Source organism: Monodelphis domestica, chromosome 6 (assembly GCF_027887165.1).
Source record: "Monodelphis domestica isolate mMonDom1 chromosome 6, mMonDom1.pri, whole genome shotgun sequence".
NCBI classification, from domain to species: domain Eukaryota; kingdom Metazoa; phylum Chordata; class Mammalia; order Didelphimorphia; family Didelphidae; genus Monodelphis; species Monodelphis domestica.
In genome coordinates, this window is record NC_077232.1 from 22,270,613 (window position 1) to 22,342,701 (window position 72,089).

Sequence of the window (72,089 nt, forward strand, 5' to 3'; positions counted from 1 at the left end):
TCAGTAGAGTGCATCTTGATGATGGCCATAAGAATGAGCAGGTAGGAGACAAGGATAATCAAGAGGGAATAAAACAAATTAAATGCAGAAAAAGACATAATGATAAGTTCAATCTCACTTGTGTCTGAGCATACAATAGACAATAAAGGGAGACTGTCACAGTAGAAATGGCGTATTATATTAGAATAACAGAAAGACAAATGAAAAATCTTAATTGTGACTAGTAGGGATATCGTGATACTATAGATATAGGGGATAGCCACTAAGGTGTAGCACACCCTATCTGACATGATGACCATATAGAGGAGGGGTTTACAGATAGCCACATAGCGGTCATAGGCCATGGCTGACAAAATTAAGACTTCACTAGTAATAAAAGTCCCAAAGAAAGCTAGCTGTACTGCACACCCATTATAGGAGATGCTATTTTTTTCCACTATAAAACTGACCAGCATTTTTGGACCAACAACAGTGGAATAGCCAAGATCAACATATGCCAGATGCCTAATAAAAAAATACATGGGTGTTCGGAGATGGGAGTCAATACTGGTTAGGGTAATCAGGCCCAGATTCCACAGAGCTATGGCCAAGTAGTTGAGGAAAAACAAGGTAAAGAGCATGCCCTGAAGCTCAACATGTCTTGTGATGCCCATGAGGATGAATTCAGTCACCTGATTTCCTTTGGTGTCATTGACCTTGATCATCTTTTCCATCCAAGGAAGAAAATCTGAGAATAAAAGGAAGAAGTCTTCTTTAAGTATTGTTTGCAGACCCATTTAAGCTATTAGTGGTTAAACATGGCTTAGATAAGATAAGCAGGAACTTTCCTATCGCATTACAATGTATGTTTTTAATATATAATTTTATCATTCTATATTTTATATCACATTATATCAGATATCGTATCATATGTTGCATCATATCATATCAACATTTTATCACCCAATGGAAAGTGATTGCAGTTTTATTTTTATAAAATTAAGAATTCATGAACCTCTTTAATCCCAAGAGTTAGAACAGAATAACATTATGAATAATTTTTAAAATATCTTAAATAACCAGTTTTATTGGGAAACTGAGAAAGCATGAGAAAATGTAAAACAGATATTGTAATATATATATAGGCAGAGAGTTATTTTTAAAGTCTAGAAAACTAGATCAAAAGGATCATTTCCGACATATTTCTGTGTGACCTGGTGCTAGTCATATAACCTCTTGGTAGTCTAGGTTACTCTCTTTGATTATAAGTTACGAGGAAAAAAAAATATAGCCATTGGGGATAGATGAAATTTCCTTCTTAGGTATACCCTAAAAATATTGAAGTTAAAAATCCACTATCATGGGAGGTCCTAGGTTCAAATCTGGCCTCAGACACTTCCCAGCTGTGTGACCCTGGGCAAGTCACTTAACCCCCATTACCTAGCCTTTACCACTCTTTTCCTTTGGAGCCAATACACAGTATTGACTCCAAGACGGAAGGTAAAGGTTTAAAAAAAATCCACTATCTAACCTTTCTCTGTCACCCGTGTTTTTTAAACTATGAAATCTATACAAAGACTACCTGTATCACTTCACTGTCTTCAAAAACAAACAAACAAACAAACAAAAAAACAACCTTTACTTTTTTCTCTTATTAACAACTCTAAGAGAGAAGGGCAAGGGCAAATGCAATCAAGTGACTTGCCCAAGGTCACACAGTTAGAAAGTATCTGAGAGCAGATTTAAAACCAGGTCTATGTGACTCTACACCTGATGTACTCAGCATGTAAGTTCCCCAACACTTTACTTTCTATGAGATTATTTACTTTTGCTTTACAATAAATATTATATTTTACTGTCTGGATTTTTTTAAATGGCCTAAACTCATAATTTTAATGCTTTTTAGTGCCTGCCATTCTCAGAAACTTGAAGGATGTGTGTGTGTGTATGCACATATATACATAATAGACAAATATGCATATATATATATATATATATATATATATATATATATTTGTTTTTATGGTGATGCTTGTCAACATGGAATCTAGAAACCCCAAACTTGTGGCCTAGTGTGATCCAGAAACCCCAGGTTTTGACCTTGTCACATGAGTTACACCCTGAGGGAAAGTCCTACTTTTCTGCCTCTTAGTCTAACAATAGACTTTAAGATTTGGTTCAACAGGTAGTGAGTGCATCAGTCTCCCAAACTGAAGGTCCCAATTTCAACCCTCAGAAGGAGGGTGTGATATACTAGAAGAGGCTTCTGGAGACAAGGAGAGACATTTGACATCTTAAAGCCTATTGTTAGTATAAGAGGCAGTTAAGTAGGACTTTCCTTCAGGATGGAACTCATGTGACAAGGTCAAAATCTGGGGTTTCCAGATCCCACTAGACCACAAATTTGGGGTTTCTAGATTCCATATTGACATGCCCAATTACATATAATAGGTGTCAAAAATTTCTATGCTCTTAAATATTAATATTGATTGATATTCTTCAACAAGAGTAATTTGTCCTTGTTATGGCAAAACATCTATGTAATTAGTAAGGACTAGGAAATATCAAACATTTTCTTTAAATGTTCCATACAATTTCACCTCATGTGACTTCAACACAGATTCTACAGGACCACATTTACCCTATGTGGTAGGAATAGTGATCAACTTTGTTAATTGAGTTGGTTGCACTCCATATGACTTTTTGACATTTAATGAACTTAAATGATCACAAGTAAATAATAATTTTACCTTTTACCGGGAAGGAAAAATTTTCTGTGACTTGTTCATGTCATCCCTACTGCCAGCTACTGAAGAAAGGCTTTATGGGTTTTTCAGTCCCCAAGGGATCATATCCCAGAAGTATTTGAGAATAATAATGAATTTCATCCTCATAGAATTTTCTAATTTTTTTCCAATATTTATTTGAATATTCCAATCTCATGGAAATTGCATATACTTAGTATTTAATGAGGAACAATGTTAAAGATTTCTGTAATTTGATGAAGTATTTATTCCTTAATAATAGTAAAAATTAATTAAAACTTTCCTTGTCTCAGAAACTGTGCTAAGTGCTTATAATTATCTTGCCAATTAATCCTCAAATCAACCCTGGGAAGTAGATGCTATTGTTATCCTCATTTACAAATAAGATTCTGAAGCAAAGAGAAATTAAGTAAGGTACTATCATGGACATTGTAACCCCAGAAACTCAGACAAACTATTATTGGGAAATTCCTTTGCCCCCTTAAGCCCTCTGTCTCCCAACCCAAAACACCTGACCTTGAGAGGATTATGCTCCTTTGATTGTCCCATTGATTTGAGATGGACAAAGAGACGCACCTCATCCATATATCTTCCAAATCATGAGAACCACCCCCATGCCTTCAGGGAAACCTCCAAGTCCCCATTGCTGTAAATAATATAAAAACTCCAGAACTGAGGCATTCTGGGAGCAACCTCCCAGGTTTCTCCACTCATGCTGTCTTGCTTGCCAAAAATTCAACATTACTTGCTTTGGCAAGGTCCACTCTTAGTTGCAACTCAAGGGTTCCCAACAGATGGAGAACAATCAGTCAAAAAAATAACAAAGGGAAGACAGCTTTATCATTATGACCATGGGGCTGCTTTGCATCTGATAGCTGCTCCACCATCCCCAGCCTGGTATTTATTTTTATACCCATTTTCTTGGCACTGTAATGGTAGAAATTTTAGGCTTCTGGGAGAGATTATAATATTGTAATGGTTACAAATGTGGCTACAGGATTTATGTAATATTGAACAATGGCCACCAAGGAATTTACTTATGAAATTCCTAAAATGAAACCCTCAAGTCAGAATGGAGTTTATGGAGGTTTAATCACACTGGGAGTAGGGAAAGGAGAGGGAGTGAAGGAGAGAAGAGAAAAGGGAAAGGGGCTACTCAACCTCTGACCAAGGCAGAGGGAGTTTTAGGCCCAAAGGCCCAGGTGGAAAGAATCAGTCCTTAACTCACGTGACCGATCTGAAGGAAAGCTGTCTGCGGGCGTCCTCTCTGTCCAAGCTCCTAACCCCAACTCCCGTCTAGCTCTCCCCACAGGAAGTCAGCGAATTCCAGAGGCTGTTCCCTACCTCACTTCCTGTGTCTCACAAATCCAATGGTTGTCTCTAGCTTGGCTTAGGACAGCCCAGGTGGGCAGTTAGTTATTTCTGATTTGTCATTGACTAGCGCATGCCCGTGTAGTGTGGGTGTGCACAATTTTTGGGTGCTAGACCAAGATGGAGACTTTTAAAATTCACAGCACACAGATACATTACCCAACACACATGTTCAAAGATAAATAATTGGAAAAGTGATACATTAACTTTTAACAAAGCACTTGATTTAAAATTCTATATTCTCATATTGTGATTATAGACAGCATACAAGATAAATTATTTCATCACAAGTAGCTTAATTTTCTCATTACCCTGTGAGGAGTTTTGAGCTTGCAATCAAGGAAAATTACTTATTGCTTTAAATGAAATGGAATAATTAATCAACAGTTCTTAAAAGATAATTCAACAATTGTATCATTGAGGCTTAGGGGTACTGGGAACACAATTCAAATTTAATATTAGACTGGTCATTTTTCAGGGTTTATTAGGGTGTTCCTGAGTTACTGGTTTGTGAAGTTGAGTCATTGAGGCATATTGAAGCTTGGTGTACTTGTACATTTTGTATTGGCATCTATGATTGATTCGTGTGTTGGCTCCATGAGAATAGGTTTCTGTGAGTGGGAAAGTTTTGGGCTTGGCTTGTAATTGAGGTTTTACTGGGAATTATGTACCTATGTAGAAGTTAGCCCTTGATAGTCTTTTTGGATAGGCTGAGGTTCTGATCTTTTTTTGTGATATTTTAGAGAATTAGGGTACAGGTATTTTGCTCTTGCATTACTCCTTCTGAGACTAGGGGGATTAATAATTATGTAAATTTCATAGGTAAGGGGTATTGATGAGAGAGGTCATGTAAGGGGGACTGAGTAGGCAATCACATCTTGCCAAGGGCCACTCTGTGGCCTCCTTAGCTACCACACGTGACTGTCAAGGCTTCGTGGCCTGATGGCTCCCAGAAATTACTAATAAATCTCTCTTTACTTTTAAGTTATGTTTTAGTCTTGCATTCTTGCAAAAGGTATCCTTCCCAAACTCCAGGGGTATACCTCTGCACCCCACAACATCTGGCACCCAATGTGTTTGGTTACCCTGGATCATCCACAAGAACACAGCTTCTCAGGTAGGAAGGAACCTTTCTTGGATTCCTGAAATCCTCATCTTATGGGTTGCATCTTTGTGGAACCTCTTTTGTGTTCTCTCTCCCATCAGCCCCAGAAGTCAATCTAGTCTGTCCACTGGTTCTGGTGTCTATTGGCTCTCCTTTTTCATACTAGAAAACGTTCTGGTGAAGGGGAGACTCACGCCTCAGTAATGTGAGTGCTATAGGTTTGACAAACTCTGTGGATGCACAGTCCTTGGTGTGGAATTGGCCACTCCACATGAAAATAGGACAGAGAAAAAGCATACCCCAAGATTCCCCTTTGGGGTGTATACTTAAAAATTGGGAAATATTGGATCTATGCAACTTGAAAAAAGAGAAACTAATTTCTTTTTGTAATGTTAAATGGCCACATTACCCTCTTGATAAGCAAGAAGCATGGCCTATCCATGGCATCCTAAATTATAATATCATCTAACAATTAGACCTGTTTTGCATGAGAAAAGGGAAAAAGACAGCACAACCCTATATTTCAACATTTATTAAATTCAGTCTGAATCCTGAGCTTAGGAGGGCTTGCCATATGTACCTTACTACACCTTTGCTGACTCCTACTGGGAGAATCCCTCCGAAGGACATTTTGAATGATTCAGCATTCAATGGCAAATTTGTTGCCCAGAGGAGAGAGGAGATAACAGCTCCCCCACCAGTAGAGGTTAGACCATGACCACAGCCTTCCTCTCTCCCAAACTCCTCATTCACTTCAGGATCCCCTCCTCCAGATTCAACTGTTTCCTCTTCTCAACTCTTTGCTTGAAAACCCCCACCTTACTCTCCAGGCTCAGAGCCTGAGACCATTCCTATATCCCAAACCACTCCCAACCATAATATCCTTTTGTACCCATCAAGGTCTGATAATGTTTCCTTACTCATCCCCAAACAAAGCCCACTCCATGCCTGGAACAAACTGAATTATGGTAACAGGGTCTACCACCTCCCTATGAGAGAGTTGCCTGTACCAGATGGGTTGGCTTGGGTACATGTCCCTTTTCTATGACAGATTTAGCCCAAATTAAGGAGAAATTAGGCTGCTACTCAGAAAATCACTCCAAATTCATTGATGGGTTTAAATCCCATACCAGACAGTTTGACCTGTCCTGGACTGATCTGCATATTATTATCTCCACCTGTTGCACCCCAAATGAGAAAAAAAGTGGATATGGGATTTGGCCATAGAAGTAGCAGTTGAGAAGGCTCAAGGCAGCATGGGCAGGAGTGCCTGGAGCTGCTGCTGTCTCAGGGCAAGATCCCAGGTGGGACAATAGGAATGAAAACATAGGCAGCTTAGATATCACATGATGGACTGTCTCCTGGAGGCCATTCAGAGAGGGATGAGGAAGCAAGTAAATTATAACAAGCTCAAAGATGTTATCAAAGAAAGGAGGAGAATCTGGCTCTCTTCCTGTCCCGATTAGTAGAGGCCATGAAACAGTATACAAATGTTCACCCAGAGAGCCATGAAGGAGAAATTAACTTAGGCCTCCATTTTAAAGGACAGTCAGCTCCAGACATTAGGTAAAAACTACAAAATCTGTATCTGGGACCACAAACTCCAAAAACCAATTAGTAGATGCTGCCTTTAAGGTCTTTCACAACAGGAACCAGGTGAAAATGGAAGGATGAACCCCTGAGAAACTGCTCATAGAAGCCCTCACCTCCCTGATTCATGGGCAGAGGCCAAGGGGCTCTTGCTACACCTGGAGACAGAATGGACATTGGTCGCAGGATTGTCCTTCAAAGGGAAGACTGCCCTCGACTCCATGTCCAGCCTCTGGGCAAAGAAGACACTTGAAACACCAGTGCCCCTCCACAGAGAGACCCCAGCAACCCAAGAGGCATCCACCTGTCCTCCCCTCTCCTGAAGACTTGGAAGAGGGATGCCCTGGAGCTAGCATGCATCCAGTATCCTCCACTATTGCCAAACCCTGGGTTAATCTCCAGGTAGAAGGTAAGATGACTGAGTTTCTCATAGATGTGGGGGCAACTCACTCTGTCCTTACCTCACATGATGGTCCTACAAACACTTTGCAGCACCAGGTCATTGGAGTTGGGAGTATGATACTTAGATGTAGGGAAAATGCACCCATAGGGTGTGCCCAATTCTCTCTTATCTCAACTCTAACTTCCCTAGCCACTCCCCTGCGAAAGTCTCCAAAAATTTCTTCAGAAATCTGGGAGAAAGTATCTTCCATTGTCTCCAGGGATCAAGGCATACCTGGACAAGCCATTTATGAGAATCCCAAAATGAAAAAACCTCTAGCCTGATTCTCCTAATCCTCATGGGAAGCAATATCCCATTTCCCCAGAGGTCAGAAAAGGATTACAACCTCTCATTAATAAATTCCTAGCCCATGGTCTCTCATCTTTCCTGGGAGAATGGGGCTACAAGGTCTCTGCCCCTAAAGACCAAATGGTGTCCTAGTCTGTAACTCACTTGTGATACAACCTAACCACAAATACCGGCTCCTAGCCATACCTGTCCCCTCCACCAAAAGACAGCTCCAAATTTTTCTGGGTATGGCAGGATATTGCCACATTTGGATCCCTAATTATGGGATCATTGCAAACCCCTCTACAAGGCCACAAAGGGGCCTGACTCAGAACCCCCAGATTGGGGGGGTTGAATGAAAAGGAGCCTTTTTACTTCAAAAATCCAGGCCTTCTGCTGCCTCCACCTTAGGAATTCAAGACCTTGAAAAGCCCTTCTTTTCATCTGTGAATTTTAGCCCAGTGCTTAGGACCTAATCTAAGTCCCATGGCTTACTTCCTAAAACAATTAGATCTGGTTAGCCAAGGCCACCATACCTAAGATCATTTTCTGCTCCAGACCAAATGGCAGAAGATGCATCTAAAATGATTCTAGGCCAATTCCTAGAAACTCTGACCCCACATAGGGTCCTGAGTATTCTGGAGACTAAAGGCCACCCATGGTTCACTAGAGGCCCTCTCACTAAATACCAAGCTTTCACAATTAACTTAACCAGAATCAGGATAGCCCCACTAGGAGCAAATCTGGGGTTGAGCCCATTTGAACAGTTGCATGAGACTGCTTTTCTAATCTCAAATACACAGCCTTGTTAGGTTTTCTAAGCAAGGTGGCCTAATCTATCAGGTTCGGAGAGAATACAATAACCATATCCTTCCCAAGCCCACAAGAGAGGATAAACAGGAATCCTTACACCCAGACTGAATAGGAGATTTGGTATACCAGAAAACATGGAGTGGATAAAACCAGCTAACATCTCAATTGGAGGTACCCCATTCAGTCATTCTATCCACCCCCTTCCTTCTTGTTATTTCAAATCTCTCTTGCTCTAGCCATGACTATCTTTTTCTTACACTTTCTCTCTTTTTCTGTTTTTAATCATGCATGTCCAGCCATTTGGACAGATAATTTTCTGATTTGTAACCTTGCCACTTCTCTAGTTACTTGTAGGGTGACAGCTCCCATTGGAGTCCCTGAGAAGCCATTACAACCATGCAACCTTCCCAGCCTGAACCCCTGGACATTGCCTATAGCCAATACCTCTCTCTCTTGACAATAGGCAGGGACAGCTCTATAACCATCCTAAGCTCTGAAAAAGCTACAGAATACTGAGACCATCACCATTTTCCCTTAGATATTTGGAGAGGGGGGAGATGTCATGGGCACTGTACCCCCAGAAACTCAGGTAAACTATTTTCAGGGAAATTCCTTTGCTCCCTTATGCCCTCTGACTCCCAACCCAAAACATTTGACGTTGAGAGGATTATCCTCCTTTGATTTTCCCATTGATTTGAGATGGACAAAGAGACACACCTCATCCATCTGTCTTCCAAATCATGAGAACCACCCCCATGCCTTCAGGGAAACCTTCTCCCCAACCCCTTGCCCCAGAGTCAAGTCCTCATTACTGTAAAAGAATATAAAAACTCCATAACAGGGGCATTCTGTGAGCAACTTCCCATGTTGCTTCACTCATTCTGTCTGGCTTGCCAAAAATTCAACTTTTACTAATAACTCTCTCTTTACTTTTAAGATAAGTTCTGGAGTCTTGCATTCTTGCAAAAGATTTCCTTTCCGAATCCCAGGGGTATACCTCTGTATCCCACAACAATACCAAAGGTCACACAGCTAGTATGTGCCTGAGATCAGATAATGTACCAAACTCCTCTTTCTGGTGATATTCTGCCTATTCCATCAAGCCCCAAAACATTACACAGGCTCCTGGGACAGATATGCCATCAATCAAAATAATTTATTTTAACTATGCAAGCACTAAATGAAATATGAGGCAAAGCCATTAAATTTGTTTAATTCTTATTAACATCAGAGTGAAGAATATCAGAGAATAAAAAGAAACTAGTTTTTAAGAGAAAATACTTATTACAAATGAATATGTTTTCTAAACAACTCATTTGCAGACAAAGTATGCTCATATGAATTAAAACAATGTCCCTAGGGTATCACAGGAAAGGCCTATTAGCAACAATAATTATATTTTGTGATTTGTTTTGGTAATGATCTGAATTCTTTCTAAGCTCTGCCAACATTTCTGTGTAAAAACACTTTTAAGGACAATTTTCTTAATTGTAGATCTTACTGTGAATTAAAACTCACCAATACCAAGGTGTCCATCAATTCCCAATAAAAGATAATAATATAGGCAGGCCATCTAGGCACTCCCAATATGAAGGGAGATTTGTTTTATTTTTTAATTTTAAAATAATTTATTTCAACAAAAAATATTTTAAAATATGAGCATTATGCACATGAAAATGCTATACAAATGCCTAATGAAAGAGCTCCTAAGTTAGGTGGCTTAGTGGATTGAGAACCAGTCCTATAGATGAGCCATTCTGGGTTTATATCTGGTCTCACAGGCTTCCTAGCTTTCTAACCCTGGGAAAGTCACTTTACCCTTTTGCCTAGACTTCAATGCTCTTCTGTCTTGGAACTGATTGCACAGCACTGATTCTAAGGTGGCAAGTAAGAGTTCTAAAAAATGTCTCATGAAAATATTTTGAAGTGATGAATGATCAGTCCATTAATGTCACCACCATTCATACATATTGACTAGATAAATCCATTGTGCCCATTCTCATTGAAATCCTATTCAAGGGTTTTGTAGTATTCTTAGAGAAATTATGTACCTTCCATACCAGTTGGTTAGTTCCTATAAATGGAAAAAAAGATAATTATAGGATGATTGCTGTAAAGTTATTTCAGGAAGACTGTGTGGATGGAAGGTTTGCATTAGAATCACGAATTCTTTTTTTTTACTTTTTTTTTTTAATTTTAAACATTATTTTATTTGGTCATTTCCAAACATTATTCACTGGAAACAAAGATCATGTTCTTTTTCTCCCCTCCCCCCCTTTCACCACCTTTCCCTCTCCCATAGCCGTTGCAGGATTCCACTGGTTATCACATGTGTTCTTGACTCGAACCCATTTCCCTGTTGTTGGTATTTGCATTAGAGTGTTCATTTAGAGTCTCTCCTCAGTCAAATCCCCTCAACCCATGTAGTCAAGAAGTTGCTTTTCATCGGTGTTTTTACTCCCACAGTTTATCCTCTGCTTGTGGATAGTATTTTTTAGATCCCTGCAGATTGTTCAGGGACATTGCATTCACACTAATGGAGAAGTCCATTACCTCAGATTGTACCACAGTGTATCAGTCTCTGTGTACAATGTTTTCCTGGTTCTGGTCCTCTCACTCTGCATCAGTTCCTGGAGGTTGTTCCAGTCTCCATGGAATTCCTCTACTTTATTATTCCTTTGAGCACAATAGTATTCCATCACCAACAAATACCACAATTTGTTCAGCCATTCCCCAATTAATGGTCATCCTCTCCTTTTCCAATTTTTGGCCACCACAAAGAGTGCAGCTATGAATATTCTTGTACAAGTCTTTTTCCCCATTATCTCTTTGGGGTACAGACCCAGCAGTGCTATGGCTGGATCAAAGGGTAGATATTCTTTTGTCGCCCTTTGGGCATAGTTCCAAATTGCCCTCCAGAATGGCTGGATCAATTCACAACTCCACCAGCTATGAATTAGTGTCCCCACTTTGCCACATCCCCTCCAGCATTCATTACTTTCCATAGCTATCATGTTAGGCAATCTGATAGGTATGAGGTTTCTTTTGATTTGCATCTCTCTGATTATAAGAGATGTAGAGCACTATTTCATGTGCTTATTAATAGTTTTGATTTCTTTGGGTGAGAACTGCCTGTTCATGTCCCTTGACCATTTATCAATTGGAGAATGGCTTGATTTTTTGTACAATTGATTTAGCTCTTTGAAAATTTGAGTAATTAAACCTTTGTCAGAGGTTTTTGTGAAGATTGTTTCCCAATTTGTAGCTACCCTTCTGATTTTGGTTACATTGGTTTTGTTTGTACAAAACCTTTTTAATTTGATGTATTCCAGATTATTTATTTTGCATTTTGTAACTCTAAGTCTTTATTGGTTTTGAAGTCTTTCCCTTCCCAAAGGTCTGACATGTATGCTATTCTGTGTTTGCTTAATTTTCTTATAGTTTCCTTCTTTATGTTCAAGTCATTCACCCATTTTGAATTCATCTTGGTGTAGGGTGTGAAGTGTTGATCTAAACCTAATCTTTCCCACAATGTCCTCCAATTTTCCCAGCAGTTTTTATGAAATAGTGGATTTTTGTCCGAAAAGCTGGGATCTTTGGGTTTGTCGTAAACTGTCATGCTGAGGTCGCTTGCTCCCAAACTATTCCACTGATCCTCCTTTCTCATCCTTTGCCAGTACCAGATTGTTTTGGTGACCGCTGCGTTATAATATTGTCTGAGATCTGGGACTGCAAGGCCCCCTTCCTTTGTATTTTTTTTTCATTATTTCCCTGGATATCCTTGATCCATTGTTCTTCCAAATGAACTTTGTTATTGTTTTTTCTAAATCAGTAAATTTTTTTTGGAAGTTCAATGGCACTAAATAGATAGATGAGTTTGGGTAGGATGGTCATTTTTATTATATTGGCTTGTCCTACCCATGAGCAGTTAATGTTCTTCCAATTGTCCAAGTCTAGTTTTAGTTGTGTGGAGACTGTTTTATAGTTGTGTTCATATAGTTCCTGTATTTGTCTCGGGAGATAGATTCCTAAGTATTTTATTTTGTCTAAGGTAATTTTGAATGGGATTTCTCTTTCTAGTTCTTGCTGCTGATCTGTGTTGGAATTATATAGAAATGCTGATGACTTATGTGGGTTTATTTTGTATCCTGAAACTTTGCTAAAGTAGTTGATTATTTCGATTAGCTTTTTGGTTGAATCTCTAGGATTCTTTAAGTAGACCATCGTGTCATCCGCAAAGAGTGGTAACTTGATCTCCTCCTTGCCTATTTTAATACCTTCAATTTCTTTTTCTTCTCTAATTGCTACTGCTAATGTTTCTAGTACAATGTAAAATAATAGAGGTGATAAAGGGCATCCTTTTTTCACTGCTGATCTAGTTTATCCCCATTGCAGATGATGTTAGTTGATGGTTTTAGATATATAATGTTTATTATTTTTAGGAATGACCCTTCTATTTCTACGTTTTCTAGTGTTTTTAATAGGAATGGGTGTTGTATTTTTTCAAAGGCTTTTTCTGCATCTATTGAAATAATCATGTGATTTTTGTTGGTTTGCTTGTTGATGTGGTCAGTTATGTGGATGGTTTTCCTAATATTGAACCAGCCCTGCATCCCTGGTATAAATCCTACTTGATCATGGTGATTGACTCTTCTGATCACTTGCTAGAGTCTTTTTGCTAGTATCCTATTTAAGATTTTTGCATCTATGTTCATTAGGGAGATTGGTCCATAATTTTCTTTCTCTGTTTTTGGCCTGCCTGGCTTTGGGATCAGAACCATATTTGTGTCATGAAAGGAATTTGGTAGAACTCCCTCTTTGCTTATTATGTCAAATAGTTTGTATAGTATTGGAGTAAGCTGTTCTATGTATGTTTGATAGAATTCACTGGTGAATACATCAGGCCCTGGGGATTTTTTCTTAGGAAGTCCTTTGATGGCCTGTTGGATTTCTTTTTCTGATATGGGATTATTTAAGAAATCTATTTCTTCTTTTGTTAATCTAGGCAATTTATATTTTTGTAAAAATTCATACATATCACCTAGGTTGGTGTATTTATTGCCATATAACTGGGCAAAGTAATTTTTAATGATTGCCTTAATTTCCTCTTCATTGGAGGTGAGGTCCCCCTTTTCATCATCCTTGTTGCTGTTAATTTGCCTTTCTTTTTTCCTTTTTTAAAATTAGATTGACCAGTACTTTGTCTATTTTGTCTGTTTTTTCAAAGTACCAGATTCTAGTTGTTTATTAGTGTAATAGTTCTATCACTTTCAATTTTATTAATTTCTCCCTTAATTTTTAGGATCTCTTGTTTGGTTTTCTTCTGGGGGGTTTTAATTGGTTTGTTTTCGAGTTTTTTGATTTGCATTTCCAATTCATTGATCTCTGCCCTCCCTAATTTGTTAATATATGCACTCAGGGATATGAATTTTCCTCTAAGTACTGCCTTGGCTGCATCCCATAAGGTTTGAAAGGATGTTTCGCCGTTGTCATTTTCTTCAACAAAATTGTTAATTGTTTCTATGATTTCTTCTCTAACTATCCGATTTTGGAGTATCATGTTATTTAATTTCCAATTAATTTTTGATTTGGGTCTCCATGTACCCTTGCCGATCAATATTTTAATTGCCTTGTGGTCTGAAAAGGCTGCAGTTAATATTTCTGCTTTTCTGCATTTGAGTGCCATGTTTCTATGACCTAGTGTATGATCTATTTTTGTGAATGTGTCATGTGGTGCTGAAAAGAAGGTGTATTCTTTTTTGTCCCTATTTATTTTTCTCCATATGTCTATTAACTCTAATTTTTCTAAGATTTCATTCACCTCTTTTACCTCTTTCTTGTTTATTTTTTGGTTTCATTTATCTAAATTTGATAGTGGTTGGTTCAAGTCTCCCACTAATATGGTTTTACTGTCTATTTCCTCCTTCAATTCTCCTAGTTTCTCTATTAAAAATTTGGATGCTATACCATTTGGTGCATACATGTTGATTAGTGATATTTCCTCATTGTCTATACTTCCTTTTAGCAGAATATATTTACCTTCCCTGTCCCTTTTGATCAGGTTTATTTGTACTTTGGCTTTGTCAGATATCATGATTGCAACTCCTGCCTTCTTTCTATCAGTTGAGGCCCAAAATGTCATACTCCATCCTTTAATTCTAACCTTGTGAGTATCAACCCACCTCATATGTGTTTCTTAAAGACAACATATAGTAGGGTTTTGGGTTCTAATCTAATCTGCTATTTGTCGACGTTTTATTTGCGTTCATCCCATTCATGTTCAAATTTATGGTTGTAACTTGTGGATTCCCTTGCATTTTGATATCTTCCCCTAATTCTGACCTTTCTTCCCTAGCTATATACTTTTGGACCAGTGATTTACTTTAGGTCAGTCCCCCTAGTCCCCTCCCTTGGTATGATTCCCTTTCTAGCCCCTCCCTTTTTGTGCTCCCTTCCCCTCCCCCCTCTCCTTCCTTCCCTTTTTATACTCCCTCCCCCTCCCCCTCCTTAATTTACCTTATTTTCTTACCCTGTTGGATAAGATAGAATTCAGGATCCCACTGGATCTAGATGTTCTTCCCTCTCAGAGTTGGTTTCACTAAGAGTAAGGTTTAAGTAATACCACTTCACGCTCTCTTCCTCTCCTTCTCATATGAGAGATCTTCCTCTCCCCTTCCCTTGTGTATCTTTGTATTGGAAGGGTTATTCTATTTAGTATCCCCCCCATTTCTTGAAGTAAGTCTTAGTATTGTTGACACTTCCCCCCCTCCCTTTTCCTTTCTTTGCCCCCCCTTTCACCAAATCTTCTTGATGCCCCAATCTTTCCCTATGCATGATTCTTCTAACTACTCTTATGATGCATACAATTCTTGAGAGTTACACAAAATATTTTCCCAACATATTAATAAATATAAAATGATGTAAATGTAGTCCTTATAGAAGAGAGTTTGACTTAAAGAAAAAGATAAGATTAATCTCTTTTTCCCTTTCTTTCATATTTACCTTTTCATGTTTCTCTTGCTTTCTGTGCTTGGATATCAAATTTTCCACTAAGTTCTGGTCTTTTCTTAGCAAATGCTTGGAAATCTTCTATTTAGTTGAATGCCCATACTTTCCCCTAGAAGTATATAGTCAGTTTTGCTGGGTAGTTGATTCTTGGTTGGAGACTCAGCGCTCTTGCCTTTCTAAATATCGTGTTCCATGCTTTGCGGTCCCTTAGTGTGTTAGCCACTAGGTCGTGTGTGATCCTTATGGGAGCCCCCCTATATCTGAAGCTCCTCTTCTAGGCTTCTTGTAGGTTTTTCTCCTTTTCTTGGAAGCTCTTGAATTTGGCAATTACAATCCTAGGGGTTGTCTTTTGGGGATTTAGTGTAGAGGGTGTTCCATGAACCCTTTCTATTTCTATTTTGCCCCCTTGCTCCAGAATATGTGGGCAATTTTCTTCTATAATCTCCTGTAGTATAGCATCAAAGTTTTTGTTTATCTCTGGTTTTTCGGGAAGACCAATGATTCTCATGTTGTCTCTCCTTCCTAAGTTTTCGAGGTCTGTGACCTTTTCAGTGAGATATTTTGTGTTTTCTTCTAATTCATTATTTTTTTTGGCTTTGCTTTATTAATTCTTGATGTTTTGCATGCACACTGTCTTGCAGTTGCTTAATTCTGGTCTTTAGGTACTGATTTTTCTTTTCAGCTTTGTCTGCCCTTCTATTAGATGCTTCCAGCTCTTTCTCCAATTGTGAGGTCTTTTCTATCAGACTGCTGATCTCCTTCTTCCATTTTTCTTTCCAGAAGGTTTCCATCTTTTGGGAAAGCTCCAATTTGATTTCTTCCAGGGCTTGTGGATAATTTCCATTTTGTGAGGCATGTTTTGATTTTGTTTGGGTTTCCTCTTCTTTCTCTTATTTTCCTTCGGTACTCCCTCCATAAAAGTTTTCACTAGTCACCTTTTTCCCTTTCTTCCTGGAGGCTTGATTTTGGACCATGTGAGCCATCCCTTTGGTGGTCTTATTCCCCTTTCCTTTTTGGTCTGGGGTCTGGGTGATATGGGTGGGTTTTCTGTTAATTTAGGTTGCGTCAGACTAGTTCTTCCCAGCCTCCGAGGTTTCTTAAAGAGCAGGCCCCTATGGTCAGTGCGGCAGCTTCTTTGCTCAGCGCTGCCTCTCAGAGCAGCCACCCCTTTGCTTAGTGCAGCCTCTCAGCGTGGCAGCCCCTTTGCTCAGAGCAGCCTCTCAGCATGGCTTTGCTCTGCTCAGCCTCTCAGCACGGCTGCCCCTTTGCTCAGAGCAGCCTCTCAGCGCAGCCTCCCCTTTGATCAGCTCAGGATTTTCCTGTGAAAACACCCTGAGAGGTTGTTTCCTGGCAGTCTTTAGATCCCAAGGAGCCTGATGTGCCCCTCCAGACAGAGAAGCTCCTCACTCACTCGCTGTCCCAGTGAGAGCTCTGATAACTTACTCTAGTTTGGTGGGGGGGTTGGGGGAGATGGGCAGCTCAGTTAACGTTTTTGTGCAAGCTTTTCCTCTTCCTTATAGTGTGGAAATGTTCAAGTCCCATGTACCTTCATTTCTGTGGGGTACTGGAGAATCCCTCTGTTCTTCCAAAGGTGATTTTTATGCTCTTTTGAGGTAGTCTATTTCCTTCCGTGCTGGGGAGATGAAGCGATTCACGTCTAGATTGCAGCCATGTTAACCCGGATGTCAAAAGATAAATTTCTTAACAGTGATTTTCAAAAGTATATTGTCTTTGGTGACAAGTAGTTTAGATTTTAACTAAATGTGTTTTTTTTTAAATAAAATATGTGCTCTTTAATGGCAAGAACTATTTATTAAGCTGCGTATTTATAATACCTAAAAAAGAATTTTCTAAATTCTTATTAACTGATTTTCCCACACAAGAAAACTCAACAAAAATTAGTATGAAACATTGATTTTTATGGATATTTGGTTCTAAATCCTCTATGAGATTGTTTCAATTAAATGATCCACTAAACTAGGATAAACTAGAGTTTGACAATTTAAAAACACACTAAGAAACAAAAATCCTTCCCATACTGCGTATTAGCAGATCTGTTACATAATCTATAAGAAGAAAGAATAATTTGAGAGAAGTTGATAAACTAACAAAACATTTCTTTCATCTAATAATGCAATGGTATTCTATTCTTTAAATAATGTTAAATGAAATGCTTAGATCAGTTTTTTTAGAAGTCTTTTCAAGGCCTCTTTCACCTCTTTATTCCTCAAGCTATAGATCATAGGGTTAAGCATGGGGATGATAAGAGTGTAAAACACAGAAATCATCATGCCTGTATCAAAAGAATAGTTAGATTGTGGCTGCAGGAACATGAAGAAAAGTGTGGAATAGAACACAACCACAATTGTGATATGAGAGCCACAGGTGGAAAAGGCTTTGTGCCTGCCCTCAGAAGAGTTCATCCTGAGGATGGCCACAAGAATGAACATGTAAGAGGCAAGGATAATCAAGAGGGAAGGAATTAAATGCAATACAACCATCGTCATAAGGATTAGTTCATTCTCACTTGTATCTGAGCATATAATGGACAAAAGAGGGAGGCTGTCCCAATAGAAATGCCTTAATAAGTTTGATTTGCAGAAAGATGATTTAAAAAGCTTTATTGTCAACAGTAGGGACACCGTGATACTATAGAGGTATGACACAGCCATTGTGACCCAACATACTCTGTCTGACATGATGGCCATATAGAGGAGGGGTTTACAGATAGCTGCATAACGGTCATAGGCCATAGCTGACAGAATAAAAAAATTCACTGGTGAAAAATATTGCAACAAAATGTAATTGTATTGCACATTCATGATAGGAAATTATGTTTTTTTCCTCTATGAAACTAACCAGCATTTTTGGACCAATAGCCGTGGAATATCCTAGATCAACAAAGGCCAGATGCCTGATAAAAAAGTACATTGGGGTTTGCAGGTAGGAATCAATGCTAGTTAAGATGATCAGCCCCAGGTTCCCCAGAACTATGGCCATGTAGTTGAGTAAAAAGAGAACAAAGAGAGGTTCTTTCAGCTCAGGACGATTTGTGATGCCCATGAGAATGAATTCAGTCACCTGATTCTCAGTGGTTTCATTCAACTTGAACATTTCTTTTATTCAAGGAATATAATCTGAAAATAAAGGAAGTAAATAAAATGAGTCAAAAATATGATCTGAAAATAAAAGATGTACTCATTTGAGTAGAGACCTTTATGTATAAACACTTAGAAATGTCTAAGATAAGATGAGTGGCAACTTGCCCTCCCAATTAAAATGTTACTTCATCATTTTAATTACATCATGGTTAATTTACGCAGCTTGGAATCATATCACATTAAATCACATAATGCCAAATCATATCTCCTCACATAGTATCATATTAAAACCATATTAACAGCCTTTTATCACCAAGAATGGGAAATTCATCTTATTTTATCAAATAAAAAGTAAATTATGAAACTATTCACAAAAGAATGGAAAGGACTTTATTATGAACATATTTGAAACTATTTTAATTATTCAATGAGTAAAAGGAGTCTGATAAAACCTGAAGGAACATAGAATATATGTGAACACCTTATGGAGTAATTGTGGTGAAGCAGATATCAAGTTTGTTGTAAAACTAAGAAGTCATGGCTTATAGAATTATATCCAACACATTTATAAATTGCCCTTTGCTAGTCTTGTTATCTACTGGTTACTGGGCCATTGCCTTTTACTATAGGTTACAAAGTGATAAACCTTTTTGAAAAAGAGAAGTTCTATTTTTTAGGACTGTCCTAACCTATTGAATTCAAAGCTTTAGGATTTATTCCAGGAATCTCTATTTCATAGAGCCATTAATTGTCTGAAAACGATGGAGACGCCCCCCCCCCCATAATCTTCTCACTTTTTATGACCTTCCTTTGCTTTGTCATAAGGAAAATATTTTTCTTCCTCTATTATTAAGGTGACCTAGGCTGGTAATTTTTAATTTTAATGTCATTATTATCACAGATATTTTAAAAATATTTTTCTTCAGATGATAGCCAGTTGAATATAATTAATCTAAAAAAATATGGAATGCCATATTAGCAATCAGTGCCTGTTAAAAAAGCTCTTTGATTCCTCTGATTAAAGAAAATCTTATCTGACACTGATCAGAGCTAGAAACTATAACCTCATGACAATCCCAGAATGATTTCAAGTCATTTCAATTAGAATAAATTCACCAAGTAGTCCCTAAATTTCCCAATACACAATACAGGGGACATAGTGATCAGCTTTTTTATCTGAATTCCTTTGACTTCATGTTTTTCATAAAATGAGATACTCCAAAGAATAGTTACCTGCTTATCTGAAAAGTAGAATGGTCTGTGACTCGTTCATGTTATCAATGCAGCTGGATAAAAGGAGATTTTGTGTGTTTCTTACTTCCCATGAGGCCATGTGTCTAGAGTATTGAAGTAGTTTAATGAGTTTTCAATAATTATGTCATGGAAATTGCCCAGTATTTGAGAGGAGACAATGTTTACAAGTTTATCAAATTCTGTATTTCCAAAATAGTCATCAGATTTGAGACTCTCAGTTTTAGATAATATATCCTTATTGTACCAAGTCCAAGGACATTATACAGGTTTATGTGAAAATATGAAAAAGTCTATAGCCAATCAAAAAATAGTTCAAATATCCCACACTAATAAGCCATGTAAATGAATAATAACTAGGATTTACAATAGAAATTAATTGGATGGGCAAGATGGAAATTTTGTCTTTTTGGATATATCTCTGGAAGAGTTGGTTACAAATGAATTCAGTGTTGGTCATCAAATATATCAAAGAAAAGGTAAGCAGACTGTGTAGCCTTCAGAGAATTAGAATTTCTTCTAGAAACATTTGAGTGGTTCAGTGTATATGAGTATCAATTTTGTGTTTAGGAAGAACATATTTCTAATTCATCCTCATACATTCACTTTTTGGCTTTGGTAAGCAACTTAAAATCTTTAGGTCAATTTTTCCTTTGTGAAGAATAATTATTCTGTTAATAAATTTGTCTTTACTTTCTATTGAGAGACATTGGTGTATGCCCAGTTTTTGCAAGGCTACATTCCATTTTTTTCCCAGGAGTTTTTGTTGAATAGTTAATTCTTGTCCTGTTAAAGTTAATTTTAGGGTTGAGACCCAAACTAAATTAATTTAGTTGCCAAGGAATATCCCAAATAAAATACCCAAGTCAGTTTTGAAATTTATGGTGGCTTCATTAATATAGAGGGAAGGAATTAAGGATAAGAGAGAGGGAGAGGGTGTAGGATTTCTCCCGCCTGGCCTGTGCCCAAGTTCTCTGCCATGAGATGTGTGAAGAAAATTAGAGACTTTCTAAGGGGATAATATTTGGACGATAAAGTCTGAAAGGATCAGTCTAAACTCTGAGAGAGAGCTCAGTAAGATGCCTCACCTAAACTAGGGTACTCATATTTTCCCAGTATAGTATCAAGGAAAATTCACTGCTAAACCAGACAATAGCTCCAGCCATGCCAAGATGCCAAGATGCTCAGCACACTGCTGCCACACATCTCTCTGCCATCAAAGAGACTGGAGAGAGGAAGTGATGCAAAATATATAGACAATTTTACATCAGTTTCCTGCATCTCACCTGTACCAATGGTAGCTTATGCTTGACTTAGGATCAGGGGTCTTTCAGCTGTTTCTGATTTGTCATTTGCTAGCAAGTGTCTGTCATAGACCATACTCCTAAATACTCAATCCTTAAGTATGGGTGTAGACATTCCTGTTTTTGTTAGACTATGTAGGGTGGAGTAATTTAAATTTCACAGCCCCAAAACTTGAAACTTTGAGTTTATAAAATACTTGAGCCAAAAGTCAGGAAGAGCTGACACTACATAATTCATATGACCTTGTGTACTTAACATATTTCACTAGTCAACTACACTTATTGTTTTGTCTATTAGGATATTTTTAAATGATTAATACTTTGTACTATATCTCCAAAATCTGCCAGTGGAGTGGATAAAATGTCAGTTGTTGAATCAGAAAAAACTCATCTTCATGAATTAGAATTTGACCTTAGACACTTACGATCTCTCTAACCTTGTGCAAGCCTCTTAGACCTGTTTGCCTCAGTTTTCTGATTTGTAAAATGAGTTGGAGAAGAAAATGCAAAACACCACAGTATATTTGACCAGGAAATGTCAATAGAATCACAAAGATTTGGACATGAATGAAAATAAGAACAACCAAGGAGATGGCATACATGATCTAAAACCATTTTAGAGTAATGTTGTTGTTCAGACATTTTCAATTATGCCTAACACTTTGTGTTCCAATAAGCAATTTTCTTGACAATGATAGTAAAGTGATTTGCTATTTACTTTTCCATCTTTTTTTCTAGTTGAAGTGCTGAGGCAAAGAAGGTTAAATGATTTCCCCAGATTCAAATAGCTTATGTGTCTGAGACCAGATTTGAACTCACAGAGAGTAGTCTTCCTGACTCCAGGTTCAATACTCTATTCACTGAGCAACCTAGCTGTCCCTATATAAACATAATAAAGGAGAGAAATGAACAAGGAAAAAATGGATTGAAGCTTCCAGGATGGGACAAAACTAAATATTTTAATTTTATGTATTGACATTTTCCCCAAATGACAATGATTATAAAAAAATTATCAGTTCTTTTGCTTTATCATATTTTAAATAATTATTAAAATAAAATAAAAAATAAATAAATTTCCAAGTTTTTTAGGTGAAAACACACACACACACACACACACACATATATATATATATATTTTTTTTTTGAGAGAGGTGGAGCAGGCAATGTTTTCCCCTATATACTGAAACAACATTTCCCTGGAGTTTCATTAGCTAATTCAGCAAAGTAATTTTATATTCTGTCATAATATTGGAAAATACTGTGTTTGTATAGCCCTTATTTTCCATCTTAGAATAACTATTGTGTTAAGTGATGGAGATTAAGTAATTGTCCTCAGCCACATAGCTATGAAGTGTACAAGTCCCAATTTTAAACCAAGAAACTCCTCTCTTTAGGTCTGGCTCTTAATCTATTGCACCACCTAGCTGCCCTAATTTTGATGATGTCATAATTTATAATATAATTATATATATACATATATGTATACATACATACCTATAATTGTGCTTAAGATATTATTCCTACTAATACTAGATGATCAAATCAGATATTATTTCTCTTTTTAAATGTAAATTTACTCATAGTATAAATTATTTTTGTTCTTTTTGAATATCCACTTACTAGCAAAGTACCTGCTACCAAATATTTTTGCATTCTTCATGTGATGGATTTCCCCATACAAAAAAATTATTACCAAATATTTTATGTTCACTTTGGGTATACATTATAAAATAGATTTTTAATAAAGATAACTTTACTAGAAAGTTTCCCATATTAAATAAGAATATTTATTTAAAATTTAAATAAAAATAATAAATTAATTAATACATGTTAATAAATATATTTAACATATTGATTTCTATAATTATTTTAATAATGGATAATCTAAAGGTTTTATTTTAATGCATAAATTATTTATTTTAATAATTTTAATAATTATATTTTAATTATTTTAACAAATATTTTAAAATAAAATTCACCCTAATACTTATTTGAGTTTAGATTAAAAAATAAAAACAAAATCATTAACTATACAACTATTATGAAAGTTTTCTGGTAAAAGATAATTCAAGCCATACTTTATATTATTCTTTGAAAAAAATGTTTATATGTTTTTTTACCATTAACTTTTTATTTTTCTCTCAATTGCATGTAACAATAATTTTAATATTATTTTTATATTTGAATTTGAACCTAATAAGTCCTTTCCATTTTTTCCTCCTTCCCTTCTCCCCTCCTGAGATGGCAAGCAATCTGAGAGATGTTCAATGTGTAATAATGTTTTCTCCCCCATGTCAGTAATTTTGTTGAAGAGAACTTGAATTTAAAAAGTAGAAAAGAAAGAAAGAAAATACACTATATTATATTTCTAAATGCATTCCAATTCCATTGGTTCTTTCTTTGTAAAAGGCATTTTAATCAATTCATTAGGGATTATCTTGGATCACTGTACTGCTAAGAATAGGAAAGTCATTCACAATTTTTCAGAATATAATGCTGCTCTTACTGTGTACAATATTCTCCCACTTCTGCTTACTTCACTCATGTTCATGTATATCTTTCCATTTTTTTTCTGAAATAATCCTCATTTCTCATAGCTCAATAATCTTCCATTACAATTATATAGAACAATTTGTTCATTCTCCAATTGAGGAACATCCCCTTGATTTCTAGTTCTTTGCACATGAAAAGAGCTGCAAAAAATTTTTTTTGTAAAAATAGATCATTTCACCCTTTCTAAAAAAAATAAAAAAGTCTTTGGGATATACAATTAATAGTAGTATTGCTGGTTCAAAGGGTATGTGCAGTATTAAAGCTATATGGATATAGTTCCAAATTGACCTCCAGAATGCTTAAATCATTTTAAAACTGCAAGATAATTTCATTAGTGTCCCAATTTTCCCATAACTCCTCCAGCATGTATTATTTTCCTTTTCTGTCATATAGCTTATCTGATAGGTGTGAAGTGAACCTCAGAGATGTTTTCATTTTCATTTGTTTAATGAAGAAGTATTTTTGACTATTTATTCATTAAGCAATGAGTTGTACTATTATACATTTGATTCAACTCTCCATATATTACAAAAGTAATCCATATTGTATTGGTTTTATTTTTTAATAAAATAAACTCATTCTTATTTATTAGTTCAATGGTTTTCTTACTTTCAATTTTGCTAATCTTTCCATTGATTTTTCAGGATTTTTAATTTCTTATTTGGTATTTAATAGGGTCTTATAAGATTTATTTTTCATTTTTTATTTGCATACCCACTTCATTGACCTACTCTTTCTCTATTTTATTCATGTAAGCACTTAGATGTATAAATTAAGTACTACTTTGGATGCTTCTCAAAAATTTTGTTATGCTGTTTCATTGACATCATTTTCATAACTGAACCTTTTGATTTCTATGATTTGTTCTTTGATTCACTCACTCTTTAATATGAGATTACTTTCCAATTACTTTTTAGTCTTTTTTCTTTAGCAGCATAATTTTATAGCATCATGATATGAAAATGATGCATTAATATTTCTACATTTCTACATTTTATTGTTAGACTTTTATGTCATAGGATCAATTTTTTGCAAAAGTACCCTGTACTAGTCAGGGAAAACAACAACAACAATATATTCCTTTTGATTCCCATTCCAGAAATCAATCAAGTCTAAGTTTTCTAAAATTCAATTCCTTGATATACTATTTCTTTTATATAATATATATATATAAATTCATCTTTTTTTGTTTGATTCATGATAGTATGAGAGGAAAAGAATAATGTCCCCTCCCCATTATTTCACTTTGTTTTGTTGTATTATTCAGAGACCTGGAGGTTGTTTACTATTAAGATGTGAAGGGATAAACAGGCCCTCAGAGAAAGGAAGTTGAAACCAATGAGACAGGAAGTAATCCCAAAGACACTGCCCTCACTGAGCAGTGCCAGGCAGATTAAGGAACTATTATTTGTTCCTAAAATGTGACTTGGGAGAGCTAGTGGGTGAAGAAAATAGCTTAAAAGGTCAGACCAAGCTCTCTGGTGGTCTTCTGGTGGAAGATTGGAACCTGGAGGAACACCTGTTGGTGGTGATCTTCAATCCATCAAATGGCAAATAGTGTAGTCAACTCTTTACCACTTTCTTTCATTTCCCTCTCTTTAGTTTCACTACTTTGATGAAATAAAGCTACTAAAACTACTAACAGCCTCATAATTTATGTTTAACTATTACACTACTAATATAGTTTTATGGTCTATTTCCTCTTATAAATCACAGAGTTTCTACATCAGAAATTTAGATGCTAGGTCATTTGGTGCATATATGTTTAATACTGATACTATTTCATTAATGGTTCCTTTTATCAATATTCAATTTCATTCCTTATCTCTTTTTTCTTTTTTTTAATAGTATTTTATTTGATCATTTCCATGCATTATTCATTAAAGACAAAGATAATTTTCTTTTCCTCCCTCCCACCCCACCATAGCCGACGCGTGATTCCACTGGGTATCACATGTGTTCTTGATTCGAACCCATTGCCACGTTGTTATTATTTGCATTAGAGTGTTCGTTTAGAGTCTCTCCTCTGTCATGTCCCCTCAGCCATTGTAGTCAGGCAGTTGCTTTTCCTTGGTGTTTCTACTCCCTCAGTTTGTCCTCTGTTTATGGATAGCGTTCTTTCTCCTAGATCCCTGCAGATTGTTCAGGGACATTACACTGCCACTAATGGAGAAGTCCATTACGTTCGATTATACCACAGTGTATTAGTTTCTGTGTACAATGTTCTCCTGGTTCTGCTCCTCTCGCTCTGCATCACTTCCTGAAGGTCGTTCCAGTCTCCATGGAATTCCTCCACTTTATTATCTCTTTTAATGAGGCCAATTTTCACTTTTCCTTTGTCTGAGATCATAATCACTACCCCTGTTTAACTCTAGGTGAAGAATTGTAGATGTTGCTCTATCCCTTTACCTTTATTCTGTGTCGCCCTACTTTAAATGAATTTCTTGTAGACAATATATTGTGGGATTCTGGCTTTTGATCCACTTTGATACCCCTTTTCCATTTTATTTGTGAATTCATCCTGTTCACATTCACTTATGATTACTATGTGTTTCCTTCCTTCTTATTTTTCTTCTCTTTCTGTTCTTTTAGCCTTTCCCTGTTTATAAATATTTTTGTTTCTATTTACCTTTCTCCCCGAGTTCCTTTCCCTGTCTCCTTACCCCACCTTTTTTTAACCTGCCTCTTTTTAATATCCTATTGAATAATTTAGATTTCTATACCTAACTGAGAGGATGTTATTCCCACTTTGAGTAATTCTTTTGAGAATAAGGTTCAAGCATTGCTCACCACACCCACATTTTCCCTTCCATAGTATTGATTCTTATATAACTCTTCATGCAAAATCAATTAACTGCAAGTTTTTCTCCTTTTCTTTCCCCAGTATATTCCTTTTTCTTAACCCTTGATTTAAAAAAAATATCTCATCATACTCAATTACTCCCTGTTCCCTTTCTATATAAGACCTCATAGTTATAAAATTTTTAAACCTTCAGTAAATTAAGTATCCTAAGTTCTTTATATATCTTAGGTACATCAAATATCATAGATACCTTAAGCATCTTAGTCAATACCTTCCTAATACTAGCATAATCATGTTATGTTTCCTTTGTTTCCTGTGATTATTTTAAACATATTATGTAGCTTTTGTATTATGGAAATCTTAAGTATCTTACTTGCCACTTTCCTATACAAAGATATAATTGGTTTAAGAATTTTCTGTTTAATGATACATGTATAACTCAATAGAATTGCTTGTCAGCTCTGGGAGTAGGGAGGAAAGAGAAGAGGAAAACAACATGGATCATATAACCATGAAAAAATATTCTATATTAATTAATTAAATAATTAAAATAATTTTTTTCTGTTTTCCTCTTTATGCTTCTCTTGAGTATTGAATTTAATGATTGGGTATTCTTTTTCATTTAGGACAATTCATCAGGAATGCCTTGAATCCCTCTCTTTCATTAAATGTTAATTTCCTTCCCCTAGAGCAGTTTTGGCAAACCTATGTCATGTGTGTCAGAGGCGCCATGCAGAGCCCTCTCTCTGGGTATGCCCACCATCACAGTAGCACAGAGTTCACCAGCGTTCGTTACTAGAAAGCCAGAGGAAGGTATGGCCAGGCTACTCTTTTCTCCCTCTCTATGCATGTCTGAGGACATCATTCACCCCTCTGCCTGAAAGCCAAAAAGGAGTGGTTCATCTCTCTCCTTTCTGGGGTAAGCTTAAGTTAAGAATTACTGTATTTATGCTTTTGGTCTCTAAAAGTTTTGCCATTACTGCCCTAGAGTATTATGCTTGGTTTCACTGGATAGGTAATTGTTGGTTGTAGGCCTTCATTTTTATCTTTTTGGAAGATCATATTCCATGCTTAATGATCCTATTATGTAGAAGCTGCTAGGTCCTACACAATCCTAATTTTGGTTTTGGAATATATGATTTTTTCACCCTCCTCTGGGTGCTTATATTTTATCCTTGGCTTGGGAGCATAGAGATTTTAAAATTTGGGATTACCTTCAGGAGCTAATTATTGGATTATTTCAATTTCTAATTCTTCTTTAAAAATATCAGGGCACTTTAGTTTTACCTGATAATTTATTTCAATATAGTATCCAGGTCCTTTTTTTCCCCCTTTGGTCATGATTTTCAGGCAAAACAATGCTTCTTAGATTACCTTTTCTGGAATTATTTCTAGATCAGTTGTTTTTCCAGTGATAAAATACACATTTTCTTCTATTTTTTAAATTATTTTGAATTTGTTTTATTGCTACTGCTCTCTCATATAGTTGTGATTTTTTAGGGAGCAATTTTCTTCTTTGAGACATTGCATTTCTCTTCTTAGGGAGATTTTTTTTAAGGTATTACATTTCCTTTTTAAGATAAGTGTTCTCTTCCATACGTTTTTGTTCTAAGCTGATGATTTTTTTCCATAATTTTCTTTTCTATTTTTTCTTCTAATTTTCTTGTTCTTTGTTTTTCTTTTCTTTTTCTTCGAGGCCTTATAGGAGTTCATTTTGGCTTGACATCCTTTTAGATTTTTTCTGTGAGGCTTCACATGTTTTTATTTTTATGTTATTTTTTCTGAGTAGATAAGCTTTTATTTTTATATTATTTATTATTATACTTATTTTATTATTTATTTATGTATAACTGTGAATATATAACATAATTGCATAAATATGGTATATATAGTCATATTTATTATCATATTTACATTTATTTTTATATTATTCTGTTCTGAGGAGATAAGTTCAGTCAAATCCCAATATATAAGATGAGGAAGAAACATAATTAGTAGTCCTTAATTATGGTAGCTTGGGAAAATATGCATGATTCATAAAATCTTCTAAAATATTCCATGTCTTTCTCCTCATCTACTATGTGGTCTTACAGATCTTGAAATGCATTCTGGTGCAGTGTTCTTATATAACTAAAACCATATTAACCAAGTCTATATTCCCTATCCAATTCATAGTTTTTGATAAAATGAATCTTGTTTTCAATATATAGCATGCTTTTTTTCTTCAGAAGAATTATAGTCTCCTCCCATCCTTAGGCCTACATTGATTCTTCTCAATACAACAGAGGCTTCTTGAGGGCAAAATTATTTTGCTATATTCCTAAAACCTAGGCCAGTCCCCAGAATATTGCAGTTCATTTATAAGTTGCTATTAAATAAAGTTACACTTTTAAAATGTACCAAAGAAGAAGGCAGCTTAGTAGTACAGTGGATAGATTGTGGGTCCTATAGTCATAAAGATGAATATTCATGAGTTTAAATATGGCTCCAGACACTTCTTAGCTTTGTTTTTTTTTTTTAACCCTTACCTTCTGTCTTGGAGTCAATACTATGTATTGGCTCCAAGGCAGAAGAGTGGTAAGGGCTAGGCAATGGAGGTCAAGTGACTTGCCCAGGGTCACACAGCTGGGAAGTGTCTGAGCCCAGATTTGAACCTAGGACCTCCCATCTCTAGGACTGGCTCTCAATTCACTGAGCTACCCAGTTGCCCCGTTAGCTTTGTTAATGTTAGCATTTTACTTAGTAGTCTTTGTTTCAGTTTCCTGATCTATAAAATGAGTTGAAGAAGTAAATGACAAATCATTCCTGTGTCTTTGCCAAGAAAACCAGAGATAGGGTCATGAAGAATCAAGTACAACTGAAAGAAGTGAGCTTCAAAAAGTGAGCTGAAGAAGGAAATGGTGAACCACTCCAGAGTCTTTTCCCCAAAAACCCTCAAATGGGGTTAGAAAAAGTTGGAGCAGCTAAAAGTAGCTGAACAATAAAAACAACTGAGAAGAAGAGTTTAAATAATCTAGAACCATCTGAATAATACTGTTGTTTGATTGTTCCAGTCATGCCTGATTCTTTGGGGTTTTCTGTGTTAAAATATTGGAAGTTAGCCATTTTCTTCTCTTGTTCACTTTGCAGATGAGCAAACTACAAATAAGTGTAAGAGATTTGCCCAGGATCATGTAACTAATAAGTGTCTGAATCCAGATTTGAACTTACAAAGATGACTTTTTCCTGATTTCAGACCTGGCACTCTTATTTACTGTACCAACTGGCTGTTCCTATATTAGAGTGATTGAGGAAAGAAATGAAAAGGGGAAGTAGTCAAATGATGCTTACAGGTTAGGAGTTAAATGGCAATTGTTTCATTTTATGTGTTAATACAATTTCCCTAAGTACCAATCATTATGATAAAATCAATTTCTATCTTAGTTTTTATCTGACCCTAATTATTAAAATAAAATTTCTATCTCTTTGATTTAGGAGAATATAATAGTCTTTACCAGTCAATGTATTCCCACATGTATTGAATCCTTTTTCCTTGGGGTTTCATTAGGAAAGACATAGTAGAAACAGTAATTTTATGTCTTGTCTTACAGAATTTTAAAGGATTGAGTTTTGATGATGAAACAGATTAGCAATACTTACACTTGAACCTCGAACTGTATTCCATACCCCTCTCCCTTATTCTAAGTGTGACCTGTGAATTAACATTCACCAAAACACAGATGCATTTAAATGCTCTAGGAAGATCAAAAAATATCAAGAATATCCTAGTCCTTCCAGTAATGAGGATAAAATGTTTTTAAATATTGTAAATTATTTTCATAATAGTCATAATTGATTTCACATAACATGTATTATGCAAATAAAAGAAGTATATTATTAATTTATACCATATATAGTTATACTATATCTATATTCTTAATCTAAGTTATATTTGCCTAATGCAAAGGTTTCACATTAATAGGAGATCATCCTAAATCATCTCCACAAATTTATTGAACATGTATGATGTGCTCAAATCTGTTGAATCTCTATCCAAATATCAAGCATCATTCTTGAGAAACAGCTTCCTCTTTCTACAGGCCATGTTGAAAATGATAATTATTTTCTGTTAAAATCATAAGCCTTCACCAAAAACATCACAGTGATTTAAGTATCTATTTAAGATTGAGAAGAGTGGAAAAAAAGAGTGGGGTTCAGTTAACTTAGAATAGGCAAAATGCCTGTAGATTTCCCAGGAGAGGTGAGAACTCACAATAGGATATTAATTAATCTGTGTTACAATGAATTATTCTTTTATAGGGAATCTATAGATATTCAGGAGTTTATCAGGATGATTCAGGAGAACCAAGAATCTGTCCTGGGACATCTATTCCACTCATCTTGGTCAGCTTGTACAAATAATGAAATGGTCAGGTTGTCAAAGCTCAAAGGACTGTGCCTTAGGATCCCTTCATTAGAACTTCTGGTCAGAATATCTATTTGGGCTTTTCCTGGAATGACCACTATTAGCCTCTCAACAGAAACTATAGGCCTCTGCTCCTGGAATTTAGAAGATCTGGGATACATTCCTTAGAAATCATGCTTTTTTATAATTATGCAGTAATGTAAATATACATTCTAGGGATTATATAATTATAGTTTTACATTACAGTTATATAATATTTACTGTATACCAATAAAGTCATATATAGTGATGATTATCTATATCTTTTGATATCTAAATTGCATAATCTTGTATTTTTGATAGTTAAAGTCCATAGCAGAAGTCAACAGAGTATCAAGCATGAAGTGAGGAAGATTACTCTTCTTGAATTAAAGTCTTCCCTCAGACAATTTCTAGCTTTGTTATCCTGCACAATTTATTTAATGCCCTTTCCCTTAGTTCCTCATTTGTAAAATAAGCTGGAAAATGAAATGATAATCCATTCCATTTATCTTTTTCCAAAAATAAAAATAATGGCATCAGGAGAAGTTGAATGTGATTAAAGAAGATCAGTAACCTCTGTATAATCAGCCCAAGGTCACACATCAAGTGTCAGAGTCCAGCTTTGAATCTAGAGTCTAACAAATTTAGTCTCTGTGTCTTATCCACTCTGCTTCCTAGTTGCCCTCTGAATCAAACTGCCTTGATGGTCATAGAAACTAGACAGAAATAACCCATTACCTTTTATATGTTATACTTCATCTTTTGACCTATACTGGCTTCTCTATAACAGTATTTTAAAAAAAGTTGCATCCATTGTCTTTGTTATCATAAATTTTTTATCCAGCATCATAGGTGAATTTCAGGTTACTGCATGTAACTGTTATTTTTTCTTCTTAAAAAATCCTTTATAGAACAATATAATTTCAGTCTCTGTTCCAAAAAACCTCTTTATACAGAACATCCCAGAGAAATATCTTGTCTGTTACACCTTCATATATATATATCTTTATTTGTAGAAAATAAAAGAAATTGTCATCAAAGTGGATGACCCATTTATCATTTGTCAGGTGTAAAATGAACTACAAAGACACTATGACATTTATTAGTCCATATCCATCCCCCCCATTTCCTAGTCTTTGCTATAAGATATTAACTTTAATCTAGAATTATCCTATTGCAATCTTTGCCTAACCTTCTAAAACAGGGAAATATATTATTTAAGACCTCCAAAATAGAATTGTATAAGGCATGGTTCCAAATCATAGCAGAATATAAAGGTGATAGGCATGTGAAATGAGATAGGAGAAGCCTTAAAAAGAAAATATACTGCTACAGTAGAATTTTTCTGCAAATACCTGATATCTGAATCAAATAATTTTTCCCTTGATAAAATATAGGTTTGTTGATGGAAAAAACTATTTTAGTGGTTCATTTTTGTAGGAATGATGCCTAAAAAAACTATATAATGCCAGCATTTTCTAAATTAATTTTAACTGATTTTTCCATATGAAAAAACTAACCAAATTAATATTCTCACTTTGGTGGTACATTATAAATTTTATTTTCATCACATTCCATTTTTAACAAACTATTTCCATGGTCCATTCATTAAAATGACCCACTGGTCTAATATTTATTGTAGATAGACATTTAAAAAAAACTACAACTCAAAATCCTTCTTTATGTAATTATTAGGAGAAGTTGTTTTCTGTAAAAAGAAAGATGTGGAACCATATTGTAATTTGAACATGGAGAAAATGCTTACATCAAATTTCTAAAGACTCTTTTCAATGCACCTTTCACTTCATTATTCCTCAAGCTGTAGATTAGTGGATTGAGCATAGGGATGACCAGGGTGTAAAACACAGAGGCCATCTTGTCTGTGCTAAAGGAGTGGCTCGATTGGGGCTGTAGATACATGAAGACGAGTGTTCCAAAGAACACAATCACTACTGTGAGATGAGAGCCACAGGTAGAGAAGGCTTTGTGCCTGCCCTGAGAAGAATTCATCCGGAGAATGGCGAAAAGAATAAGCATGTAGGAGACAAGAATAATGACAAGAGAAGAGACCAAATTAAATGCAGCAATTGTCATAATGATTAGTTCAATCTCACTTGTGTCTGAGCATGCAATAGCCATTAAGGGGAGACTTTCACAATAGAAATGCTGTATTACATTAGAAAAACAAAAAGACAACTGAAAAATCTTAATGGTAACAAGTGAGGATCCAATAATGCTATAGATATAGGTGACAATTACTAAGATGTAGCACACCTTATCTGACATGATGACTGTATAGAGGAGGGGCTTACAGATAGCCACATAGCGGTCATAGGCCATGGCCGACAGGATGAAGACTTCACTGTTGATAAATATCCCAAAAAAAACGAGCTGTAATGCACATTCGTTGTAGGAAATGCTGTTTTTCTTCACTACAAAACTGACCAGCATCTTTGGACCAATGACTGTAGAATAGCCAAGATCGACATATGCCAGATGCCTAAGAAAAAAATACATGGGTGTTTGCAGATGAGAATCAACACTGGTTAGGATGATCAGGCCCAGATTCCACAGAACTATGGTCATGTAGTCAAGGAAAAACAAGGCAAAGAGAATGCCCTGAAGCTTGAGATGATTTGAGATGCCCGTGAGAATAAATTCAGTCACCTGGTTTCCTTTGGTGTGATTCACTTTGATCATTTCCCCCACTGAAGGAAGACAATCTGAGAATAAAAAGAAAAGTTTTCATCCAGTAGTGTTGGCATATCCAATTAAATCGTGAATGACTTAAGATGGTTTAGACCAGATAAACAGGAATTTTCTCACCACATTATAAGGTATTAATATATCATGTTGTGATTCTATTTCATGTACCTCATTACATAATATAAATCACATTATGTCATATCACCATCTCTTGGATAGGAAAGTAATTATAGTTATTTTTAGCTAAATAAGAAATAAATCATCAAATTCTTCAACCCCAGTTTTTTGACAGGATATTATAAGGAATGACTTTCAAAATCTTAAATAGTCAGTGGGGAGGAGTAATAAAAATGAGACACTGAAGAAGGGTAGGGCATGTGAGAATACCTAAAAGGAACATCAAAAAAGATTTATCTTTAAAGCCTAGATTAGGGTTTTTAAATGATATCCAACACATTTCTGTGTGACTCTTTGCTTGGCCTACAACAGGTTGCCCAAAGTTATAGGAAAAATATATATACAGCCAGTTGTAATGGACGGAATTTCCTTTTTAGGAATATTTGTACCAGTTGAAGTTAAAGGTTCACTACCTATATCTATCTCTCTCATCTGTGGTTTTTAATTGTATGACATCCAGGGACACTGTCTATATCATTTTACCTCCTGTAATCATACTTCCCTTTGCCTAATCATAGAATGTATTTTTAAGATTACCTAGACTTAACATTTTTATATATTAATGCCTGATTTTGTTAGAAAATTTAAGAGAATATTTTAATGTTAAATTCATGAAGATATTTAGTTACACATACTATACTTCAAAGATCTCTGTGCTTTCATATATTATTAATGACTGATATTCCTTGGCCAAGTCTACTTGATTTGTCTGGCTATGTATGGTCCAAGATAGGGCTTCTCATAAAATATTTCCTGGGAAAGTTTTATAAAATCTCATGTATAGTGAAGTTCCAGAGTCCATTCACATACATGGGAGTTGTATTGACTGGTTTTTTGAACTGAGCTTGTCGCTCATGTGATTTTTTTTTAAACTTGTACACTGATATTATTACAGAAAAAAATAATAATTTTACCTGCTTATCTGAAAGGAAGAATATCCTCTGTCTTGCTCATGTTATCACTACTACCAGGAGCTTGCGGAGATTTTATGGGTTTCTCAATCCCCATGACACCATATCCCTGAAGTACTGGAGAACTTCAATGAATTCCATACATATGAAATTTTAAAATGTTTTCCCCAATATTAATTAGAATATTTGATTCTTATAAATATGTCCCTTAATTAGCATTTGTATTGAACAATATTTTACCAATTTGCATAATTCCATGAAGTATTTATTTAATGATAATAACTATCATTTTCCTAGTACTTTCTTTTGTTCTTTAAAATTATGATATTAATTAATACTCAAAGCAACCCTGGGAGATGCTATTATTAACTCCATTTATTATGCATAAGGAATCTGAGGCAAAGAGAAGTTAAGTGACTTCCTCATGGTCCTTTACTGCTAATCATTTCTAATAATTTTCTGAGGCCAGATGACAAGCTAGGTTCCTTTTTTATGGCTGATATTATACTAATTGTTATAAAGCCCTTTTGTATCAAAACCTTTTACTGGTTTCAACAGAGGTCAGTAGCCAATTACAAAAGTTTATTTAAACCTTCCATACACTAAATGCCAAACATAAAAAAAAAATTGTGCCTAAAGCACAAATTATAATAATGTTGGCTCTGTATGATGGAGAGTGTGCCTTTGTAAGCATAACTGGAATAGATGGTGCAAATGGACTCAGTGTTCATTTCAGAAATGACCAGGAAGAGTTAAGTAGACTGGATTGACCTTAAGAATTAAAAACAAATGATCCTTTACCCAGAGTTAGGTGGTGCACTGGATAGAATGTAAGGCTCATAGATAGGAAGATCCTAGTTGAAATCTAGCTTCTGATACTAAGTCTGTATTTTTTTTTGGCAAGTAGTTTGACCTCTATCTTTTCTTATTTTGCTCCATGTAAAATGATGATAAAAGTACCTCCCTTCAATTCCTCAGCCCCTTCCAAAAGATCCATCTTTTAAAATTAGGTATATAAATGGCCCACTGGATATATGACTGATCTAGATGCAGGATGTCCTAATTGTAACCTCAAATATTTACTGCTATTGTGCCTTGGGCAAGTTATTATTTGTAAGAGTACTATGCAAAGTCTGGTGCATGCATCCTTTGTTTTCTTCATTACTGAAAATTTTTTGACAAAATCCCGTTTTTCAAAATATCACTATCCTACACATGTTATAATGTTAATTTGAAACATAGAAAACAGTAGTATTAAAAATGAATCCATTTCTCTTGGGTAAGCTCAATTAATTTTTGATAGTTATTATTTTACAATTAATCTGCATAGATTCATTCATAGAAGGCTGACAGTGTTGAGTAAGAAAGAAGAAGATTTAATCTAAAATTATGATGTCATATTTGATGAAAAGGCTCCAAATCAGTCCCTATCAAAAAAAATTGGAAATTGGGGGGGTGTTCAATTGGGGAATTACTGAATAAATAGTGGTATCTGATGGTGTTGGAATACTTTTGTGCTGTAAGGGAAAAAGAGCTGCAGGATTTCTACATGAACTGGAAGAGCTTCTAAGAGCTGATGCAGAGTGAAATGAGCAGAACCAAAAGTACATTGCACTTAGAAAGTGAAATATTGTGGAACAAGCCAATGTAATGGACTTTGCTGCTAGTCGCATTGTAATGATCTGGGACAATCCTGAGGGAATTATGAGAAAGAATACTATTCACATTGAGAGAAAAAACTGAGGGGAGGGAACTTAGATTTTTTTCCTTAAAGATAGCGGGGTCTGAGGAGAGAAGGAAGGAGGTTTTGCTCTGAGCGAGGTGGCTCTGAAGGTGGTTGGAGAGGTTTTGCTCTGAGAGGTTGTGCTCTGAGAAGCTTGCTCTGAAGGAAGCTGGAGGTGGAGGCCCCTGAGACTGTTTCTCCATTTTGGTCATGTGAGTGATAGGGACTGATCTCTTTTCTTTGCCTCAGCTATCTAAGGGCTTGGGCCTTTTGGCCCAGCCTAAACAGAGGGGGTATTTAAGCCCTATTCCCTTCTCTCTCTCTCTCTCTCTCTCTCTCTCTCTCTCTCTCTCTCTCTCTCTCTCTCTCTCTCTCTCATACCTTTCTTCCTCCTGTTTGTAATTAAATTCCATAAAAGGTTGATGGCTGACTTGAGTTTTCATTAAGGAATTACATAGCTGAATTCCTTGGCGACATTAAATTAATATATATCAGTCTTTTAAAGTGATTTCCTTGTCACATGATCTAGAACCATATTAGAGCTATGTTGTTGTTCAGACATTTTCAATTATGGCTGACACTTTGTGTCCTAATATGCAATTTTCTTTGAAATGATAGTAAAGTTATTTTTTATTTACTTTTCCAGCTTGGTTTCTAGCTTAAGTACTGACCCAAATAAGGTTAAATGATTTTCCCAGAACCACACAGCTTGTAAGTGTCTGAAGCCAAATTTGAACTCACAAACTTGAGTCTTTCTGACTCAAGGTCCAATAGTATATCCACTGAGCCACGTACCTGTTTCTGTATAAAAGTAAGAGGGGACAGAAATAAACAAGTAGAGAAGTGGATTGAAGTTTCCAGTTTGTAACAAAACAGTAAATATTTAAATTTTCAGTTTTGATACATTTTTCCTAAATGACAATGGTTATAAAAATTATAAATGCTCTTGATTGTTTATCATATTCCAATTATTAAAATAAGTTAAAAATAAATATCTAAGGTTTATTTAGGTGAATATTCTTTTGGGTGGGGCAGAACATGCAATGTATTCCCCAATGTACTAAAACAAAATTTCCCTGGAGTTTCTTTAGAAAATTCAGCAAAAGTAATTTCACATTTTGTCTTATAACATTGAAATTATTGAATTTTTTTAAACTCTACATTTCATCTTAGAATGAATATTGTGTTAAGTGATGGTGATTAAGTGATGTGTCCTATGTCAGAAAACTAAGAAGTTTCTGAGTTCAAATTAAAGGCAGGACCTCACATCTTGAGGTCTGACTCAATCCATTGTTCCACCTAGCTGCACCAATTTTGATAATGCTATAATTTATAATATGTTTATATATGTATATTTATAATTCTGCCTAATACATTTTTTTCTACTAATACTACATGGCCAAGTCAGAAATTATTTCATTTTTTAAATGATAGTTTATTCATGACATAAATCATTTTTGTTCATTTTTGAATGCCCAGTCATTAGTACAGTACCTGCTACCAGAATTTTCTACATTCTTGTTATGAAATATATTCACCTATACAAAAAAATTACAATAAGTGTTATATGTTCAATTTAATTGTACAAAATAAAATAGACTTTTCTTAGAGATTTTTTTACTAGAAACTTTGAAGTTAAGAAACTAATTTAAATAATATATGTTAAAGTATATTTAATATATTTAATAAGTTGATATTGATAATTATATATATATATATATATAAAATGAGATACTTTATTTTTAAGAAATATTTTTTGTTATTTTAATAAATAATTTATTATACTGAATGAATTTAATGATTTTAATACAATATTTTAATTTTATAGTCCCTTCATATTTATTTGAATTTGATATAAAATATGAAAACAAAAATAATTATCAATACAATTATTAGAAATTTTTTTTCTGGTAAAAGAGATCATTGGAACTATACTGTACATTACACAAGGAGAAAATAAATATATAATTTTTAGCTTTTAAAAATTTTTCTATTTTTTCTCTCAATTACATGTAAAAATAGAATTCTTAAGTAATCCCATATCAAAAAAAGAAATCCAACAGGCCATCAAAGAACTCCCTAAGAAAACATGCCCAGGCCCTGATGGATTCACAAGTGAATTCTATCAAACATTCAAAGATCAGTTAACCCTAATACTATATAAACTATTTGACATAATAAGCAAAGAGGGAGTTCTTCCAAATTCCTTTTACAACACAAATATGATACTGATTCCAAAGTCAGGGAGGTCAAAAATGGAGAAAGAAAACTATAGACCAATCTCCTTAATGAACATAGATGCAAAAATCTTAAATAGTATACTAGCAAAAAAGTCTCCAGCAAATGATCAGGAGGGTTATTCACTATGATCAGGATTTATGCCAGGAAAGCAAGGATGGTTCAATATCAGGAAAACAATACACATAATTGACCAAATAAACAGGCAAACCAACAAAAATCACATGATTATCTCAATAGATGCAGAAAAAGCCTGTGACAAAATACAACACTCACTCTTATTGAAAACAGTAGAAAGTATAGGAATAGAAGGGTCTTTCCTAAAAATAATGAACAGTATCTATCTACAACCATCAGCAAGCATAGAAAAATTAGAAACTTTTCCAATAAGATCAGTAGTGAAACAAGGATGCCCATTATTACCTTTATTATTTAACATTGTACTAGAAACACTAACAGTAGCAATTAGAGAAGAAGAAAAAGAAATTGAAGCTATTAAAATTGGCAAAGAATAGACCAAGCTATCACTCTTTGTGGATGATATGATGGTCTACTTAAAGAATCCTAGAGAATCAACTAAAAAGCTAGTGGAAATAATCAACAACTTAAGCAAAGTTATAGGATATAAAATAAGTCAACATAAGTCATCAGCATTTCTATATATCCCCAACACATCTCAGCAGCAGGAATTTTAGAAAGAAAAATTCCATTCAAAATTACCCCATACAATATAAAATACTTAGGAATCTATCTCCTGAGACAAGCACAGGAAATATAAGAATACAACTATAAAACACTTTTCACACAACTAAAACTAGATCTAAGCTATTGGAAAAACATTAACTGCTCATGGGTAGGATGAGATAACATAATAAAAATGAGCATCCTACCCAAATTTATCTATTTATTTAATGCCATATCCATCAAACCTCAAAAAAATCTTTTTTTACTAAATTAGAAAAAAACATAACAAAGTTCATTTGGAAGAACAATGGATCAAGGATATCCAAGGAAATAATGAAAAAAAATGCAAAGGAAGGTGGCCTCGCAGTCCCAGATCTCAAACTATACTATAAAGCAGTGGTCATTAAAACAATTTGGAACTGGCTAAGAGAAAGAAAGGAGGATCAGTGGAATGGTCTTGGCGTAATTGACCTCAGCAAGACAGTTAATGACAAGCCCAAAGATCCCAGCTTTTGGAACAGAAATCCAGTATTTGATAAAAACTGCTGAGAAATTGTAAGCCAGTGTGGGAGAGATTAGGCTTGGATCAACACCTCACTCCCTACACCAAGATGAACTCAGAATGGGTGAATGACTTGGACATGACGAAGGAAACTATAAGTAAATTATGTGAACACTGAATAGCATATATGTCAGACCTTTGGGAAGGGTAGTTTAAAACCAAGCAATCTTAGAAAAAGTCACAAAATGTAAAATCAATAATTTTGACTACATCAAATTAAAAAGGTTTTGTATAAACAAAACCAATGTAAGCAAAATTAGAAGGGAAATAAACTTGGAAACAATCTTCATAACAAAATCCTCTGACAAAGGTCTAATTACTAAATATCCATTTAGAGTTTTGAAATATTAGATTACTATAGTTATTCATGACTATATTTATGTCATATATCACACTGATTAGCACTTATTTTTAACAAATACGACATTTTTAAAAGGTTTAGAATTTTTCAATGTAAATTCACAATCTCCATCTTTATTGACTTTTTCTACAGATAAATTGTGCTATTCATTTTTTATCTTCATAATTCGTTGCTACTTTGATTGTTATGTCATTGAATAACTAAATTACTTTAGGTTAATTTTTATTATATTGGCTCCTATTCCCCCATTGGCAGTTAAATGAAAGCTTCAATTTAAAAAAATATAAATAAAACATAATTAATATTTTGTGATTTAGCAAATATGAAACCAAATATAGTCAAAGGAAGTACAATCTTAATTCCATAGGCAGTCCACTGGATTTTGGAGACAGTTCTAAATTTTGACTTCATTAGTTTCACTTTGTGGAAATGTCTGGATTGGCTGAGTGAGAAAGAGAAGAGGTAAGTTCAGTCTAGCCTCAAAATATAATTAAGATGAGGAGGCAACAAAATTAGTAGCTCTCAAATATGGTATCTTGGAGGAATATGTATGATTCACAAAGTCTTCTTAACCATCCCATGTCTTCTTATCCACAATGTGGTCATACAGAAGTTGATATGCATAATACTAATGAAGCCAATATTCCCTAATAAATTCATATTATTTTTTATAAAATAAAACTTGTTTGTGATATAAAGAATGCTTTTTTCCCGTCAGAGGAATTGTAGTCTCCCATCCTTAGGCATGTATTGATTCTTCTCAATACATAAGCTTCTTGAGGGCAAAATTGTATTTTGATGGTCCTGGAATCCCTAACACCTAGGAGCTTCCCTGGTATATTACAGTTGCTTTTTAAGTGGAGATTAAATAAAGCTGAATTTTTCAAATTTACCAAGAAGGGGGCAACTAGATAGTTCTGTGGTTAGACTGTTCGTTCTGTAGTCATAAAGATGAATATCCATTAATTCAAATCTGGCCCCAGACACTTGTAAACTTTGTTGACCTTAGCAAATCAGTTCATCCTCTTATCTTCACTTTCCTGATCTATAAAATGAGTTGAAGAAGTAAATGACAAATCATTCCTGTATCTTTTCACTCATTCAAATTGATTTTTGAGTTTCACATTTATTCCTTTAACTGGTTTCCTTTTTGTCAAAACACCTTGAATATAGTAATTCCTAAGCAACCTTCTTCTTACCTAAATGCCGACTTAGAAATACAAACACAAAGTTTTGGTTTCTATTTGTCTCATTCTATATTCCAGGGTTTTCCAACAGGATATTAATTTCTTATGCCTTTTAATTACAACTCTCTGTCATAATTTAATTGTGGTACTGCATTGAGGCTGAATTTTTTTGGTTGTACCTTAGTGTCCAATCTAGCATATGGACATGAATTTTTATTAAAGCACTGCTTGTTTGATGAAGTGGAGAAGGAAGGATTTGATGAAGATGATGATGGTGATGATTATGCTGAGTAATCACCTTTCTTGAGTTGAAAGGCAGCTGAGTAGAGGGGAAGCAGTATTGAGTATTGGACTATAATCAGGATACCTTGGCTCCAATTTTCCTTTCAGCCCTTATAAGCCAGATACCTCAATATCTTCCTTCATATCATTGAATCTCAGTTTCCTTTTCTGTAAAATGGAGTTGATATCATCTATTTTATCTAAGACTATTGTTCTGAAGCCTCAAAGATGTAATGATTATGAACTTATTCTAAGAATGTCAGGTCTAATATGTATATGTATATGTATATATATATATATATATATAGGGACTGGGTTACAGTTGGAAAGAGAGTTGTTTTTTTTTCTTATTTTGTTTTGTTTATTTTTTAAGAGAAAAAATGTGGAGAATCATTGACGTTGTTAAGGAAATTCAATTATTTTCCAATAAGCCTATGGCGAAATGTATTTTAAGAATCCAGTCCAGCACTTTTGAGAAAAAGAAAAATTCTTTCAAAAAGATAATATATATTACTTTTTAAAAACACATTGCACATTCAATCACTAGGCAATTCTTTAATGACTTCCATCCTCACGACTTCACAATTTCCTATTCAGGCAATCATCTGTATTTAATCTAGTAAGAGTACCTGAAAAATGCTCATCCACAAGTCCTTTCTCATGAAACAAAATTGTAGGATGGTCTGTGATGATGAATAATTCAGGAAAAAATTTCTTCCTGGGGTATATAGTGGAAGAAGAAAGTAAAAAAAAAAATTGAAGCAATGAGATCTATCACCCTTGGCACTTTTGTACCTAATTATTTAATAAAACATCTAGTAATATTCTTTTTCACCAGTGGACAACAAAAAACTCTCTCCTTAAATTATATAAATTCTTATATATTAAGAAGAGGTAATCATTATATAATAATTTAGTGGAAATAAATTTCTAAGCACCTTATAAAAACTCTTCCCCAAGTTCTTTCTCATTGAAGAAAACTAGATGAGTGTCTCATGTTGAATAAGTTGAAAATCCCTGTCTTCTTTGGGGGTGGATGAAGGGGTTCATAACACAGCTATAAAAATTCCAATTAATTAGATTGAGCAACCAGACATTATTTCATGTAATGTTTTATTATTTTTATATTTTATTATTATTATTAATTAGCCAAGAAAACTTCCAGAGAGGTCCTGCCTTTAGGTATCTTCCCCAATACAAACATAGACCTATCTCCTAGTAGTCCCCAAGCATAATATACTTTAAGATGAGATAAAAAATAAAAGAATACAAATGAAACAAATATGATATTCTTATATTTTATTTGGTTTTAAAAGAAAGCTTCACATATCAATAGCAGAAAACATGAATTTTTAGGCATTTTGGAGAAGAAGACTTGGGAATTTTTAGTGAATTCTAAATTAAATATGGGTCTAGAAAAACATATATATATATATATATATATATATATATATATATATATATATATGTAAACTAACAAAGCTAAATGATCTCCATTAAGATAGACAAGTCATCTTAGCATAGAGGAGAAAATCCTTTGAATTTCCATGAACAGACTACATTTGGAATATAATATTCAATTAAAGATTATAATGTTCAGGATAGACATAAATAACCTCTAGAGAGAAAAAAAATGAAGCAACAATAATATTGAAGAGACAAAAGGATGCGATAAATAAGGATACATTGATAACACCAAGTCGTTAGGCAAAAGGATTGGTTTCATGCCATAATACATGTTATATTGAATGAACATTTTTGTCATCAAACTCCCATATTTTATTTAAGCCAATGAGGTTAATATTATTGTCCTGGATATCAAACATCACAGGTAAAATATCTGCTATAGTGTATTTGATGTGTATTTCTTATAGCCCATATTTTCCATCTTAAAATCAATACTAAGTATGTGTTCCAAGGCAGAAGAACAATTAGGGCTAGGCAATAGGGGTTAAATGACTTGTCCAACCTCACACAGCAGGGAAGTGTCTGAGAACAGATTTGAAACAAGGACCTCCCACCTTTAGGTTTGCCTCCTAATCCACTGAGACACATAGCTACCCACAGGACTCTCTATTTGAATCCAAATTTTATATATGTATAGAAGGTCCCAGAAGTTATATTGGTTTTAAGCATTAGAATCTTCAGTAAACCCTAAGATCTTTAGTGTAACCTATCATTCTGTTTCTTCAAGTACAAGAATGAAAGATATGGGAGTTCAAATGAGATAAACAAAAGAATTTTTCTTGAATAATTAGAATAATTATCATACAGAAGAGGGAATCACCTTGTTCTCCTTCACAGACTATACCAAGAGCAATGATGAGAAGTCATAAAGGGCCAATTGTGATTACAAAAAAGGATAAATTTCTTAATACTAGGATGTATCCAAATGTTTGCTGTGGAAGTCAGTTTGACCCACACATTCATTTTGTTTCCTTTCAGAAAGTGGAAGACAGTCCTTTAATGGGAAGAAATATTTGCTTTTTAAAATTTATCTGTGGATGCCAAATGCCTAACAATGTAACAGCCACCAGAATTTCCTAAATGCATGATATTTGATTTTCTCATGTGAGAAAATTTGAAACAAAATTATGATTTGTACAGCTATAATATATAATGAGATCAAGATATTTATAAAGATAGTCTATAATATGTTCTTTCAAATAATGATCCAGTAAACCTGGATTAACTAGAGGTTGGATAAAAAACAACAAAAAAAATCTATTAAACCAAAAAAAGTGCCTCTTAGACTTTGATAATGAAAACTAAAAGAAATGTACTTATTTCTAATAATATATTGGAATCTTAACTCTACCTATATGCACAGATTTCTTACATCATTTTGTAAAGAGTCTTTTCAAGGCACTTTTCACATCTTTGTTCCTCAAGCTGTAGATCAATGGGTTGAGCATGGGGATGACCAGGGTATAAAATACAGAGACCACCTGGTTTATGTCAAAGGAACGGTTAGATTGTGGCTGTAGGAACATGAAGATAAGTGTTCCGTAGAACACAACCACCACTGTGAGATGAGAGCCACAGGTAGAAAAGGCTTTATTCCGGCCCTCAGAAGAGTTCATCCTGAAGATGGCCACAAGAATAAGCATATAGGAGAAAAGGATAATCAAGAGGGAAGGAATCAAATTCAATATGCCAAATGTCATGATGATTAGTTCTATCTCACTTGTGTCAGAGCACATAATCGACAAAAGAGGGAGGCTGTCACAATAGAAATGCCTTAATAGGTTTGATTTGCAGAAAGATGAATCAAAAATCTTTATTGTGAACAGTAAGGATGCCATGATACTATAGAAGTATGAGACAGTCACCAGGATCCAACATAGTCTTTGTGACATGATGACCAGGTAGTGGAGGGGCTTACAGATAGCCACATAACGGTCATAGGCCATGGCTGACAGGATAAAAAATTCACCGTTGATAAATGTTGCAACAAAAACTAATTGTATAGCACATTCATAATAGGAAATTATGTTTTTCTCCTCTATGAAACTAACCAGCATTTTTGGACCAATAGCCGTAGAATATCCCAGATCAACAAATGCCAGATGCCTGAGAAAAAAGTACATTGGGGTTTGTAGGTGGGAATCGATGCTAGTTATGATGATCAGGCCCAAGTTCCCTAGAACTATGGCCATGTAGTTGAGTAAAAAGAGAATAAAGAGAGGTTCCTTCAGCTCAGGACGATTTGTGATGCCCATGAGAATGAATTCAGTCACCTGATTCTCAGTGGTTTCATTCAGCTTGAACATTTCTTTCATTCAATGAATAAATCTAAAAGTAAAAGGAGTAAATAAACAAATTAAATATATATATGAAAATAAAAGGAGTAGTCACTTCTGTATTTATTTTCTGTTGTATAAACAATTAGGCAGTTAGTGTGTAGAAATGTCTAAGATAAGATGAGTGGGAACTTTCATCCCAATTACAAAGTACTCAATTTAAATCAATTCATATCATATCACACCATATCATATCTAATCATATCATATCAAATTAGAACCATATCAAAAATCTTTTGGTACCAATATTGGGAAATTGATTTTATTTTATAAAATAAATAGGAAATTATGAAACTATCCTCAAAAAATAGGCAGGATTTTATTTTGAATATTTTTGAAAAATAATTGAATTACTCACTGAGTAGGAGTTTGATGAAAAACTGAAGGAGCGTAGAATATATGTGAATATCTTATGGAGGAATTGTGGTGAAGTAGATATCAAGTTGGTTTTAAAACTAAGAAGTCATGGTTTATAGAATTATATCCAACATTTCTCCAAATTACCCTTTGTTACTCTTGGTACCTACTTGTTACTAGGCCACTTCCTTTCACTGTAGGTTACAAAGTGATAGACCTTACTGAGACAGAAAAGTTATTTTTTTTCACTAAGTCTTAAACCATTAAAACTTTAGGATTTATTCCAGGAGTCTCTATTTCATCCAACCATTAATTTGTCTAAAATATATTTAGACCCTCCCTTATCTTCTCACTTTCTGTGAACTTCATTTACTTTGTCAGAAAGAAAATATAATTCTTCCTCTAGTATATAGGTGAACTAGGCTTGGAATTTTGTTGTTTTTAATGCTGTTATTCTCACAGACATGAAAGGATGTTTAAAAAGGAAGTTCTTCAGATTATAATCAGATGAATAGCATTAATCTAAAAATTATGGAATACCATATATCATTAGCAATCATTACTCATGACAAAAGCTTTTTGAGTTCTCTGATTGAAGAAAAGCTTCTCTGAAATTGGTCAGAGCCAGAAACTATCATCTGATGACAATCCCTGAATAATTTTAAGTCATTTTATTTAGAATAAATTCCATAAGTTTCCCCTAAAGTTTCCCATTCACCTATAGAGTTAGCATAGTCATCAGCTCTTTAATTTGATAGTTAATAAACTGAGATAGTCCAAAGAATAAAATTACCTGCTTATCTGAAAAGTAGAATTGTCTGTGACTCATTCATGTTATCAATAGTGCCTGATGGTAGGAGGTGATTTTGCGTGTTTCTCAGTTCCCATGAGGCCTTGTGTCTAGAGCATTGAAGGAGTTTAATGAATTTCAAGTAATTGCATCATGGAAACTACCCAGAATTTGAGAGATGAGACATTGTTTACAGGTTTATTGAGTTCTATAATAATTTTGATAATAGTGACTATGTTTGAGACTTAATTTTTGATAATATGTCCTTATTTTTTAAAGCTTACAAACATTGCCTGGGCTTATGTGAAAATATAAAAAAGTACATAGCCAATCAAAAAATTGTTAAAACATCTACATGCTTATAAGTCATGTAAATGAATAATAGTATTTACAAAAGAAGGTAGTTGGATGGGCAAGATGGACATTTTGCCTTTTTTGATACATTTATAGAACAGATGGTTGCAAATGGACTTAGTGTTGGACATTAAATCCAACAATGAAGTAGAATTAGATGGATAGCCTTCAGAGAATTAGAATATGTTCAGGAAAAATTTAGGTGGTAGATTTTATATATAGATAACTAGGCCTGCAGTTAGGAAGAACTGATTTCAAATTTATCCCCATACATTCACCTATTGACTTTGGTAAGCAACTTAAAATGTTTTGGTCTATTTTTCCTTTGGTACGAATCATTGTCCTATTAATAAATTTGTCCTTACTTCCTAGTGAGAGACATTGGTCTATGCCCAGGTCTTGCAAGGCTGCATTCCCCTTTTTTCCCCAAGAGTTTTTGTTGAATAGTTAATTTTTGCACCAGAAGTTGGAACTTTGAGTTTATAAAATAATGAGCCAAGAGTCAGGAAGATCTGACTCCCCATAATACATTTGACATTGTGTACTTAACATATTTCACTCATCATCCATCCTTATTGTTTTGTCTAGTTGAATATTTTTAAATAATTTGCACTTTTTGCCATATTTCCAAAGTCTGCCAATGGAGTGAATAAAGTGTCAGTTGTGGAATCAGAAAATCTCATCTTCATAGAATTTGACCTTAGATACTTACTGTATCTCTAAACTTGTAGTAGTAGTCTCTCAGAAGCCGAGAATGAGGATTGTCTTTGAGCATAAATCACAGATATTTGTGCGTGAAAGAGATTTAAGTGGAAAAGTTGATGCACAGAGACAGTCCCACTCTCTCGGCGTTGGAAGCCTGGGTCCAGTGGCACGAAAAATCATTACAACTGAAGACTTCCTCTGCTGCATTGGGTGGCCATGTTGTCCTTTGTGCTCCAACACTCCCTAAGCACTCCATAGTGCTTTGCTGTATTGCCATCTCAGCAGTTGAAACTTCTTGTTGGTTTCTTCCTCCTATTCTGCAGAAACAGTCTTCACATGCTGGGTGAGCAAAGCCCTAGTTCACCACGGGACAACAACAATCCGATGGCTAGGCTCACAAGGTTTGACCTGCCTGTGGAAGCCATTGCCCAGGGTGTGCCTGCTGCCTCATGCTAGCAACTACTGGGAGCCACAAGTGAGAGCTGGGTGTCAGGTAGGGGTCAGAGGCTGAAGAGCTGCCCTAAGAGGGCATGACAAGTCTCTAAACTTGTACAAGCCTCTTAACCGTGTTTGCTTCAGTTTTCTGATTTATAAAATGAGATTGAGAAGAAAATGCAAAATACTACAGTATCTTTGTGTAGGACATAAAAATAGAGTCAAAGATTTGGACATGAATGAAACCAACTGAGTAATAAGAACCACCAAGAAGGAGATGGTATACATGATCTAGAACCATATTAGAGCTATATTATTGTTCAGACATTTTCAATTACGCCTGACACTTTGTGTCCCAATATGCAATTTTTTTGGCAATGATAGTAAAGTTGTTTGCTATTTACTTTTCCAGCTTGGTTTCTAGCTGAAGTACTGACCCAAAGAAGGTTAAATGATTTTCCCAGAATTACACACCTTGTAAGTGTCTGAAACTAGATTTGAACTCACAAACCAGAGTCTTACTGACTCAGGTAGGTCTAATACCATATCCATTGAGCCACCTACTTGTTTCTGTATAAAAGTAATAGGGGAGAGGAATAAACAAGTAGAGAAGTGGATTGAAGCTTCCAGGTTGTAACAAAAAAGTAAATATTTGAATTTTGTGTTTTGATACATTTTTCCCAAATGACAATGGATATATAAAAATTATAATTGCTCTTGATTGCTTATCATATTCTAAATATTAAAATAAGTTAATAAATTTCTAAGTTTTTTTAGGTGAATATTCTTTTGAGTAGAGCAGAATAGGCAATGCATTCCCCTATGTACTGAAACAAAATTTCCCTGAAGTTTCATTAGAAAATTCAGCAAAAGTAATTTCGCATTTTGTCTTATACAATTGAAATTATTGAATTTTTTTAAACTCTACTTTCTGTCTTAGAATCAACATTGGGTTAAGTGACAGTGATTAAGTGATTAGTCCTATTTCAAAAAGCTTAGAAGTTTCTGAGTTTAAATTAAAAGCCAGGACCTCATGTCTCTAGGTCTGGCTCTTAATCCGTTATTCCACCTAACTGCACCAATTTTGATAATGCTATAATTTATAATATGATTATATATGCATATAAATATACAGGTATATTTATGTGTATAATTCTGCCTAATACATTTTTTCTACTAAATACCACATGGCCAAGTCAGAAATTACTTCTCTTTTTAAAATGTAAGTTTATTTATAGCATAAATCATTTTTGTTCATTTTTGAATGCCCAATCATTAGCAGAGTTCCTGCTACCAGAATTTTCTACATTCTTGATATGAAAAATATTCACCTATACAAAAAATTACAATCAGTGTTATATGTTCACTTTATTTGTACAAAAGAAAATATACTTTTCAAAGAGTTTGTTGTTTTTTTTACGGGAAACTTTTAAGTTAAAAATTAATAAAATTAACATATGTTAAACTATAATATATTTAAGAAACTGTTATTGATAAATATTTTATAAGATTTTATTTTTAAGAAATAAATTATTTTGTTATTTTAATATATAATTTATTTTAAAGAATTAATTTAATTATTTTAATAAAATATTTTAATTTTTTAAATCAATTAATATTTATTTCAGTTTAACATAAAATATAAAAACAAAAATCATTATCAATACAATTATTAGGAAAATTTTTCTGGTAAAAGAGATTATTGGAACCATACTGTACATTACACATGGACAAAAATAAATAAATAAATATATATATATACATATATATATAATTTTTATCTATTAAATCTGTTCTTAATTTTTATCTCATTTACATGTAAAAATAATTTTAACCTGAATTTTATAATTTAATTTGAACTACAGTCTCCTTTTCCCTCTTTTCCTCCTTCCCTTGATCTTCCTGAGATGGTAACTAATCTGAGAGAGCTATTACTTGTGTATTAATGGGTTTTTTCCCCCCATATTAGTCATAGTTCAAGAAAATTTGAATAAAAATTTAGATAAGAAATATGCATTCAAATTCAATTGATTCTTTCTCTAGAGGTTGATATCATTTTTCATTGATTTTTAGGGATTTCCTTGGATCACTGTAGAACTAAGTGTAAGGAACTTATTCACCATTGTTCACCATATAAGACTTCTCTTACTGTGTACAATTCCCTATGACTTCTGATTACTTCATTCTATATCACTTAATGTAGGTCTTTCCATATTTTTCTTTTTTTTTTCCTAAAATCATCTTCATTTCTCATACCTCAATTATATAGTATTCTATTATAATCATGATGTTTTTTGGGATAAAGACCTAGTAGTATTATTGCTTGAACAAAGCAAAAAATGTTAGCCCCAAATTGATTTGCATGAAGCTTAATTCAGTTTACAACTCCAACATGACTTCATTTATGTCCCAATTTTCCCACAACTCCTCCATCCTGTGTTATTTTCCTTTGTTGTTATATAGATGTTATTGGTTTAACTTTATGGATTCCATTAAGGTTTTTTTGTTTAACACTTTATGCTTCTCCTGAGTGTTGAATCTGATCATTGGATTTCCTTTTTAGTTGTGGTCATTTTATCAAGAATGTCTGGAATTCTTCTTATTTCATTAAATATTTATTTCCTTCTTGTAGAGCCAAGATGGCAAACCTATGGCTTACATATCAGAGGTGGCATGCAGAGTCCTCTCTGTGGGCATACCCACCATCAGAGCAACACAGAATTTGTTACTAGAAAACCAAAAGAAGGCAGGACCAGGCTGATCCCCTCTTCCTCTCTATGTATGCCTAAGGACCACACTTCCCCTCTGCCCAGAAGTCTGAAGGGAGTGGTTCTTTCCTTTCCTGTCTAAGGCAAGAAGGGGGTAGTATGACACTTGGTTTGTGCAAATGGTCTCTAAAAGTTTTGACATTAATGCCCTAGAGTATTAAGCTAAGTTTCACTGTATAGAGAGTTTTTCATTGTAGGCCTTCATTAGTTGCTTTATAGCACATCATATTCCATGCTAAATGATCATATTATATGGAAGCTGCTAGATCCTATGCAATCCTAGTTGTGGTTCCACAATATGTGATTTTTTCCCCCTGGCTACTTGTAATATTTTCTCCTTGGCCTCAGAGCACTGGAATTTAGTTATAATAGTCCATGAATTAAAAAATTTGGGATTATCTTTAAGAAGTAATGAGTGGGTTATTTCAATTTCTAATTTTTGCTTAAAAATATCAGGGCAGTTTTGTTTTCCCTGATAGTTCCTTTCACAATATATTGTCCACATTCTCTCTCTCTCTCTCTCTCTCTCTCTCTCTCTCTCTCTCTCTCTCTCTCTCTCTCTCTCTCTCTCTCTCTCTCTTTCTCTCTTTGTCATGATTTTCAGGCAATACAAAGATTCTTGGATTTCCTTTTCTGGTACTATTTTCCTGGAAAGTTGTTTTCCAATAATAAATTACACATTTTCTTCTATTTTTTTCATTATTTTGAATGTATTTTATTGTTTCATGATCTCTCATGTAATAGTTAAAATTAGTTTCTGTGCTGAGTATTATATTTTTATGAGGTTTATTAAGGATTAAGAAATAAAGAAAATACAAAAAGAGAAAGCAGGTTCCTAGGAGGGCTGAAAGGCACATTCAATTTCATTTACTACAGTGTGAGAGACATGAGTGCTTGGAAGCAGAAGCAGGGAGAGAGCAGGAGGGGCCATACAGTCTGTATAAATACCACTTTTGCTCTGGCCCAGGTGAGGATCTCTGTTGGGATTATAGGGAACTCTGGGAGCTATCAAGGACTTCTGGGAATTGAAGTCTGGGGTACAAATCTCCTTTTTTATACTCATGAAGTCATGAGCTTCAATGGTCTAATTAAATTTTAGGGACTCATTTTCTCCTTTGAGACTTGCCATTTCTCTATTTGGGAGTTATCTTTTTGTTTCAGATATTATATTTCCTCTTTTAGAGAATGTTCTCTTCAATTAGTTTTTGTTCTAAGCTGTAGATTTTTGCAATCTTTTTTTTCTAATTTTACTTTTAAGTTTCTTATTTTTTGTTTTACTTTTCTTTATTGAAAATCTTCTAGGGATTCATTTTGTGCTTGAAAACTTTGCAGGTTTTTTGTAAGGCTTCACATATTTTTATTTTAATGTTGTTCTGGTCTGAGTTTTTATTTTGATCCACTCTTTTGGTTAAATATTTTTCTACCATCAGGCATTTTTTAAATATATTTTGCTCATTTGGAGATATCTCTTCCCTTGATTTTGTCTATTTGCTGAAGCTTAGCTCCATTCTTGTCATGAAGTAAATATAAGCCTGTACTTCTACTGTTTCTGTAATTGACTCAGCTATCTGTAAGTGTTTAAATGTAGGATTCATGGTAAATATGAGAATTCTAAACCAATAGTGTGGTCACTGATTTTAAAGTAATATAACTTAAGTCAAAATGACTTTTAGCAGTTTTATTTATAAAGAGGTAAAATGAGTCCAAGTGGAAAAATGTAAGAAGAAGGTAGGGAGTTGTCTAGCCTACCACCCTAAGTGATGCTCCTGTGTCTGGCTCAGCCCTAGAAGGGCTCAGTAATCTTCAGCCAGAGGGCCTGGGGGTATCTTAAGTCAGAGTTCCACCAATGCAGCCTCCTCCAAAGCCAAGGCACGAATCTGCAGAACCAGTCTCTCCAAACACCAGGTAGGGAATCTCTGAAACCGATCTCTCCAGAAGTCAGGAAAGGAAGGCCAGCTACTCACCTAGAAAGGCAATTCAAAATCCAAGGAAAGAGTCTTCTCCTCCAGTCTGGCCAACCTACATAGAGTGAATGACTGAATCCTCAAGCTGAACTTTTCAAAGCAGTTTTCTTGATGTCACTTCTTGTTGCTTCCCCACTTTATTTGCGTAGAACTGCCTGAGCTGGGGGTGGGGGGGAGGGCAGGACCTTTGGAGCTTTGGAGGTGTGAGCTTACTCTAGTAAGAGACTCATGAACTCTCTCACTTAATGATTAGTAGGGGTACTTTAAGGTCTTGATTTGGTTAGCTAAAAATAAGCAAGGGGAGAGTTAATCCTATCTTCACATGTCTCAGTCTCACAAGGAACCTTCTGCAGAGATAGACTGGCCTGTTGTATTCAGGTCAACTGGTTGAATTTATAGTTGATCTAATCCCACTAAGACTTGACATTATTAGGCTGAGTTCCTCCCACTGCTGCCTGTATTTGGTCAAGCTCAATCTCTATTTAAGCTGGGCTATTTTGGATATTTTCTTCCTTCTCTTGCTTTTTCCTAAATCATGTTGGATTTTCCTCTTATCTTGCTGAAGCTGGACCAAAAAGGCTATACTTTTTTTTCATTCTGCTTTAGCTATATTGTGTCTGTGCTTTGCTAATCCTTGTACAGTGTTCTTTCCTCATACCCCAGTGTGATGAGTCATCCTTACTTTCTCTTCCAGTTTTTGTTTTGGACTTGATCACTGCTTCACTCCTTTTTTTGTAGGTTCTACTGCCCCGTTATTTATTTTGAATTGTTTTTATCCTTCTATGTTTTTTTGGAAGGTGGTTATCAGGCTTTTTACTTTGTGATTTTGGCCTAATCTCTTCAGTAGTATACAAATCATTACTGAGGTCATTGGACTAAGCAGCAGCAAGCTGCTGCCTAATGATGAAAGTCTTAACAGCATTTTTCAGTGCCTAGATTTAAAAACAAAAAAAAAAGCCACTGAAAATCTCCGTTAAGGAAAGGCATTTCAGAGATCTCAAAACCACCAGGCCTTTATTTATAACAGCATAATTCCTAAGTGATTTCCATAAATGCTGGAACAATATACAATACCATTCACATTGCATTAGTATCTCTATATTTCTGCCTTCCCTTTAGCATTTGTCATTTTCCTTTTCTGTTATATTTGCCAATCTGAGAAATGTAAGATGTTACCACAAGTGTTATCTGAATTTTAATTTCTCTAATAAATTTGGAGCATTTTAAAAGTCATTAGTAATACCTTTTTTTTTCTTCTGGAAATTGCTTATTCATATTCTTTATCAGGTGGGGAATATCTCTTATTTCATGAAAGTTGACTCACTTCACTTTTATTTTTTTTTAAATGAGACCTTAATCAGATGAATTTGCTATAATTCTCCTCATATTATTATAATTACTTTGGTTTTGGTGCATTGATTTTGTTTGAATAAAACATTTAATTTCTCTAAGTCAAAAAGTCTTTTTGTCTCCTATGATTTTTACTTTTGTCAAATATTGATTTATCTATAGATCTATTAGGATCTTTTCAATATAGTCCTTCAATTTACTTAAGATATTATTCTTTATGCCAAAACAATGTTTGATATATTTTTTTACAATGAGAGACTTTGTTCTATGCCTTTTTTTCCAGGATAGAGTTCATTTTTATCAGATTATTTTATTAGTGAGTTATTATATCAAATTTGGATATTTAGACTTTGAAATAGTAGATTACTCTAGTTATTCATGACTATATTTTATGTGTCATAGGTCACACCGATTAGCACTCATTTTTTTTACTAATAGGACATTTTTAAGAGGTTTAGAATTTTCCAATATATATTCATAATCTCCATCTTTATTGACTTTTTCTACAGATAAATTGTGCAATTTATTTTTTATCTTCATAATTCATTACTAGTTTGATGATGTCACTGAATAACTAAATTACAGTAGGTTAATTTTTATTATATTGGCTCATACTCCCCATTGGAAATTTATATTTATATTGTGGTTTAGATATTTATTTTTATGAAAGCTTCAATTTTAATAATATTAATATAACACAATTATTATTTGATGATTTAGCAAATCTAAAACAAAATATTTTCAAAGGAAGTACAATCTTAATTCCATAGGCAGTCCACTGGATTTTGGAGACAGTTCTAAATTTTGACTTTATCAGTTTCACTTTGTGGAAATGTCCAGATTGGCTGAGTGAGAAAGAGAAGAGGTAAGTTCAGTCTAGCCTCAAAATATAATTAAGATGAGGAGGCAACAAAATTAGTAGCTCTCAACTATGGTATCTTGGAGGAATATGTATGATTCACAAAGTCTTGTTAACCATTCCATGTCTTTCTTCTAATCCACAATGTGGTCATACAGAACTTGACATGCATCCTGTTGTAGTTTTCTTACAGATCTAAGCCCATCATATTAATCAAGTCAATACTCCCTAACCAACTCATATTTTTTGATAAAAAATATCTTTTTTATTATATAAAGAATTTTTCCCCTCAGATGAATTGTAGTCTCCCATCCTTAGGCATGTATTCATTCTTCCCAATACAAAGTAAGCTTCTTGAGGACAAAATTGTTTTTCTATGATCCTTGAATCCCTAACACCTAGGCCCTTGCCTAGCATATTGCAGTTGATTTATAAATGGAGATTAAATAAAGCTGAATTTTTAAAATTTACCAAGAAGAAGGGGACAACTAGATAGTTCTCTGGGTAGACTGTTGGTTCTGTAGTCATACAGATGAATATCCATTAATTCAAATCTGGCCCCAGACACTTGTAAACTTTGTTGACTTGAGCAAGTCAGTTCATCCTCTCATCCTCACTTTCCTGATCTATAAAATGAGTTAAAGAAGTAAATGACAAATCAGTCCCGTATCTTTTCATTCATTCAAATTGATTTTTGAGTTTCACATTTATTCCCTTATCTGGTTTCCTTTTTGTCAAAACAACTTGAATATAGTAATTCCTAAGCAACCTTCTTAGTACCTTAATTCCAACTTAGAAACACAAACAGAGAGTTTTGGTTTCTATTTGTCTCATTGTAGATTCCAAGATTTTCCAATAAGATATTCATTTCTTATGCCTTTTGTAATAGAATTGGATGCTGGTGTGTCAATTGTAATAACTAGATACTCTGGAGAGACTAGAGAAATAATAGGAGAAACCTGAGGGTGCCTAGTTGTAATGGAGAGAGATATACTAGAGGAATACTTGAGGGTGTCTATCAATTCCCTAGATGACTAATTGAAAAATATTTTTCCTACCCTCCTCCTCCTTCAAAAAGGATAAATGCTACAAAAAGGATAAATTTCTTAATAGTAGGAGTTATCCAAATGTTTGCTGTGGAAGACAGTTTGACCCACACATTCATTGTGTTTCCTTTCATAAACTAGAAGGCAGTCCCTTAATGGGAAGAAATATTTGCTTTTTAAAATTTATCTGTGGATCCCAAATGCCTACCACTGTACTTGCTTCCACAATTTCCTAAACTTAGGTTATTTGTTTTTCTCATGTGAGAAAACTTGAACCAAAGTTATGATTTGTACTGCTGTAGCATATAATGAGGTTTAGATATTTTAGAGGTATCCTCTAATATGTTCTTTCTAATAATGATCCAGTAAATCTGGATTAACTTGAGGTTGGCAAATAAAAAATCAATCAAACCAAAAAAGTTTCTCTCAGATTGCCTATTAGTCGAAATATTTTTTTTCCTCTAAAGTAGAAAGGAGATTCAGGGAGAAGTTGATAAAGAAAACTAAAAGAAATGTACTTATTTCTAATGATGTAATGGAATTTTTCTCTACCTATATGCATTAAATAGAATGCCTATATCATTTTATAAAGAGTCTTTTCAAGGTACTTTTCACCTCTTTCTTCCTCAAGCTGTAGATCAATGGGTTGAGCATGGGGATGACCAGGGTATAAAATACAGAGACTACCTGGTTTGTGTCAAAGGAACGGTTAGATTGTGGCTGTAGGAACATAAAGGAAAGTGTTCCATAAAACACAACCACCACTGCAAGATGAGAGCCACAGATAGAAAAGGCTGTATTCCTGCCCTCAGAAGAGTTCATCCTGAAGATGTCTACAGGAATAAGCATATAAGAGACAATGATAATCAAGAGGGAAGGAATCAAATTCAGTATGCCAAATGTCATGATGATTAATTCTATCTCACTTGTGTCAGAGCACATAATCGACAAAAGAGGGAGGCTGTCACAATAGAAATTCCTTAATAAGTTTGATTTACAGAAAGATGATTAAAAAATCTTTATTGTGAACAGTAGGGATGCCATGATACTATAGAAGTATGAGGCAGCCATCAGGATACAACATACTCTGACATGATGACCAGGTAGAGGAGGGATTTACAGATAGCCACATAATGGTCAGAGTCCATAGCTGACAAGATAAAAAATTCAATGTTGATAAATGTTGCAAAAAAAAAAAACTAATTGTATTGCACATTCATAAAAGGAAATTATGTTTTTCTCCTCTATGAAACTAACCAGCATTTTTGGACCAATAGCCGTGGAATATCCCAGATCAACAAATGCCTGATGCCTGAGAAAAAAAGTACATTGGGGTTTGGAGGTGGGAATCAGAGCTAGTTAAGATGATCAGACTGAAGTTCCCCAGAACTATGGCCATGTAGTTGAGTAAAAAGAGAACAAAGAGGGGTTCCTTCAGCTCAGGACGATTTGTGATGCCCATGAGAATGAATTCAGTCACCTGATTCTCAGTGGTTCCATTCAACTTGAACATTTCTTTTATTCAACATAAAAATAAAAGGAGTAAATAAATAAATTAAATATATATGAAAATACATATATATATATATATATATATATATATATATATATATATATATATATGAAAATAAAAGGAGTATTCACTTCTGTAGGTAATTTTTTGGATTAACAATTAGGCAGTTAGTGGGTAGAAATATGTAAGATGAGTGGGAAGTTTCCTTCCAATCACACTGGACTCAATTTAAATCATATCACATTATATCATAGCACACCAAATCATATCTCAGCACATCATATCGTAGTAGAAAAATTTCAATATAAGTTTTCCACCACAAAAGGGAAATTGGTTTTATTTTATGAAATAAAAAATAAATTATGAAACTATCCTCATAGAACAGTACCTCATGAAAAAAGCACCTTAGCTACTTTCTATCTCTTTAAACTTGTGCAAGCCTCTTAAGCCTGTCTGTACCAGTTTTCTGATGTGTAAAATGAGATTGAGAAGAAAATGCAAAACACAACAGTATCTTTACCCAGGAAATGCCAATAGAGTCACAAAGATATGGACATGAATGAAAATAACTGAACAATAGAAACACCAAGAAGGAGATGACATACATAACCTAGAACCATATTAGAATAATGTTGATGTTCAAACATTTTCAATTATGCCTGACATTTTGTGTCCTGATATGCAATTTTCTTGGCAATGGTAGTAAAGTGGTTTGCTATTTACTTTTATAATTTAGTTGCTAGCTGAAGTACTGATGCAAAGAAGGCTAAATGATCTTCCTACAATCAAAACTGTCTGAAGCCAGATTTGAACTCACAAACACGAGTCTTCCTTATTCTGGGTCCATTACTATAGCTACTGAGCAACCTAACAGTCTCTATTTAAATGTACAAGGAAAGACATGAAAAAAGTAGAAAAGTGGATTGAAGGTTCCAGGATGTGACATAAAAGTAAATGTTAAAATTTTGTGTCTTAATATATATTCCCCAAATGTCAGTGATCATAAAAAAGTATTTTTGCTCTTGATTATTTATTAAACTCAAATTACTAAAATAAAAAACATTAATAATTTTCTTAGTTCCTTTAGCTGAATATTTTTTGAGTGGTAGAAAACAGGCAATGTATTCTGCTATGTACTGAAACAATATTTCCCAGGTGTTTCATTAGAACCTTCAGCAAAACATAATTTCATGTACTATCTAATAACATTGAAAATTATTGAGTTTTTTTTTATTCTTACCTTCCATCTTAGAATCAATATTGTCTGATTTGTTCTTTAAATAACCTGTTTTGGAGAATCATATTGTCATATAATCATATTATTTAATTTTCCATTAATTTTTGATTTGCCTCTCCATGTACCCTTACTAATTATTATTTTATTGTATTATGATCTTAAAAGGTTGCATGTATTTTTCTGCTCTTTTGCACTTGTGTGCAATGTTTTTGTGCCCTAGAGCATGGTAAATCCTTTTGAATGTACCATATGCTATTAAGAAGAAGGTGTTCCTTTTTGTCCCTATTTATTTTTCTCCACATATCTGTTAACTCTATTTTTTCTAAAATTTCATTCACATCTCTTCTTACCTCTTTTTTATTCAATTATTGGTGTGATGTATCTCGATCTGATAGAGGAAGATTCAAGTCTCCTACTAGTGTAGTTTTCTATTTATTTCCCCTTTAAGCTCCACTAGTTTCTCCTTTAGAAATTTGGATGCTATGCCATTTGGGGAATACATGTTGAGTACTGATATTTCCTCATTGCCTATACTGGCTTTTATTAGGATGTAATTAACTTCTGTGAAGATTAAATTAATGCTTCCCTGATTGTGAGGATTAAATTACCCTGCTCATTTTTATATTTAATCAACATAAGTATAAAAATCCCACTCACAATTGATTGGGAGAGATTTGTGACCCACGTATGTGATAGTGGGTAACAAAACGGAATTTAATGGTTTCCACCTGGGCATTCCTAAGCAAAGCTTGTAAAGGGTGAAAAGGGGATTATTTTTTAAAGGATTGGACTTGAATATTTATGAGTTTGGTTACCAGGAATTTAATTAATTGTAAGTTTTTATGTATAATTTATTTTCAAAATATAGAAAGAGTGAAGCAAGAAATCAGAGAGAGAATAAGGTAAGATATCTAGCCTGAGCACTATGTCATTTACTCCCAGCCCCTCTAAGCAGGGAGAATTAGTTTCAGTCAGCCTCGCAAAGCTAAGGACCCAGGAAGTCTCTTCAGAAAATCCAGCAGTTAAGAGTCAGCATTTCACTCACCAAGTGTCAGTCCAATCAGCAGATTCTTCTGCCCCTCTTCACCACACTCAACTTGAAAGCATGAAGAATTGAATTTCAGATAAAGTGGAAATCCAAGTTGAACTCTGCTCCAAGAAACCCAACTCTGTGTACCACTCTCTCTTTTAAAGACATTTTCTCTTGCTTCACTTCCCCTAATTCTATGTCTACCAATCACATGTGATACTCTGCTTTAATATTTTCAGTAAGACAGTCAATTCTGATTCATTATCCACTATTACACACGTGTCACAGACCTTCCACTTCATCATTAAGTGGGATATTTGTACTTTTGATTATTAGATCTAAATGGGCAGATCTTCATACTTTTAAGTATCATGTTTGCACATTTTGTGATTGAATCTAAAAATAGGCAGGTGTCCATACTTAACTTTTAAGTAGGTTGTTTACACTTATTGGGTTTAAAATCTAAAAATAGACATGTTAACAATTGAAATCTTCACATTCAGGGAAGAGTTAAGTACCTAAATTGTTGCAATCAGGGGAGAGCAAAATCCATTCTTCACAGCTTTAGCTGTAATTGGTAGATGTAAAAGTGGAGGAAGGCACAGGATGTGATGTAAAAGAAGTGTCTTTAAAAAGGAGTTAAAACTTCCTGTGGGGAGTTCTCTCATCCTTCTGGTTTTTGATATTCCAGTTAGAGGCTGGTGAAGAATCTGCTTATAGGACCTGAGATCTTGAATTTGGTGTAACTTTTATTAAGTCTCTCCCTTTGGACTGATACATGGTAAGTGAAAAAGTCTGACTCTTTTCTAAGCTATATTTGACTAATGGTAACTTTTCAAATTAACAACACTTTATTAAAGTAATATTATTAATTAATTATTAAATCAATATTTTAATTAATATTAAATTAGTTTTTTTGAATTAATAATTAAAATTAATAGGGGATCAGTCTAGTAATCATCTGCACATGTTTATTAAACATGTCTGATGTGCTCAAAGCTGTTGATTCTTCATCCAAAGATCAAGCATCATTCTTGAGAAACAGTTTCCCCTCTCTATGGGTAGTGTTGAAAATGATCATTTGTTTTCTGTTAAAACCATAATCCTTTACCAAAAATATCACAATATTTTGAGTATTTATTTATTATTGAGTAAAAAAAAAAACCAGTGGCATTTCATCGTCTTGGAATAGACAAAAGGCCAATGACATTTCCCAGGAGAAGAGAGAATTCGCTATGTAATGAGTTTTAATCTGTGTTACCAAAAATTATTCTATCATAAGGAATCTATAGCTTTTTAGGATTTTATCATTATTTTTCAGGAGAGTCAGAAATCTGGCCTGAACATCTGTTCTAGACACCTTGGTCAGCTTGTACACATTTCTATACCAAAGGGTCAAGTTGCCAAAGCTTCAAAGGATTGGGCCTTAGGATCCCTTCATTAGAAGATCTGGTCAGGATATCTGTTTGGGCTTTTCCTTGAATGATCACTATTAGTCTCTCAACAGAAACTATGGGCCTCTGCTCCTGGAATTTAGAAGAAATGGAATATATTCCTTAGAAGTCACACTTCATTAAATTTATACTGCAATGTACATATACATTATATGTATAATGCAATTGTAATATAATTGCATTCTACACTTATGCAATAAGTTACTTCATTCCAATTATATTCAATAAAGTGATCTATTATATATATATTTATATCAAATTTGATAATCTTATATTTTTTTTAAATGGAAGGTAAGCTTTATTTTTTTTTATTTTTTTTTATTTTAATATTATTTTATTTGGTCGTTTTCATACATTATTCACTGGAAACAAAGATCGTTTTCTTTTCCCCCCCCCTCCCCCCCCCCCGCCTTTCCCTCTCCCATAGCCGACACATGATTCCACTGGTTATCACATGTGTTCTTGACTCGAACCCATTTCCCTGTTGTTGGAGTTTGCATTATAGTGTTCATTTAGAGTCTCTCCTCAGTCTTATCTCCTCCAACCCTGTAGTCAAGCAGTTGCTTTTCAGCGATGTTTTTATTCCCACAGTTTATCCTCTGCTTGTGGGTAGTATTTTTTTTTTAGATCCCTGCAGATTGTTCAGGGATTGCATTGATACTAGTGGAGAAGTCCATCACCTTCGATTGTACCACAATGTATCAGTCTCTGTGTACAATGTTTTCCTGGTTCTGCTCCTCTCGCTCTGCATTACTTCCTGGAGGTTGTTCCAGTCTCCATGGAACTTCTCCACTTTATTATTCCTTTTAGAACAATAGTATTCCATCACCAACATATACCACAATTTGTTCAGCCATTCCCCAACTGAGGGGCATCCCCTCATTTTCCAATTTTTGGCCACCACAAAGAGCGCAGCTATGAATATTTTTGTACAAGTCTTTTTGTCCATTATCTCTTTGGGGTACAAGCCCAGCAGTGCTATGGCTGGATCAAAGGGCAGACAGTCTTTTATCGCCCTTTGGACATAGTTCCAAATTGCCCTCCAGAATGGTTGGATCAATTCACAACTCCACCAGCAATGAATTAATGTCCCCACTTTGCCACATCCCCTCCAGCATTCATTACTTTGCATAGCTGTCATGTTAGCCAATCTGCTAGGTGTGAGATGATACCTCAGAGTTGTTTTGATTTGCATCTCTCTGATTATAAGAGATGTAGAGCACTTTTTCATGTGCTTATTAATAGTTTTGATTTCTTTGGCTGAGAATTGCCTGTTCATGTCCCTTGCCCATTTGTCAATTGGAGAATGGCTTGATTTTTTGTACAATTGATTTAGTTCTTTATAAATTTTAGTAATTAAACCCTTGTCAGAGGTTTTTATGAAGATTGTTTCCCAATTTGTTGCTACCCTTCTGATTTTGGTTACATTGGTTTTGTTTGTACAAAAACTTTTTAATTTGATGTAATCCAGATTATTTATTTTGCATTTTGTAATTCTTTCTAATTCTTGCTTGGTTTTGAAGTATTTCCCTTCCCAAAGGTCTGACATGTAAACTATTCTGTGTTCGCCTAATTTTCTTATAGTTTCCTTCTTTATGTTCAAGTCATTCATCCATTTTGAATTTATCTTGGTGTAGGGTGTGAGGTGTTGATCTAAGCCTAATCTTTCCCACACTGTCCTCCAATTTTCCCAACAGTTTTTATGAAATAGTGGATTTTTGTCCCAAAAGCTGGGATCTTTGGGTTTGTCATATACTGTCTTGCTGAGGTTGCTTGCCCCCAGTCTATTCCACTGATCCTCCTTTCTGTCTCTTAGGCAGTACCAAATTGTTTTGATGACCGCTGCTTTATAATATAGTCTGAGATCTGGGACTGCAAGACCCCCTTCCTTTGTATTTTTTTTCATTAATTCCCTGGGTATCCTTGATCTTTTGTTCTTCCAAATGAACTTTGTTATGTTTTTTTCTAAATCAGTAAAAAAAAAATTTTGGAAGTTCCATGGGTATGGCACTAAATAGATAGATGAGTTTGGGTAGGATGGTCATTTTTATTATATTGGCTCGTCCTACCCATGAGCAGTTAATGTTCTTCCATTTGTTCAAGTCTAGTTTTAGTTGTGTGGAAAGTGTTTTGTAGTTGTGTTCATATAGATCCTGTGTTTGTCTCGGGAGATAGATTCCTAAGTATTTTATTTTGCCTTGGGTAATTTTGAATGGGATTTCTCTTTCTAGTTCTTGCTGCTGAGCTGTGTTGGAATTATATAGAAATGCTGATGACTTATGTGGGTTTATTTTGTATCCTGCAACTTTGCTAAAGATGTTGATTATTTCAATTAGCTTTTTGGTTGAGTCTCTAGGATTCTTTAAGTAGACCATCATGTCATCTGCAAAGAGTGATAATTTGGTCTCCTCCTTGCCTATTTTGATGCCTTCAATTTCTTTTTCTTCTCTAATTGCTACTGCTAGTGTTTCTAATACAATGTCAAATAATAGAGGTGATAATGGGCATCCTTGTTTCACTCCTGATCTTAATGGGAATGGATTTAGTTTATCCCCATTGCAGATGATATTAGCTGATGGTTTTAGATATATACTGTTTATTATTTTTAGGAATGACCCTTCTATTCCTATGCTTTCTAGTGTTTTTAGTAGGAATGGGTGTTGTATTTTATCAAAGGCTTTTTCTGCATCTATTGAGATAATCATGTGATTCTTGTTGGTTTGCTTGTTGATGTGGTCAATTATGTGGATAGTTTTCCTAATGTTGAACCAGCCCTGCATCCCTGGTATGAATCCTACTTGATCATGGTGGATGACCCTTCTAATCACTTGCTGGAGTCTTTTTGCTAGTATCCTATTTAAGATTTTTGCATCTATATTCATTAGGGAGATTGGCCTATAGTTTTCTTTCTCTGTTTTTGGCCTGCCTGGCTTTGGAATTAGTACCATGCTTGTGTCATAAAAGGAGTTTGGTAGGACTCCCTCTTTGCTTATTATGTCGAATAGTTTGTATAATATTGGGGTTAACTGTTCTCTGAATGTTTGATAGAATTCACTGGTGAATCCATCAGGCCCTGGGGATTTTTTCTTAGGCAGTTCTTTGATGGCTTGATGGATTTCAATTTCTGATATGGGATTATTTAAGAAAACTATTTCTTCTTCTGTTAGTCTAGGCAATTTATATTTTTGTAAATATTCATCCATATCACCTAGATTGGTATATTTATTGCCATATAGTTGGGCAAAGTAGTTTTTAATGATTGCCTTAATTTCCTCTTCATTTGAGGTGAGATCCCCCTTTTCATCCTTGATGCTATTAATTTGCCTTTCTTCTTTCCTTTTTTAAATTAAATTAACCAGTACTTTGTCTATTTTGTCTGTTTTTTCAAAGTACCAGCTTCTAGTCTTTTTTATTAGCTCAATAGTTCTGTCACTTTCTATTTTATTAATTTCTCCCTTAATTTTTAGGATCTCTAGTATGGTTTTCTTCTGGGGGTTTTTAATTTGTTCATTCTCAAGTTTTTTGATTTGCATTTCCAATTCCTTGGTCTCTGTCCTCCCTAATTTGTTAATATATGCACTCAGGGATATGAATTTTCCTCTAAGTACTGCCTTGGCTGCATCCCATAAGGTTTGAAAGGATGTTTCGCCGTTGTCATTTTCTTCAACGAAATTGTTAATTGTTTCTATGATTTCTTCTCTAACTATCCGATTTTGGAGTATCATGTTATTTAATTTCCAATTAATTTTTGATTTGGGTCTCCATGTACCCTTGCCGATCAATATTTTAATTGCCTTGTGATCTGAAAAGGCTGCAGTTAATATTTCTGCTTTTCTGCATTTAAGTGCCATGTTTCTATGACCTAGTGTATGATCTATTTTTGTGAATGTGCCATGTGGTGCTGAAAAGAAGGTGTATTCTTTTTTGTCCCTATTTATTTTTCTCCATATGTCTATTAATTCTAATTTTTCTAAGATTTCATTCACCTCTTTTACCTCTTTCTTATTTATTTTTTGATTTGATTTATCTAAATTTGATAGTGGTTGGTTCAAGTCTCCCACTAATATGGTTTTACTGTCTAATTCGTCCTTCAATTCTCCTAGTTTCTCTATTAAAAATTTGGATGCTATACCATTTGGTGCATACATGTTGATTAGTGATATTTCCTCATTGTCTATACTTCCTTTTAGCAGAATATATTTACCTTCCCTGTCCCTTTTGATCAGGTCTATTTGTACTTTGGCTTTGTCAGATATCATGATTGCAACTCCTGCCTTCTTTCTATCGGTTGAGGCCCAAAAGGTCTTACTCCAACCTTTAATTCTAACCTTGTGAGTGTCAACCCGTCTCATATGTGTTTCTTGAAGACAACATATGGTAGGGTTTTGTGTTCTAATCCAATCTGCTATTTGTCTGCGTTTTATGGGTGAGTTCATCCCATTCACGTTCAAAGTTATGATTGTTATTTGTGGATTCGCTGGCATTTTGATGTCTTCCCCTAGTTCTGACCTTTCTTCTTTAGCTTTCTCCTTTTGAACCAGTGATTTACTTTAGGTCAGTCCCCCTAGTCCCCTCCCTTGAGATGCTTCCCTTTCTAGCCCCTCCCTTTTTATGCTCCCTTCCCCTCCCCCCTCTCCTTCCCTCCCTTTTTGTACTCCCTCCCCTCTCCCCCTCCTTAATTTTCCTTTCTTTCTTGCCCTAATGGATAAGATAGAATTCAGGATCCCACTGGATCTAGATGTTCTTCCCTCTCAGATTTGATTTCACTGAGAGTAAGGTTTAAGTAATTCCACTTCACGCTCTCTTCCTCTCCTTCTCATATGAGAGTTCTTCCCCTCCCCTTCCCATGTGTATCTTTATATGGGAAAGTTTATTCTATTGATTCCCCCCCTATTTCTTGAAGTTAATCTTAGTATTATCACGGTTCCCCCCTCCCTTTTCCTTTTTTTGCCCCAACTTTCCCCAAATCTTCTTGATTCCCCAATCTTTCCCTATGCATGTTTCTTCTAACTACTCTTATGATGATACAATTTATGAGAGTTACACAAAACATTTTCCCCACATATTAATATATATAATTAGATGTAAATGTAGTCCTTATAGAAGAGAGTTTGACTTAAAGAGAAAGATAAGATTTATCTCCTTTTCCCTTTCTTTCATATTTACCTTTTCATGTTTCTCTTGCTTTCTGTGCTTGGATATCGAACTTTCCACAGAGCTCTGGTCTTTTCTTAGCAAATGCTTGGAAATCTTCTATTTTGTTGAATGCCCATACTTTCCCCTGGAAGTATATAGTCAGTTTTGCTGGGTAGTTGATTCTTGGTTGGAGACCCAGCTCTCTTGCCTTTCTAAATATCATGTTCCATGCTTTGCGGTCTCTTAGTGTGTTAGCTGCTAAGTCATGTGTGATCCTTATGGGAGCCCCCTTATATCTGAAGCTCTTCTTCTTGGCTTCTTGTAGGATTTTCTCCTTTACTTGGAAGCTCTTGAATTTGGCAATTACATTCCTAGGCGTTGTCTTTTGGGGATTTAGTATAGAAGGTGTTCTATGAATCCTTTCTATTTCTATTTTGCCCCCTTGCTCCAGAACGTGGGGGCAATTTTCTTTTATAATCTCCTCTAGAATAAAATCCAATTTGTTGTTTACCTCTGGTTTTTCTGGGAGACCGATGATACAGAGATTTTCTCGTCTTCCTCTATTCTCCAGGTCCGTGACCTTCTCAGTGAGATATTTTATGTTTTCTTCCAATTCATTAATTATTTGGGTTTGCTTTATTGATTCTTGCTGTTTTATCATCTCACTTTCTTCGAGGTGCTTAATTCTGGTCATTAGGGACTGGATTTGCTTTTCAGCCTTGTCTGCCCTTCTATTGGATGCTTCGAGTTCTTTTTCCAATTGAGCAGTCTTATCTGTCAGACAGCTGATCTCTTTCTCCCATTTTTCTTTCCAGAAGGTTTCCATCTTTTGGATAAGTTCCAGTTTGAGATCTTCCAGAGCTTGTTGATAGTTTCCATTTTGGGAGGCGTGTTCTGAATTTTTTTGGATTTCCTCCTCATTCTCCTCTTTTCCTTGGGTACTTCCACCATAAAAGTTTTCAATAGTCACTTTTTTCCCTTTCTTCCTGGAGGCTTGATTTTGGGCCATGTGAGCCATCCCTTTGGTGGTTTTATTTCCCTTTCCTTTTTGGTCTGGGGTCTGGGTTATAAGAGCGGTTTTTCTGTGAATTTAGGTTGCTTCAGACTAGTTCTTCCCAGCCTCCGAGCCCAGGTATTCAGCTCCGCCCAGATAATCAGCGCGCTTTGTTCAGCGCAGCCCGCCCCAAGTCCAGGTCCACTGGCTTCTCCCGTGAAAGCGCCCTGAGACGTTTTTTCCTGGCAGTCCCCAGATCCCAAGGACCCTGGAGTGCCCCCCCAGACAGAGACGCTCCCCACTCACTCGCTGTCCCGGTGAGCGCTCAGGTAGCTCACTCTGGTTTAGTGGGGGAGGTGGGGTGGGGGAAGGGCGGCTCAGTTCACTTTTCTGTGCAAGCTTTTCCTTCTTATTTTAGTGTGGAAATGTTCAAGCCCCACGTACCTTTGCCTCTGTGGGGTACTGGGGAGTCCTTCTGTTCCTCCAAAGGTGATTTTATGCTCCTTTGATGTAGTCTATTTCGTTCGGTGCTGGGGAGAGAAAGCGTGCAGCGTCTAGATTGCAGCCATGATTACCCGGAAGTCGATAATCTTATATTTTGAATACATAAAGTCCACAGAAGTGAGGTGGCAGAGACATTACCAAGTCTGAAATGAGGAAGATTTCTCTTCTTGAGTTAAAATCTTCCCCCTGCTTTGTGACCCTGCACAATCCATTTAACCCCCTTTCCCTCAATTCCTCATCTGTAAAATGAGCTGCAAATGAAAGATAAACTGTTCCATTTAGCTTTCCCCAAAATAAAAAAATAAACAAAAATATATCAAGAAAATTTGGACTACATTTACATCAAATTATATATATATATATATATATATATATATATATATATTAATATGTGGGGAAAATGTATTGTGTAACTCAAAAATTGTATGTATCATAAGAGTAGTTAGAAGAATCATGCATAGGGAAAGATTGGGGCATCAAGAATTGGTGAAAGGGGTGGCAAAGAAAGAAAAAGGGAGGGGGAATCATCGATAATACTAACATTTACTTCAAGAAATAGGGGGGGGGACTAAATAGAATAATCTTTCCCATATAAAGATACACATGGGGAGGGGAGGGGAAGAACTCTCATATGAGAAGGAGAGGAAGAGAGCGTGAAGTGGAATTACTTAAACCTCACTCTCAGTGAAATCAACTCTGAGAGGGAAGAACATCTAGATCCAGTGGGATCCTGAATTCTATCTTATCCAACAGGGTAAGAAAGAAAGGAAAATTAAGGAGGGGGAAGGAGGAGAGAGGAGTATAAAAAGGGAGGGAAGAAGAGTGGGGAGGGGAAGGGAGCACAAAAAGTGAGGGGTTTCCATCTTCATGACTTAACAATTTCCTATTCAGGCAATCATCTGTATTTAATCTAGGAAAAGCACTTGAAAAATATTCATCCACAAGTCCTTTCTCATGAAATAAAATTGTAGGAAATTCTATGATGATGACTAATTTAGCCAAAACAAAAACAAAAACAAAAACACATTCTTCCTTGTGAATAGATTAGATGAAGCAAGTAAAAATTTGCGGCAATGAAATCTATCACCCTTGGCATTTTCATACATAATTATCCACTAAAATCACTACTAACGTTCTTTCACCAATGGACACCAAAAAAATCTCTCCTGAAAATATCTAAACTCCTACGTATTAAGAAGTCATCAGTATATGAGAATTAAGTGGAAATAAATTTCTGCTTTCTTCCCCAGAGCACCTGATAAAAAACTCTTCCCCAAGTCCTTTCTTATTGACAAAAACTATAGAGGAATGTCCCATGTTGAATAAGTTCAAAATCCCTATCTTCTTTGGGGGTGGATCAAGGGATGAAGCAGCTATTGAAAATTCAAAATAATCAGATTAAGCAACCAAACATTATTTTATTTATTATTATTTTATATTATATTATAATAATAATTATTAATTAGTCAGTAAAACCTCCCAAGATATCCTTCCTTTAGGTATCTTTTTCCAATACAAACCTAGACTTATCTCCTAGTAGTCCCCAAACATAATATATGTTAAGAAGAGATAAAAATAAAAGAATTCAAATGGAACAAATTTGATATTCTTATATTTGATTTGTTTTCAAAAGAAAGCTTCACACATTAGTAGTAGAAGAGATGTATTTTTAGGCAATTTGGAGAAGAAAACCTGGAATTTTTAGTGAATTCTAAATTAAAAATGGGTCTAGAGCAATATATATATATATACATATATATAAATTAATAATGCTACATAATCTTCATTAAGATAGACAAGTCATCCTAACATAGAGAGAGAGAAAATCCTCTGAATACTCACAAAAAAATTACATTTGGAATACAACATTCAATTAAGGATGATGATGTTCAAGATAGACATTAATAATATCCAGAGAGAACAAAATGAAGCAACAATAATATTGAAGAGACAAAAGCACATTATATATGAGGATACATTGATAAAACCAAGTTGTTAAGCAAAAGTATTGGTTTCTTGGCATAATAAGTTTTTATGGAATTATACAGAACATTTTTGTCATCAAACTCTATACTTTATTTTAGCCAATGTTATTGTCCTGAGTATCACACATCACAATTTTAAGAAGGAAAAGAGTATCTGTGGCTACTCATAGATCAGAATACAGGCCAGAAGAGTAGCAAATACACCTCTCCTCAAATTATTGTTACTTGGAAAAATTGAAAAATTATAGACCCCTAGAAAGTGTTCTGAAAATAGTTATCCAAAACCCGTGAAATTTGGAACAATGTTCCCACTATTGTATTAGCTTATCTTTAAGAGTTAAGAAATGCAATGGAAAAAATGAGCATATACAAAAAAAAGAACCTGAACAAAAATAGGTACTATTTTGAAAGGGAAGATGAGAACAGAATTCAGAAGAGAACAACAGAGCAAAGACCATTATATCCACAGCCTCAAAGAAAAAAAAATAAATTGGTAAGAGATTCCAAATTGAATGGGAAAAATAAAAAAAAAATAAATAAACTTCAAGATAAAATGGTTGCTATGGAGCTTAAATGGAGTAATGGGTATAATAAAAGTATTATGCTATAATTCTCACTCTTCTAAAATAATCTATGGAATAGGAAAAATTCAAAGATCTTAAGATAAAGCAAAATAAATAAAAAAAAACATCCCCTAAGCTGATATTAATATTGTGAGGATACAATTTGGAATGAGTATTCTCTGGGAATATTATAACTCAGAGGACTTGAAAGGAGATGGGGATGGGTTACTTTTGGGGAATACTGTTACTAGCAAGAATTTTAAATAGAAAATATAATTTTTTCTTTAACCAATAATGAGTTACCTTGATAATTTTAACCCTTTGGAAAAATGATGAATTGTTCATATACTCTTTCTTTTCCCTCTCTAACTGCATTATTTTTGACATCCTGGAGGTGGGATTAGCTTCCCAAATTAGACTAGGTGGGAGGACTTCCATTCCCAATCTACACAGAGGAGTATACATTGGAGGAGATTAATAAATAAAAGAAAAAGTTTTAGAGTTTGGCAAAGAAATTTATTTAAATTGGAATAAAAAGAAGCTGGAAAATCAATAATATTATACAGCCCATATTTTCAAATCTTCTGGTAATGAAAATTATTCATGAGATAATTTTATTTTCCTAATTCTATCACTCTATGAGACCAAAGAAAATCTTTTGTGACAAGATTTGTTTATAATACTAATTCTGAGTGAAAAAAACTCCTTAGAAAAAGACAATTGTAAGAATTTTATGTTAATCACAATTCACACCAAAATCACTAGAAATTCCCATAGTGCTTTCTGTACTCATGATTTCATATACTCAAACAAATATTTCTAGTTTCTTCCCCAGAGCACCAGATAAAAACTCCTCACAAATTCCTTTCTCATTGAAGAATACTACAGAGGAGGGTCTCATGTTGAATAAGTTCAAAATCCCTGTCTTCTTTTGGGGAGGATGAACAGGTTCCTAAAGTAGCTAGAGAAAATTACAAATATTAGATTGAGCATCCAAATACTATTTTACTTAATTAGGCATTAAAACCATCAGAGAAGTTCTGCCTTTAGTTATCTTTTCTAATACAAACCTTAACTTATCTTCTAGCAATCCCCAATCATAATATACATTAATATGAGATAAAAAATAAATGAATTCAAATGGGACATATGTACATTCTTCTATTTGATTTGGTTTCAAAAGAAAGCTTCACACATCAATAGTAGGAAACATGTATTATTAGGCATTTTGGAGAAGGAAACTTGGAATTATTAGTGAATTCTACATTGAATATGGGTATATCACAATATATATCCACTACCAAAGCTAAATGATCTCCATCAATATGGACAAGTCATCCTAGCATTGAGTGAGAAAATCATCTGAATTCCCATGAACAGACTACTGTAATAGGGATCTGTCCTTGAGGGATGTTAGATGTTTCAACCCACCTAGGACTTCCCAGGGCCAATTAAGCACAATACCTTTGGCTTAAGGAAAACAATGTTTATTTAATAAAGGGAATAAGGGAAACTGGTTGGTAGAACACTAGCACTCTTAAAACTACCTCCACCCAACTTCTAATTCCCCTCCTAAGGGGAGCCTCCTGTTCTTCACTGGGTTCTGACTACA

The 72,089-nt window shown here is 34.6% G+C and overlaps 3 protein-coding genes and 3 pseudogenes across 3 annotated transcripts in view; all 6 read right to left on the reverse strand.

Moving 5' to 3' along the window:
- The window catches only part of LOC100616950 (olfactory receptor 8K3-like), a 959-nt gene extending 235 nt beyond the window's left edge, over nucleotides 1-724 (reverse strand). The window contains exon 1 of the mRNA XM_056803688.1: nucleotides 1-724. This exon is cut by the window's left edge and continues 235 nt beyond it. Coding sequence (XP_056659666.1) covers nucleotides 1-713 — 713 coding nt within the window. The 5' untranslated portion in view covers nucleotides 714-724.
- A 16,781-nt stretch (nucleotides 725-17,505) lies between these two features.
- LOC100619806 (olfactory receptor 8K3-like) lies at nucleotides 17,506-18,475 on the reverse strand (annotated as a pseudogene).
- Nucleotides 18,476-32,560: 14,085 nt separating this feature from the next.
- On the reverse strand, nucleotides 32,561-33,502 carry LOC100619762 (olfactory receptor 8K3-like). The gene has a single exon (XM_056803689.1). The coding sequence runs from the start codon at nucleotides 33,497-33,499 to the stop codon at nucleotides 32,561-32,563; it is 939 nt and encodes a 312-aa protein (XP_056659667.1). The 5' UTR covers nucleotides 33,500-33,502.
- A 944-nt stretch (nucleotides 33,503-34,446) lies between these two features.
- On the reverse strand, nucleotides 34,447-45,403 carry LOC100619715 (olfactory receptor 8K3-like; annotated as a pseudogene).
- An 11,237-nt stretch (nucleotides 45,404-56,640) lies between these two features.
- On the reverse strand, nucleotides 56,641-57,574 carry LOC100023454 (olfactory receptor 8K3-like; annotated as a pseudogene).
- A 10,756-nt stretch (nucleotides 57,575-68,330) lies between these two features.
- Nucleotides 68,331-72,089, reverse strand: part of LOC100020182 (olfactory receptor 8K3-like) — a gene marked incomplete at its 3' end in the record, with an annotated part of 9,442 nt that continues 5,683 nt past the window's right edge. The window contains exon 3 of the mRNA XM_007497665.3: nucleotides 68,331-68,353. Coding sequence (XP_007497727.3) covers nucleotides 68,331-68,353 — 23 coding nt within the window. The remainder of the gene's footprint in view (nucleotides 68,354-72,089) is intronic.

Bases quoted from the DNA above. Each gene is read 5' to 3' on its own strand.
- LOC100619762 (XM_056803689.1), bottom strand. From the start codon at position 33,499: ATGATCAAAGTGAATCACACCAAAGGAAACCAGGTGACTGAATTTATT.